At 40.8% G+C, this 70,696-nt stretch overlaps 6 protein-coding genes and 2 non-coding genes across 19 annotated transcripts in view; 7 read left to right on the top strand and 1 right to left on the bottom strand.

Annotated features, from left to right (window-relative positions):
* The window catches only part of LOC144712457 (BTB/POZ domain-containing protein At3g05675-like), a 17,149-nt gene extending 1,420 nt beyond the window's left edge, over positions 1-15,729 (top strand). For 2 of the 9 annotated variants that reach the window (XM_078586747.1, XM_078586745.1), the window contains exons 2-3: positions 12,770-13,894; positions 14,337-15,729. In XM_078586747.1, coding sequence (XP_078442873.1) covers positions 13,692-13,894; positions 14,337-15,588 — 1,455 coding nt within the window. In that variant the 5' untranslated portion in view covers positions 12,770-13,691 and the 3' untranslated portion in view covers positions 15,589-15,729. Of the gene's footprint in view, positions 1-12,769; positions 13,895-14,027; positions 14,060-14,286 lie in introns of all 9 variants that reach the window. The other 7 variants (XM_078586752.1, XM_078586754.1, XM_078586749.1 and 4 more) reach the window with 5 other exon arrangements.
* LOC144712491 (uncharacterized) lies at positions 4,493-6,738 on the top strand. The gene is made up of 3 exons (XM_078586789.1): positions 4,493-5,141; positions 5,292-5,668; positions 6,607-6,738. Exons 1-3 carry the CDS (start codon positions 4,523-4,525, stop codon positions 6,736-6,738), a joined length of 1,128 nt encoding a protein of 375 aa, XP_078442915.1. The 5' UTR covers positions 4,493-4,522.
* A 13,730-nt stretch (positions 15,730-29,459) lies between the features above and the next one.
* LOC144712270 (Pyridoxamine 5'-phosphate oxidase family protein) lies at positions 29,460-32,091 on the top strand. Of its 2 annotated transcripts, XM_078586498.1 has the most exons (8): positions 29,460-29,595; positions 30,121-30,256; positions 30,330-30,379; positions 30,794-30,851; positions 30,933-30,965; positions 31,326-31,421; positions 31,598-31,765; positions 31,854-32,091. In XM_078586498.1, the coding sequence occupies exons 2-8, from the start codon at positions 30,158-30,160 to the stop codon at positions 31,953-31,955; spliced, it is 606 nt and encodes a 201-aa protein (XP_078442624.1). In that variant the 5' UTR covers positions 29,460-29,595; positions 30,121-30,157; the 3' UTR covers positions 31,956-32,091. The 2 variants fall into 2 exon arrangements, with proteins under 2 accessions (XP_078442624.1, XP_078442625.1); XM_078586499.1 differs by lacking the exons at positions 30,794-30,851; positions 30,933-30,965 and having other exon boundaries at positions 31,603-31,765.
* A 10,433-nt stretch (positions 32,092-42,524) lies between these two features.
* Positions 42,525-45,687, top strand: ATS9 (non-ATPase subunit 9). Of its 3 annotated transcripts, none has more exons than XM_078585815.1 (2): positions 42,525-42,652; positions 44,253-45,687. In XM_078585815.1, the coding sequence occupies exon 2, from the start codon at positions 44,298-44,300 to the stop codon at positions 45,579-45,581; it is 1,284 nt and encodes a 427-aa protein (XP_078441941.1). In that variant the 5' UTR covers positions 42,525-42,652; positions 44,253-44,297; the 3' UTR covers positions 45,582-45,687. The 3 variants fall into 3 exon arrangements, with proteins under 3 accessions (XP_078441941.1, XP_078441942.1, XP_078441943.1); XM_078585816.1 differs by lacking the exon at positions 42,525-42,652 and adding an exon at positions 42,657-42,793; XM_078585817.1 differs by lacking the exon at positions 42,525-42,652 and adding an exon at positions 42,879-43,069.
* A 3,081-nt stretch (positions 45,688-48,768) lies between these two features.
* On the top strand, positions 48,769-48,892 carry LOC144712583 (U6atac minor spliceosomal RNA). The gene has a single exon (XR_013583844.1). It is a non-coding gene; the product is annotated as a U6atac minor spliceosomal RNA (small nuclear RNA).
* Positions 48,893-49,577: 685 nt separating this feature from the next.
* LOC144711731 (Sugar isomerase (SIS) family protein) lies at positions 49,578-50,297 on the top strand. Its single transcript, XM_078585753.1, has one exon. The coding sequence runs from the start codon at positions 49,670-49,672 to the stop codon at positions 50,219-50,221; it is 552 nt and encodes a 183-aa protein (XP_078441879.1). The 5' UTR covers positions 49,578-49,669; the 3' UTR covers positions 50,222-50,297.
* A 2,298-nt stretch (positions 50,298-52,595) lies between these two features.
* On the bottom strand, positions 52,596-56,836 carry CPFTSY (signal recognition particle receptor protein, chloroplast (FTSY)). The gene is made up of 11 exons (XM_078585752.1): positions 56,430-56,836; positions 56,203-56,307; positions 55,983-56,056; positions 55,849-55,907; positions 55,517-55,554; positions 54,299-54,419; positions 54,146-54,214; positions 53,627-53,709; positions 53,450-53,518; positions 52,949-53,011; positions 52,596-52,868 (listed from the first exon to the last, which is right to left on the bottom strand). The coding sequence occupies exons 1-11, from the start codon at positions 56,760-56,762 to the stop codon at positions 52,755-52,757; spliced, it is 1,128 nt and encodes a 375-aa protein (XP_078441878.1). The 5' UTR covers positions 56,763-56,836; the 3' UTR covers positions 52,596-52,754.
* Positions 56,837-57,301: 465 nt separating this feature from the next.
* On the top strand, positions 57,302-57,514 carry LOC144712588 (small nucleolar RNA U3). Its single transcript, XR_013583849.1, has one exon. It is a non-coding gene; the product is annotated as a small nucleolar RNA U3 (small nucleolar RNA).
* The last annotated feature ends 13,182 nt before the right edge of the window (positions 57,515-70,696 follow it).

Below are 70,696 nucleotides of genomic sequence, written 5' to 3'. Positions count from 1 at the left end.
TGACAATCAATTTTGATTCAGATCTTATTTCTTGCTGTGATGAGGTCTTTGAGACAGAATTAGAACCTCATCCGTCGGCAGACCAAGGGAAGAAGAGGAGGGGAAAAGATAGAAAATGCTGAAATTCCTGATATGAAGGCCCTGGTGCGGATCTAGAATTGGGATGACCGTCAGCTGTACTTTAAAGAAAGTGAGCACGGATGTAGCTATTCCTTCTTCATTTTCTAAAAAAGATAAAAAGAGCATACCATAAATTTCAAGCAGAGAGGAGCTATTCTTGATGTGGTTGTCGGTTTACGATGCAGGCAGGATAAACAACTTCAGTGTTGTTGGCAAAATCTAGGGTTCGACGTCCATAATGACGACGACGATGATGAATCATCATCATCATCTGGTTTCCTGACCCGTTATCGTCACTGTCACCATCTTCCATCGATGAAGATGACGATCCATCGTCGTCATTATCATCCGCCAAGCTTACTGACATCTTCTCCACCCTCCTGATGAGGCCAATTTTCAATTTCCCATCTAAGACATTAGAATCTGAATAATAAATTGATGTGATTCGTGAAGTTAATTCTTTTACACATGACTTAGTGCATGATGACTATGGATGCAACTTTCAAGGACAGTATTGTTTACATTTTGATACGATCTCGGCCAAGAATATAGACTCGAGCTCAATCTTCCCAATATGCGAAGCAATTCCGTGCCGTAAATCCGAACAGGAGATCCGTTGAATCCAGACAGAAGAATAGAAGAACCAATACAGAAAAATCCAATTCGACGAAGAGAACGGTGCAAGAAAGTGAAGGTTAGAAATGAGGGGAAGGAACGAGGTAATGACGAGGCGGATTGCTCTCGTCGGCCGCCGAGAAGGAGGATCTCCTACTTGAGCTGAATGGTGCCAACTGAAATCTCGATTTGACTTTCTTCCCCTTGTTATTTATAGGCGAGTCACCACCTGAGGGTCTTCTTGAGAGTCGTCCGACGTGCAGATCTGGTTCTCCTCTTCTTTCTCCTCTTTTCCAAATAAGTGCGAGGGAGACTCGTATCAATACTTCGCCTCCCCAATACAATATTGTCCTGAATTTTGAAGCTGGGAAATTGTCTTCCCATTGTTGGGACATCCTCCCACGTGGCCTCACAAGGTGGTAATTTCGCCATTTCACGAGCACTTGCATGCAGTCATGGTTGAATCTGTATGTCAGTATTGTTTCTGGAATGACCTGCCATTCCCAATCAGCAAAGAGATTAGAGGTTAGTGGTAAAATCGTATGATTTTCACCTAAGGCCTTGCGAAGATGTGACACATGGAAGACGGCCTGGATTGCTGAGGTTGGGGGAAGGTCTAGTTTGTATGCAACGGGCCCAATCTGTCGTAAAATTTTGTACGGTCCAAAGTATTTTGGAGAGAGCTTCTCAGAATGACGTTTAGCCAATGTCTTCATCCTGTATGGTCTTAGTTTGACATAAACTGAATCACCAACTTGAAAGTGAATGTCCCTTTGGTATTTATCCTGTTGCCTTTTCATATACTCCTGTGCCTTTGAGAGATGTGATTCAAGCAAACTGATGGTTGCACCTCTCTCGTGGAGCAGTTGGTCTAACGACTCAATGGGAGATGTTGACGAACCATACCTGATCAATGTTGGAGGGTCCCTACCATAGACTACCTTGAAGGTGTCATTTTAATGGAAGAGTGATATGATGTATTGTAACCATATTCGGCCCAAGGTAACCATTTAGTCCATTGTTTGGGGCATTCAGAAGAGAAACAGCAGAGATAGCATTCTAAACTTCGATTTGTAACTTCAGTTTGACCATCTGTTTCTGGGTGGTAAGAGGTGTTAGAGCGTATCACTTGAGTACTGCACGTGATACGCCCCTACTAGCCGTTACACGGCCATCTGTATAAATATCATGCTTTTATGAAATGAAATCACCCTTTTTTGTGTTCTTGATTATGTTGCCCTAAGAGCTCCCCTCGTTTCTATTCTTAGCATGGTATCAGAGCTTTCTTGAGCTCGAGAAAACGTCCGACAACTTACCATCGGAAGGAGCTGGATTGGAAGCTAAGAACGCTGAATCTTTCTCCTCTTCGAGCTTTCTCTCCAGCAACTTACCATTTTTCGTAGCTTTCTCGGGACGGAGCTGATTGGAAATACTCCCATCGATGATATTCCATGTCCCAAATACTCAATGTGTTTGCGCCCAAACTGGCATTTTTGCGGATTCACGAATAATTGATTCTCTGCTAAGGTTGCGAATACCAGCGTCAAGTGCTGCTGCTCATGTTGGTGGTCGTTCGACCCTGTAAATCGTAATATCGTCAAAGAATACTAACACAAATTTCCTCAAATATGGCTTGAATATATTATTCATCAAGGATTGAAATGTGGCTGAGGCGTTTGTCAAACCAAAAGGCATTACATTTAATTTGAAGTGCCCTTGATGAGTCTTGATGGCCGTCTTGTGAGTATCTATGATGTGCATCCTTATCTGATAATAAACAGACCTTAAATTCAGTTTTGAAAATACAGCCATTCCATGCAACTCCTCAAATAAATCTTCCACTATTGGTTTGGGATATAGAATGGGTACTGTGATGTGATTCAATGCTCAATAGTCAATACATTCTGTAACCACCATCCTTCTTTTTAACTATCAAAGCTGGACTAGACAAACAGCTGTTTGAAGGTCGGATAACCAGGGTGTCCAGCAACTCTTGGGTCAACTTTTGGATAATATTCTTATGAAGGTGGGAATACCTATAGGGCCGTGTGTTGACAGGAGATGAACCCAGAATCAAATGTATCTGGTGATCACAATCTCTTTTGGGAGGTAGGATCTTTGGATTTTGGAACACTGAAGGAAATGCATCTTGTAACAAATTAAGATAAGGGTCTTGATTTAAGGAATATACCTCAGTTGATGGTGTAAAAGCCATTTTATTCAACCAATTGGCCTTCTTGAATGAATTAATCCATTGTTCGTGTGCTTGCTGATCTTCAAATGCAGAAGGCCTATACCCATTCAGCTCAGGGTTGGCCTTGATTGCAGTGCACCCCAATGTTCTCAGCCAGGAAACCCCCAACATGACATCCACGCTACCCAATACAAAAGGAATAAGGTTGTGCTCAAAGCAGAATCCCTTCATGTTGATAGGAACATTAGTACAAATTCCTGTGGTCTATCGCTGAGTCCCATCGCCCAACATAACTGAGAGTACTTTGTAGGGCTGAACTTGGTCCTTGATCCTCTGAATCAACTTTTGACATATGAAGCTACAAGAAGCCCCACTGTTGATTAACACTTTTGTTGATATGATTATTACATTTCTTTATTTTTCTCTCTCCTGTTAGCCCATTAAGGGCCCTATCTCTAGTCAGCCCATTAGGGTTCCCTATAAAACCCTGTAATCTCTTTCATTTCATGATTAAGAAGTATTGTTTTCTTGTTCACATGGTATCAGAGCCCTAACCCTAACCCTAATCTGGGTTTCCTGGGCTTGACCTTGCGCTCCGATCTCTGGCGGTTCTCACGACCGCCTGATCTCGCGCTCCGGTCCATCGCCGTCCGCTGTATCCTGCACCGGGGGTCGCGTGCAGCAGTTCGCCACGCCCAGCAGCCAGCCGCCCGCCGCGAGCAACCGCCTGCCGTGCGCAGCTGCCAGCCGCGCACGGTCGCCCGCCGCGCGCAGCCTCCTGGCGCGCGCAGCAACCAGCCGCACGCGGCCGCTCGCCGCGCACAGCCGCCCAGCGTGAGCAGCCGCCCGCCGTGCGCAGCTGCCAGCCGCGACGCCGCCGCCGCGCGAAGCCTCCCGGGCGCGCAGCAGCCAGCCGCGCACAGCCGCGTGCTTCGGTCCGCATCGACCTGCCTCGGTCCGTGCCGCGAGCCGCATCCGCCGCGCCGTGTATCTGTCTCAGTCGAGCCATCAGCTCTTGCAGATCCCACCGCTCGGTGCAGTTGTTTCTTGTGGCTGGTTCAGCACCTTTTGACTGTGATCTACTTTGATTGAGCCACCGGATTCTACAATGACGAATCCGGTTGCTGCTGATTCGCCAGAAGCCCAGACCTCTACTGTTACGCCAGACTCGACGCCGGTATCTATGCCACATGCAGCTGTAGTGCCTCTTGAGCCCGGGAATTGGTCGTCCTCTCCTGGGCCATTCTCTCTGCCTAGGATGCCTCCGGATGGTATGTTTACTGGATTTAATCTTCTGCAATGGCGCCAGTACGTCCAGATCACTTTAAAGGGGCGTCTCATGCGCCATCTTCTAGAAGACGGACCACCCCGGACCGATCCCAAGTATTATGACTGGCTGGACGTTGAGGGGGTAGTTCAGTGTTGGCTCTTGGACAGTATTTCACCCGGTGTTAAAGGTGAATTCCTGTCTCTAGAGTCGGCTGGGGCGGTCTGGGAAGCGGCACTCGAGAGCCACTCCAAGAAGCACAACATTGCGACTGCACGCAATTGGTGCAGCGGGCCGCCAACCTGCGTCAAGGAGACCGGTCTATCATGGAGTACAGTACGGAGCTCATTTCGTTGTGGAATGAGATTGACCACTACATGCCGCCCGACCCTCATTCGGTGGACCGCAAATATACTCTTCAACTTCGGGTTTTCCAGTTTCTTATGGGACTGAACCCGGAATATGAAGCGGTACGGGCTCAGCTTATACATCGGGAGACTGGTCCTACCTTCAAGGATGTGCTCCGCAGTGTGAGGGTTGAAGAATCTCGCTTTCAGCAGGCCCAGAACTCGGCTTCGGCACTTGTAGCTCAGTCCTCTTCGTCTGCGCGCCCATCGACGACTACACCACCCAGTTCTTTGCCGCGTGGTCAGACTGCTCGGACGGAGGATTCTCCGAAGGGTGATCCTTCGCTGTTTTGCAATTACTGCAAGAAGCGAGGTCACTCTAAGGAGACGTGCTACAAGCTTCAACGGAAATGCATGCAGCAGAGTAACCTTGCTACTGTCACACCTGCTGCCGTTCCCGTGCCTACTCCCGGTCAAGTACCTATGCCATATGGTCTTCTCCCGCCCTCACCCGCCAGCTTTACTCCGGAAGAAATGGAACGTCTACGCCAATTGCTGGATCCTCCAGTCGTGGGATCATGCTCCTTGGCCCACGCAGGTATGTCCACCGGTCTTCCTACACCTCCATCCCCTTCTGGCCATTCTCCTTTCTCTTCTACTTGGCTCCTTGATTCCGGTGCCACCGCCCACATGACTCCTAATCCAAGAGCCTTTGTGACTTATGAACCCGTCCCTGGATCCTCCAAAGTCAAAACAGCCTCTGGCGATCTTCTCACCGTGGCGGGTATTGGACGTGTGGCTATTTCCTCTTCTATGCATCTACCTAAAGTTCTTCATGTTCCAGGTCTTACTCATCATCTTCTCTCCTTATCTAGCCTTGTTCGCGACTTGAACCAAGACCTTACATTCTCTCCTACTTCATGTTTTTATCGTGATAAGGTGTCGGGGAGGACGATTTCCATTGCTGAGGAGCATGAGGGCTCTATCTTGTTCGACTGCTCGACTTCTTTTGCTGTTGCTGCTGCAGTTTCCCTTCGACTTCCCACGAGCGCCAGGGCTTCTTCATCGACGCCTCGGCCATCCTTCTTTGCTACTCTTATCGCCTTTTCCCCAAACTTTTTCAAGGCCATTCTGTGGACCGCTTTGTTTGTAATGCTTGTCGAATTGCGAAACATCATCGCACTACGATCCTATCTCTTCTTCTCATTCTTTGACCCCATTCTCCTTATTCACACCGATGTGTGGGGACCATCCCCTATTCACAGCACTTCGGCTCGATGGCTATGCATCTTCATTGACGATGCAACTCGTTTCACGTGGGCATATTTCTTAAAGAACAAATCGGAGATATCACGTGTTATTCCTCAATTCTACTCACTTGTCCAGACTCAATTTTCTACATCGATTCGTCTCTTCCGCTCCGACAATGCTAAAGACTACGTTAACACTTCGTTAAGCACTTTCTTTCGAGACAAAGGCATTATCCATAAAACCTCTTGCCCTTATACACCCCAGCAAAATGGCGTTGCCGAAAGAAAATTCCGCCACATCTTTGACATGACTCGGAGCCTTCTCTTCCATATGCATGTGCCCAAGTATTTTTGGGGAAGCCGTCCACCGCCATCCATCTCCTCAACCGCCTTCCGTCTCGAGTGCTTGACTATTCCACTCCTATTGGCCGTCTTCAGCATGTCTTTCCCACTCTCTCTCTCCGAACTAATCTCACCCCTCGTGTATTTGGATGTGTCTGCTATGCGCCTAACCATCAACTTGGTCGTGATAAACTGGATCCTCGTGCTATCAAATGTGTGTTTGTTGGTTATTCTTTCACCCAAAAAGGGTATTTATGCTATCATCCACCCTCTTGTCGGTTTGTCGTCACCAAAGATGCCACGTTTGATGAATTTCTTCCCTACTATTCCTCCTCTTCTCCAGAACCACCATCGTCCACATCTCCATCCGATCCACTTGAATTCCTAATTCTTCCTCCACCATCTCCTCCGTCATCCGTCTCTAGTCCCTCTTCGCCCCGACAGAAGTGTCTCCTCCTGTTGCTCCTCCAGAGATTGTGCCTCCGACCCTTCTCCGCCGCCGCCTCAGTCCCTCCTGTGGAGACTCCTGTCCCTGCTGCTGAATTCCCTCTTCTGCCGAAACTTCTTGATTCCACCGCTTCCTATACGCCGCTGCCCGCCTGAAAACGCTACGGTACTACTCTTGCTCGTCAAAACCTCGGGTTGCTTCTTCTTCTCCAGCTGTCCCGCCTCCTCTTCCTCCACCCTCCAGAAACCTCCTCATTAGCCGTGCTGCCCTCGCCTCGCTCTTCTTCTCCTCTCTATCCATTAGAGGCATCCATCTCATCTCACCGTCTCTCACCATCCTATCATGCCCTTCTCACCTCACTTGATGCCACTTCCCTTCCAAAGACGGTGGACATTGCCCTTCGCTTTCCGCATTGGCGTCAGGCTATGGCGGAGGAGCATCATGCTCTTGCTCACAATGAGACGTGGGATCGGGGTCCTGTCCCGGCCGGGAAGCATCTAGTGGGTCGCCGTTGGGTGTATGCTGTGAAGCATAATTCGACGGTTCTATTGAGAGGCACAAAGCCCGGTTGTGGCGCAAGGGTTTACTCAGAAGCATGGCATTGATTATCAGGAGACATTTTCCCCGCCGCCAAGCTGAATACGGTGCGGATCTTATTGGCCCTTGCGGATCGTGGCTGGATTTTGCAGCAATATGATGTGAAGAACGCTTTTCTGCATGGTGATTTGACTGAGGAGATCTACATGGCATTACCTCCTGGCTACACTTCCTTAGTGCCGTTGTCTCCAAAGTCTGTTGTCTGTCGCCTGAAGAAAGCACTATATGGCTTGAAGCAATCTCCTCGAGCATGGTTTGGTCGTTTCACGATGGCCATGAAGCGCCGTGGATACCGTCAGTGTAATGGAGATCACACCCTCTTCTACCACCATTCCACGTCAGGGGGAGTCGCTATTCTTCTTGTGTACGTGGATGACATCATTCTTACGGGTGATGATACGGCGACCATTACGGAGCTGGCTATGTATCTTTCGTCAGAATTTGCTATTCGCCATCTTGGCCCGTTGAGGTACTTTCTTGGTATAGAGGTGGCATATTCTTCGAGCGGGATTTTTATTTGTCAGAGAAAGTATACGGTGGACCTTCTCTGTGAGCTTGGAAAGGAGGACTCCAAGCCTGCTTCGACACCGATTGATGCGAACCATCGATTTGGTGCCGATGCGGATGAGGAGCTTGCTGAGCCTGGACCATATAGAAGACTTGTGGGCAAACTGATTTATCTCACCCACACTCGTCCGGACATTGCATATTCAGTGGGTGTTCTGAGTCAGTTTATGCAGACTCCTCGCAGGAGCCATTTTCATGCTGCTCATCGTCTCCTCCGTTTCCTGAAGGGCACCATTGGCCGTGGACTATTGTTTCGTCGCCATACCGGCCTGCGTCTCGAAGTCTACACCGACGCAGATTATGCTGGCTCTGTGGTTGATCGTCGGTCCACATCTGGATATTGCACCTTCTTGGGCGGCAATCTGATTACTTGGAGGAGCAAGAAGCAGAAAGTGGTCTCCCGATCAAGTGCTGAAGCGGAGTTCCGTGCCCTTGCGCATGGTCTGTGTGAAGCACTTTGGATTACCCAGCTTCTTCGTGAGCTATGGTGTCCAGTTATCTCCCCTGTCCAGCTGTTCTGCGACAACAAATCGGCGATTAGCATTGCTCATGACCCCGTTCAGCATGATCGTACAAAGCACATTGAGATCGATCGCCATTTCATCAAAGAGAAGCTTGAATCGGGAGATTTTTGCACGCCATATGTTCCGTCCGCTGAACAACTTGCAGATATCTTCACCAAAGGGCTTCATGCCCCTAGGTTTGAGGAGCTCTGTTCCAAGCTGGGTGTGGAAAACATCCACGCTCCAGCTTGAGGGGGAGTGTTGATATGATTATTACGTTTCTTTATTTTTCTCTCTCCTGTTAGCCCATTAAGGGCCCTATCTCTAGTCAGCCCATTAGGGCTCCCTATAAAACCCTGTAATCTCTTTCATTTCATGATTAAGAAGTATTGTTTTCTTGTTCACAACTTTAATTTTGTGCTGATTGATATAACCCCATAACCTCAAGGATCCATGTACCTTTGGGCGTGATACACTAACAACAGTTGAATGGCCATAAGTTCTCCACCATCAAACGGACTTTCGTCCAGCTGCATAAAATTTTCTTCAGTTAGATGCAGAACTTCCTCTTCCTCTTCTTCTTGCAACATGTAGATACTTATTTTCTTTTGGCACTTGTGTCCCAGCATATAGACTTCATTGCAGCTGTAGCACAAACGCTTTTCTTTCCTTTGCATGAATTCCTCTGGTGAGAAGCGGGTTAACTTCCGTTTGCTTTGTCGCACATCATTCTCTGTGGCAGTAGGTTGAGTTGTGATTCTATTGGGCTGATTTGCATTCAAATTTCTCATTCCTTGACCAAGTGTAGATCCTTGTCTGGTAGTATAATTCGAATTTGAATTGGTCACTTCATTTGACCTTCCTGTGGATTTGCTGTCCAGGACCTGGAGATTGCTTTCAGCTTCTATAGAATAATCCATAATTTCCTGTATTCTGTAGGGTTTATCTTACTCAGCTCAATTCTGACCTCAGGTTTTAATCCTTTGAGATACGCTGTCTCATGCACATCAGAGGGTAAGTGAGATAAAAATGCAGGAAAATCCTCATACTCGGCCCTATAGTCAGAGACTGTTCCTGTTTGAGGAAGGTTCATAAGTCAGTCTGATAAACATCTCTTGAGGACTTACCAAAAGAAGAAAAGAAGAATCACGAACACGCCACGTGCAAGCTGATCCACATGTGCGTGGAGATTTGAAATAAGGCGGGAACAGAGAAATTCAAATAAAGGGGTGCAAGGCTATAAATAGGTGGAGACCACCGCGGGAGGAGGCATCGAAGAAGTAATCAAGAACTCGACGACAGAGATCCTCCATCGTGCGGCTGCCTTCGACCGATTCGGCGGGCAGAAACCTCTCCTGAATAAGGAGAGTCCTTTCCTCTTTTATTGTTACGAATCTTCCTCAATCTTATTGTTGTCTCCCAAACATTCCGAATTCGTACATTTGGTTCTTCAAGTTGTCAGTCTGATACAAAGAGGGAGGGAAGTTGAGTAGTTGGAAGTAATTCTATTGTTAGATAACTACGGAGTTCTAACAATTTTGGTATCAGAGCCCTGATTCTGTGAATTAACGTTGCGAAGATTTTCTGACGGATTGAATTTTTATTTGAAATATCGTGCAATAAGCCAACGAAATTTCAAGTAGCAATTGTGTAAATATCAGTTTCTTAATTTTCAAATATTATTCCGTCACAAATTATATTTTGAGCCAAGAATTCCTGGTATTCATGGCCGATCTGGAAGAAAAGCTAGAAGCTCTGTCACTCAGGGTCGAAGCAAACCAGAACAGAGTTACAAAGGTGTTAGACCATATTATGCAGGAAATAGCTAGCATGTCGGCTCAGCTCAAGAACAAATCACCGGTCAATATTGGTTCCAATTCACACACAGAATTACCAATTCTACACCCTGAGAAACGAACGGATTTTGACAGTCGATTTAAAAAGTAGATCTCCCCGTTTTTTCAGGATATCAGCCTGAAGCTTGGCTGAAGTGCGTCCAGAGATTTTTCCGTCTTCACCCTATGGAAGAACATGATAAACTCCATCTGATAGCCTTACACATGGACGACTCAGCACTAACCTGGTTTATCCATACTGAGGAGAATTTTGGTATGGTGACATGGTAATTTTAAAAATCATTTTGAAGGGAGATATGCTCTAACCATCCATGTGCTTCATCAGCAATTATTTGAAATCAGACAAAATAATTCTGTGGGAGAATACAAGACAGAATTTGAAGCCATCATTATTCAGTTACCTTTAGTTGCCCCAGAAATCAAAGAAAGTGCCTATCTAAGAGGGCTGTTACCAGAAATCAGGACTGAAGTACTCAGATACAGACCTTACGGATTAAGAGAAATAATGGATTTATCCTTGCGAGCAGAAACTGATTTAGGCCTTTTATACAGCGCATGGCAGTTGAGACCACCGTATGCAGAGTTATCACAAGACACTAAGGCAGCACCCAGGTCTACTATGTCTTACTCCACTAAAGCAACTCTTGTTACTACCACTCAGCATAAGTCGAATAGCAACTATGTCTCACAGCACTCTAATTCTCAGAGCAACCCCAAAAATAGTCAATATGACAGATCAGGGAGAAAAAGAAATTTGAGAATCACTGACTCAGAGTACCAGCAATGGAAAGACAAAGGCCTCTGTTATTACTGCAATGATAAATTTACTCCAGGCCATCGCTGCAGGAAGAATCTAAATTTGATTTTGATCAGAGAAGGTGACGAATCGCCAGAGTATTGTGATCCGGTAGAAGAAGATGATTTGATGCAGACTGATTAAGAACCAATCACCCAAGGGGCCTTGTTCTTGGCAAGAGTCAACTTGAGACAGGCACAAAGACAGTCAGCTACGGGAGACCTAAAAATGTGGGGTTCAATCAAAGGTGCTAATGTGGTAGTCCTGATCGATGGAGGACCTACCCATAACTTAATCAATCCTGCTATTTTGAACACATTGGAGATTCCTATATTAGATGGACCCCAATTTGATGTGATGTTGGGGGATGGTTATCTGAGGTCGCCGGAGGGGGGGAGCGGGCGCGGGCAACATCGGGGGAAATTTTGGACAGAACGAAATTCTACAACAGATAGAACCAGTTGCATACAAACTAGATCTTCCTCCAACTTCAGCAATTCATCCCGTCTTCCATGTGTCACATCTCCGCAAGGTGCTAGGTGAAAATCACACGGTTTTACCACTAATCTCTCTGCTGATTGGGAATGGGAGGTTATTCCAGAAGCCATACTTTGAGACTGTATGCAATTACTCATTAAATGGCAAAATCTGCCACAATGTGAAGCAACGTGGGAGGACTTTCCTACAATGGAAAGACAGTTCCCCAACTTCAAAATTGTGGACAATTTAGTCTTGGGGAAGGGGAGTATTGATACGGGTCCCCCTCGTACCTATCTGGAAAAGAGGAAAAAGAAGAGAAGAGTCGCTGCTGCCACGTCGGTCACTCACAGGGCAGCTCATACGCGGATGACCCCACCGATAAATAAGAAGGAGAAGAGAGTTAAACCCACTTCTTGAAGTCGTTGGTGAGCAGCAGCTGAGCGGAACATTCTCCTCAGAGGGAGAATAGAGCCATCCGCCTCGTCGACGAGTTTTTCCTTCCTTCTCTATCATTCTTTTGATCTTCTTCTCTATTCTCTCTCTCTTGAATTGGAGCTGCATTGTATGTGACTCCAATCCCCGTCTGGACTCAGAGTATTGCAAATTGGTAATTCAACTTTTCCTTGTATTGAATTCGTATTCTTGGGAATTTGGGCGCGAATCATTATTATTCTGAGGGAATCATATCAGGGTCTTTATTGAGCTGCATAGAGATTGCCTTGCGAAGGTGTACTCAGGTTGATAAGTAAATTGAGAGTTTGAACCACTTCCCAGGATTTGGTGTGTAGTTTTAAGGTGATGACCCTTGATTTTTTCGCCCCACAGAAGAGCTAGAAAAATGTGTTTATAACATCTGTTTGCTAGTGACAGATCTCCTTTCCAGGTACAACCTTCCCTGGCAGCACTTATGCAAGGGTTACTCACGAGCTAGGATTTGAGGAAAGATACAAAATTCTTTCTCGCGAGCTAGATTTTTAGGCCCGATAATTCCAGAATCTGTGGATTAGAAGATTTTGGAAGATTCTAGAGGATTCTATGATTATAAAAGAGGATTTTCTGATGTTAAGTAGAAAAAAATTGATCCTGTGTTTAATCTCCTGCACGATCTCATATCAAAATTTGAAAGTTGTTCAAAGATTTTACATTACCTGCTATGGAAGGTCATGCCGCAAATGCATAGAACAGAGTGCCAAGTTTGTCTCGAAAAGACATTTTTTTTTAATTACTTTTTTTTTGATGTCTCAAAGGTTGGCCGGTACATGGAAAAGTTTCTGTTCCAAGTTAACATTACCTTCATTGAGAAATGGACATATTTCTTGTAGTTATTCCCATTCACACTATGTGAACTAAAGGGATAAGTTGATCATTGCTGTTGTGCATTTTGAAGGTGAAGCTTTTGCATGGCATAAATTGGGAGCAAGTAATACCAAGCTATTGAATGATTCATGACTTCTGAGAAGAGGAAATTAAGGACTAAATATATCAGAGAGGAGGGCTTAGTGATGGCAGTATCTCTCAAAGATCGTCCTGAAGCTACTCTACATTTAGTATTCATGTAGGGGCTAATACTAGGAAACAAAGACAAATCTAGGCTGCCATGGCTGATACCTGTGGAAAATATTTAGTCGCGCATGTATCACTGGGCATTTGATTAGTTCTATGTTAATCCCAAATGAGAGGAAGGGAAATAGAACTCGAAATAGGGAGCCAGTGAGACTGAGAGGCAGACTTACAAAGAGGGAGGTAAAATAGAGAGAGGGTGAGGGATCCACAGAGAGAAGATGAACAGAAAGAGGACAATAATTATCTAGTAATTTTCATTCTAGGGGATTGTCTTTTCATTTCATGTAAAATGTTTTTAAAATATGAGGTCTGTGTTTTCTAGTAAGGGACATATGTTATAAAATATATAATACAATAATTATCTAGTAATTTTCAGTAGGTCTGTGTTTTGGGTCTGTCCCTTTCTGTCATCAGTCATCCGTCCTGACCTTGGGAGGATAAGGAATGAAAGCCAATGTGCATTGCACGCAGTCCTGTTCTGTTATTGGACGGGCAACTTACTGGGGTTTGGCGTGTGACAGACGGGTCAGAACAAATGACTGATTTGGGCCCGTCCCTTTTCGTCATCAGTTATCCGTCCTGACCTTGGGAGGATACAGAACCACTTACTAGGGTTCGTCGTCATCAGTTATCCGTCTTGACACGTTAGGCGACGAGCATGATGTGACATGTAGTTTGTCCCGTCTCCCATCCCATCACACATCCCTAATTTTTAGAAAAATCCATCACAGTCCGTCACACGTCACATGCCAACATGTCACGTCATCCAGACGACATCACTGGCTGAGATGGATAACAGACCGGAATGCCCTTCCGTCCCGTATGTCATCCGTCATCCATCGTCGAGCCTTACATCAGGGAGAACGTACCGCCCTCATTTGTGCGCCGCTGATCTTCTCGACCTCGATCGATCTCCGCCAACGGCCGGTGGCATTCCCCGAATCGTCGAGTATGCGTTCTCTGTCTCGCTTAATCTCTCGATTTTCATCTTTTCCCTCTCACCAGGGATAGTTTTTTGTGTTCTTGAAAGAATTTCTTGATCGATCGATTGATTATTTTGCCGTATTTTTTTCTGTTCTCAGAGCCCGCACAACCTAAGTTCGCCTAAATTGTGGTGAGGTTTTGAAAATTTTCAGTGATGTTGATTTTGCATTCAGCGTGTAAAGTTCAAGTCAGTAGCTATTGATTTCTCCGCACGAAAGTGAAATACAGACGCCACATTCCTGTCAGCTCCTCGTGTATTCGGTCGATTTCCGCGTTCTAGGTTCTATGATTTTTCTCGTTTTCCGATCTTTATTCTGTTTACGTCCCTGAAATTCGCTGCGAATTCTGCTGTTGCAGTGATTGATTCTCTCTTTTATGATGATGGGCACCGTGTGATTTTGCCCAAGGTATGAACCTCCTCGCCGCTGCTACAGCCTCATGGGCGAGCTTGGCGATCTGGCCACCAGCGACGTGATAATCCGGCTCAAGAACAGTGAAGGCAGGCCTGAATTATACCACTGCCACTCCTCAATCCTGTCGAAGAAGAGCAAGTTCTTCAAAGAACGATTTTCTAGCAGTGCCTCAACCACCTTGGAGATCCCTTGCTTTGGAGCAGAATATGATCACCATGTCAGCCTGCTCAAGCTCCTCTACCAGCTCGAAGATCCACCATGGGAGTCATGGGGCTCCATAGCTGCTGCTTTGGGGATCCTTCGGGCCGCCATTAACCTCGGTTGTGAGGGCATCACCCAGAGCTGCGTCCACTACCTGGAGGCAATCCCCTGGGACGAGGAAGAAGAAGATGAGATCCTGAAGGCTGCTATGGAGCTGGGTCCTGCTGCTGCACCCATTCTGGCAAGGATCCAGCCCGTGGAGCAGAGCGCATCAAAGCAAGTGCTTATGGCAGCCATCCACTTCGCCGCCACCGGCGATGACGAGCTGAAGATCTCTGCCCAAGAGCAGGTGGAATTCATGCTGGCAGAGGACGAAGAGGCGGAAATGCTGGCGGGAGACGAGGATGTGAAGGCTGAGCTGAGGGCTGACATCGGCGGCATGTTCTCCAACCTTGTGGAAGCCATGTCGTTGCTTCCAGGGGAGGAAGTGAGAGCCCTGCATTTGCTCTCAGACCTGGACTGGCTCTGCAACATCCTCCCTAAGCTGGACATGATGAAGGACTTCGTCGCCCGCTGGGTGGATTCCTCAGAGGTGCTCCTTGACTTGGTTCAGGGTGAGAGGCTCGGCTTCAGTGCATGGGAGGTGAAGGCAAAGCTCGTGGAGCTCGCGGGTAGGGGGCTGGAGGCAGTGGGCTATGGAGCTGTGGTGGTGCCAGCGCCGGCGAGGGTGCGGCTTTTGAAGGCATGGCTGCCCTTCCTCCAGAAGACGAAAGTGGGGCTGGAAGCAGCGGCAGCGGGGGATGAGAGCTTTGGCCATAGCTTGGATGGGGAGATCTGCCAAGGGATAGAGGGTGCTGTAGTGTCTCTGGTGCTTGCACTGCCATCCAAGGACCAGGCTGAGATCCTCACTGAGTGGATGAGCAGAAGTTCTCGTCAGGAGTTAGCTTTTCCTAACTTGAGTGAGGCCTTTGAGGTCTGGTGCTACAGAGCCAAGGCTGCGAAGAGGAGGCTGGCCATGGGAATTGACGGCATCGGCAGCTCCTAGGTACCCCTTTGACCTTCTTCTTCCTCTTTGGTTTTCTATTTAAATTGGCGGATACTGTTGTAGTTCTTGCTGCACAATCCTGCGCCAATACTGTTTAATGTATGGGTTTCAAGGTAAATGTGAGAGTTTATACTTGGTTTAGCCTGTTAATTATACCAAGGAGAAGATGGAGGAGAGTGTATATCCTGGTCCAGATAACTTTAACACATTATCCTGAAGTTGTGGACTTATTTATCTCTTCTTCTTCTTGGCGTTGTTTTTGGGGATATTGTTTTTGGGTAATAATTGTAGCTGGGAGATTTTCTCATTTTTTCATCAATCTGTAATTTTTGGGAGCTTGTTTCTCGCTGCATTTGGATCACTGGGCTTGCATTAATATGAATGCCAGCAATGAAGAAGAACACTGGGAAGGAAGGCCACTTGTAGAAGGGATGGCAAACACTGCAGAATTATCGACCATAAATTTGCCTGGGAGTCATGATAAAGAGAAACCGGCGGATAAGCACAACTTCTAAGAAAGCCGCAATGTCCTCTGTAATGGATGCTTTGCTTGAATAACATTCATATTCATCTCCTTCAAAAAAAACGTTTTTATTCATCTACATCTACTTCATACCCTAATGTCAATCTTCCAGAATGATTTTGGTCTAACGAAATCCTGTCATTGTGGTCCGAAACCTCAAGTTAAACCATAATCAATGATAGTATATACTTCTGCTCTGCTCTCTCTTGTTTTATAACTATACTAGATTCTTATTTTAAGTATAATTTGAGCAGATGGCTACTGTTCTCAAGGATCTGTCCAATCCAATCCCAGAAGATAATACCTTCCCAAATGAGTGACATGATGAGATTGATGCACAACTCAACCTCCTTGAGCTACAAGATATCAAAACAATTATGCACAACCTATTATCACTTCTGGTTAACATCATGATGATCACACCCACTGGAGATAAAGATATCCAAGTCATATGAGATGCTTGTCTGATACAAACCTTGATAGTTTGTATCATCCAAGAAAGATCTAGAGTGATGTTGCATATGACTTGAGACGGAGAGGACATTGCATTCTCATCGAGAGGGGAGGGAAGGGGAGTTGGTGAAATGAACTGACACCTAGGTAGGTCTAATAGGGTGGACAGTTTGGGAGAAGATAACAGTGTGATGGACTTCGCTGGAGAGCCAAACAAAATCACTTGTTGATACTTTTGGCTGCCCTTCCAATGTAGAGCAGATACAAAATCCATATTTAAAGAGATACAAATAGAGCAGAAAAAATGTAAAATTACCAAGATGCGAGGGGAATGGTATCATGATCTGTAACAGGACACATTGCCAATACCGATAAGATCCTTAATATGGTAATAAAGTCTTTAAGATGCTTTCGAGCTGTTCTTCTAATGAACAACCCATAATATGGCACATGGCTAGTGGGAGCGATTACTGATTAGAAACTAATTATTTATATGTGCCCATACAATTTATAAGACATTCTACTATGTTTGAAGCCACCAAACATCTGATGGAATAGGGGGAACTCGTAAACAATTCAATGTGGGTATGCAATTTGAATTTTCTTCATTTATTATTTATTATATCGGATTGATTTTTTTAGTCTACACTTCTCTCTTACATCTTATTTTGAGTTCATTTGACAACTAGCATATGAGTTCAAACATAACCTAGATTTTAGTCAATGCCTAACTCTCTTCATTTTTTACATGTTTAAAGTCTTCTTTTGTAAAAATGTAATGAGGCTTAAATTACTTTTAAACGCAACACTTGAAGTAAATTTCAAGTCAGCCATTCCTGAGGATTGACCTAGAATATTTCTGATCGAAGTCAAAGCTTGACTACATCACAAGTCACCAGTTTAATTTTTTGTCTTTTGTTTGGTGGATTCTTCTTCAATTGCAGGATTTTGTGCGGCGTAATATGTCCTAGAAAATCAACTAATCAACCGCTTAGAAACCATGTCTCCATTAAAACAATCATATAATAAATCTTACGCAATACTGCCAACGATCTAACAAATTTAAGAGTGAAAAACCATTAGTTGCACTATTTTTAAAGGAAAATGGAAAAAAACAATCTTGCAGATAGAATCGTTCGTGTGTCTTATGGTAGAGAATATTTTCTAAAATTCATTAAGATGTGCTGTTGGGCCTACCATAAAAAGTAGGGATAAATTTCATTGTTTCATTTGTTTTGAACTCATAAGAATAGTAAATGGATGCTCACATGCTTAGGAAATAAAGTATGTTTTACGAGTCTAGGGTAATTTTTAGAAATCAATGAACATATCTTTTATATTTAAAATATTGATATTTGATGCATTTTAAACAATATTGTACTCATGCACAAAATTTGTACACTGTAATTTTAAGAATGAGATGAAATAAACAACCTAAATTGGAAAAAAAGCAAGACTTTTTAAAAGATTGATCAATGAACTGTAACATTTAAAGGTAATAGATCTAGGGGCAAACAATAGATTTTGGAGAGAACACGCAAAGCGCCTTACAATAATAAGTATTGATGCATGTGGTCCCATGCATGTCCCAGAAATGGGTGGTTGTTCTTCATCTTTTTTCATTGCTAGTTTCTGTGGATTTTGATAAATATACTTGAGGAAATATAAGTCTGAAGCACTTGAGAAATTCAACAAGTGTAACAATGAATTGGAGAAAAGTATAGGAACATTTGTAAAGCTCTTTGATTCGTTCTTTGAGTAAAAACTTCACACAATTAGTGAAAGATAATGATATCATAACTCAGCTGTATCCCCCCTACACTCCACAGATGAATGAGGGTGTTAGAGAGGTGGAATCACACCTTGTTGGACATTGTGAGATCTATGATTTGCTCCACAAATTTACTTGTATTCCATTGGGGATATACACACCAAGTGGTGGCACATATATTAAACATCTTACCTTTCATGTTTGTGATGTTCACTCTATATAAGATATGGAATGGGAGGAAACCAAAATTTGTGTATATTAAAGTATGGGGTTCTGATCCAGGTGAAGAGTCATGATCTAGATAAGTCAGAAACAAGTATAGAGCTATGAAGATTTGTGGGATAATCAAAATAAATATGGGGATTCTAACTTTACTGCCATCAAGAAAAATATTGTTTGTTCTAAAGAGTATCATCTTCTTGGAGGATGAAAACCTTCTATGGGAAGGCAATGGGAGTAAATCACTTTCTCACAAATTTAAAATCCAAACACAGGTTCTACTTCATCAAATGGGAGCTTGATTCCAATACATGGTAAATTACTTAAACAGAAGCCACATAACTCAGGAAGAGTTGTAAGACATCATGATTGATATGTTTAACATAATGTTATTAGAGAAGTCAAGACATTATACCTTAATGATGATGATCCTCTAACTTATGATAATGGAGTTCAAGATTCCAATTCTTAATGATGGAACAAGTGCTGAATTTTGAAATTCATTCCATGCACCAAAACTAAGTATGTCACTTTGTTGATACTCACTAAGAGATAACACCTATCATGTATGAGTGGATCTTAAGAAAAAGATCAATACAGATGGATACATTGACACATACAAGGCAAGGTTGGTTACAAAGGGTTATCATCGGAGACGATGATTGACTAGGATGAAACATTGTATAACTATGATTGATTCACTCAAAATACTTTTTTTCATAGTTACACACTATGGCTATGAGATATGGCAAATGGATGCAAAGAATAATTTCCTCGCCAGGTGTATACAATGAAACTCGAGGGTTATGCAACCAGGGAATATCAAGAAAAAGTATTCAGGTCGCAATTGTCCATTTATGGAGGGAAGAAAGGTTTCCTTCTTATACCTTCCATCCTTAGCTCCCCTCTACTAGTAATGCAACAGGAGTATCATGATGGCAATGGTAGATCAATGAGAAGTCAATTTAGGTAGACCAACTTATGCAGTAAAATTTATAGTGTCCTTAAACACTAAATAACCTAATATAGAATGAGCAAGGGTCAAACCACAAAGAGGATATGCCTTTAGGTCCTAATAAGGGTTTCCTAAAAAAGATGAAAAGGTGAGAAGGATGAATCGATAATCTTTCTGTATGTATCTCCTTTCGAAGATTAAAAAATGAATGTCTAAGATTATGGATGTAAATCTGGGTGATTTTATCTAAACCTAAAATGATTTTTGTGAAACTACCGAAATGCGAATTACTCCTAAATGAAATATGCCTTTATCTTTGTCATAGTGATACTCTCTTCATATCCGTGTCTTCACGAGACCACACATTTTGCCCGGTGCTTTGGCGAAGAGAAGAAATGAGAAGAGAAGAGATTCACTAACATATTGATGAAACCACACCTCTTGAAACCTCCTTGCACTCTCTTTCATTTGGCTAGCTAATTGCTATAAGCCACTATAAAGAATTCAAGAAGAGGATGCTCTGAAAACTCTTTTCTTTCACAAACTAACAAAAGCTAGAGTACAATACAAAACATGATAATTACATTGCTTCACGACTATTTGTATAGGGGTCACTGACCGGAAAATGGACATTAAACTCCACACGTGAACACGCATGTGAATGGGCATGTGTGTAAACTGCGTGCCCTGCGCGCCACCCTGTATGCCCTCTGATAAGCCTAAAAAATGCGGGTAAATATGTCGTTGAATTGACGTTTAGACTTATACAATAAAATTTATAAATGCTCTTAATCACTAAATACAGAATATAGAGCAAGCAAGGGGTCGAACCACAGGGAGGCAGCAAGCAAGAATTTTATCTAATTTTTAATGAATTAATTCAAGGATGAATTATTTTGCAATTAATAAACCTTAATTATACTTAATAATGTTTTTAATTAATCAAGATCAAGTAAAAACTTAATTTTGATTTTAAATATTTCGGTCAAAAAGCTCAAGATAGAATGATTTCAATTATAGGATCAGATTAATTCAGATTATTAATTTCCCAATTGTTATAATTTTTTAAGACAATTTTTATGAATTAAAATTGGGAATTTAATAATCAAGAAAGGGATTTTGAAATTGGAGTTCAAAATGGACGAATTTATGGATGGAATTTTATATTTAGGGTTTTTATATATTGAATTAAACTTCTAAACAATAAATTTTGAAATCTAGAGAGAGGAACTAGTCGAATCAACCTAGAGAGAAAGTGAAGAATTTGGGGAAAATGTGAAATCCGATCCTAAATTAAAAATCTAAAAATGCAGAATTGTTCCAAATCTATGTAAAACTAAAGATTAACAACCAGATCTCAAATCAGACTCAAAATGCAATGCTAATTTCATTCAAAACAACTTCTTGGGCATGTACATTTTGCCCATGCCAAGGCGTTTTAGAATCTCTCAATAAGAAGTCTAAAATACAAATCAGAAACTTACAAATTTGAGTGCAGAATCAAGAACTGTCTACTTCCGAAGCAACTCTTGTGTCCTTCTTGGCCAAATCCTTAGGGAGAGCTTCATAAAGTGATTTTTGCACATTTCTAGACTCTATTTAAAGATCCAACCGTAGGGATTGTAGAGGGGGAAAAGACAAACATGCCCTCAAAATTTCAGCCCGATCTGATGGCTAGGTCTTAAGATATCACCGTTTTATTGAGGATTTATCCTATCCGTTGGTTTAATTTATCTCTCCTCCAATGAGTTAGGAAATGGCGCTTCCTGATTGGCTGCCGCATTTTTTCCTCGTTTTCCCCCTTCTTGGATCGCGATCTGACACATCGTTGTCTGCGTCCGTCGCCCCCAATCATTGGATAATAATCGTTCTCTTTAAACGGCTAGGATGATGCCACGTCGCCCTTCTCTTTTATTCTTCTAGAAAGCATAAAATGACAATTTAAGCCACAATTTTTCACCTATGCATCGTCACTTTCCGCGTGCATTTAATGCATGCGGCGAATCGACGTTGCATGCGCATGAAATCATGTGTGTGTCGGTTAGCACGTACATAAAATGTACGTGCTAACAACTAAGAATAAATGCATGCGAATTAAAAAAAAACTTTTTCTTCTTCTCCTTCCGCACCACGTAATAATTATTGTGAGCTAATGATTGGCTCGTTATGGCATCGCGATGTGCGATGCCATAATGAGCCAAATTATTTTAATAATATGCATCATTCATTCGCCCGAATTTTGAGAGAATGAGGTGGATGCCACTTAATATATATATATATACATATAAATATATTAAAAACGCTTTCTAAAATGGCATATAAATAAAATATGTATTATTTAAATAAGAAAAAAATCATTTCTTGGCTAAATATTGGTCAGAAAATTATAAAAAAATATGGAAAAATTCTAGAAAAATTATGAAAGCCCTTACAAACCTTTAGCTAAGTATTTGAGGCCCTGTGAAAATTTCTTCAATGAAATAAGGTTAAATACCATATATAAAAATGATAAAAAATCAGAAATAATAGTAAAATCAAAGTGTAAGTCATTTATTCTTCATTTTTATATGATAACATGCAAATATGGTCATCAAAACACATAAATATAATGTAAAATTCATTAATAAATTATGTTAATTCGCAAGTTATCAACCTCGTGTGCATGGCTGTACAATGTGAGCCCTGATGAGATGGGCCCCCTTTGCGCTTTTTACCGCTGAAATATTCTTAAAAATATAACTAATTTATGTAAAATTTACATAAATAAAAACATTAATCTTTTAATTTACATTTTATTTTAACATGAATTTTTTGTCCAAAGTTACCTTTGAAAGTTCTATTTTAAATTAAAATTAATTTAAAATCTTAAAGTGTATTAAAATTTGTTCAAAAATAATTATTTTAATTGAAATTTTATTGTTTAGAAAAAATGTAATGACATGCTATTTTATAATATAAATCAATAATTTAACATAAAATGCATGAATTTTCACACGTAAACATACGTAAATTGTGTATTATCAACAAATAATAATAACTGGGATGGAAGAGGTTTAACATGTTGGGGATGATGTGGATACATCAAGATGCTGCCTACTCGAGCAACTCAAAATATCTCACTTGGAGAACATAAAAATCATGGATCTTTTATCTTTGGAAAGTTGATTTTATCATCACTGTTTAAAGTTCCAATATGATTATGCTTTCTTCTTCCATTGTGCATTGTTACAAGTTTCATGTCATGCACAGCCATAGGACCCATAATTTTTTGGTTCTATCATTGTTTTAAGATCCATTTTCAATTCAATCATTCAATGTGTAATTGAGTTTCAGATTGAATAGATCGAGGCCACATAATCATAGCATTAACAAAGTCAAAAACATATAAAATTTGGAACAATAAGAGAAATGACATCAATTGGTCCACACCTTGTATTTTTCAAAATCCTCTCCTTTTAAGCCATTAATAAAAAGTTAGAAAACCATTGTTGGTCATGAAATAGGCTAAGACATCTGATTAACATACTACTTAGCCCCTCTAAAAGTCAGAAGTGCTTCTTTTCTAAAATGAGTAGTTCAAAAATGATTTGTATGTGCGCCATCAAACCACCATGTCCTAATGGAATTAAGGTGGTAGGAAAGAACATACCTGGTGGGGGACAGTACACTCTACTCAGTCTGCCATGTCAATGGTAACATGGTAACGTGCGTGTGCAGGTCAACTAGTTATCTCAAGTGATATGGTTAGAGATGGTCTTGAATGATAGAAAACAACCCCCCTTAGGAATTCCATTTATCTTTGAACATAAGAGTGTGTAGAGAAGTTAGGCTCTTAGAGCAGATCATGAACATGTTTTAAATGATGCAAAGTTTGATTTTATAAAATATGTGTATGAGGACATCTGTTGCAAGTTGTTCCACTGTGAATGATTGGCATCAGCCAATCGTAGTGCCCAGCCAATGATTCTTGTGATTTCTTTCATAAGAATATGTTATTAATACATTAAACCTAACCTAGGTCACAACCAATAAAAAAATACTTTAGACACAGTCCTCTCTAGTGGTTAGGGGTGGGCATACATTTAAAAACATTCGAATTGAATTTTCATCTTACTTTGGAAGAAGGGTTTGAAACTACAGATTTAATGGGAATGATATGATGTAGAATATTTCCATGATATTTCATGGTTTGTTAAAAGATTGGGCCATGTAATATTAATTTTGAAAGATTGAATACTTTATTTTATTTTTTTCTTTGTATCTCTTTCTTTTAACTCTGAGGGGCATACATTTATACTTCACCGCTGCCTAGACTGGTTACAAAATGATGGGTATATCTTGGGGGCAAGAGCTGTCATTTCAATACACTAGGTCTACATATCATACATTTTGTTGCATCCTTTTCTAACCTTACAAACCAAGTTAAGACATGATTCTTACTGTACAAAAACATTTAGGCTATCAGATTTTAACACTATAGTTCCTCGTGATTTATTACTTCATTAACCTTGAGAACATGGTCCATGAAGGTGGGCATTGGCATGGGACTTAAAAGAATATTTGTATTATATATCATGAATGCAAATGTAAAATAGAATCTGATTATATTTATTTGAGAAATGAATATGTCTTAAACTTTATTTAAAATTTGGAATTCAGAAATGCCAAAAACTGTGCCCATTACTAGTCCGTCACCAAAAGAAAAAAGATAATGTATCCATGACTAATCGCTTGCCAATAATATGCACTCATGTTAAAGCAATATTTATCATTTAAAATATGACTTTCATATGAGAAAAAATATTATTATTATATATTTTTACAATGAAAATGTTCAAAATAGTTTTATCATGGGTTCTATGCACAACTTTAGAAAATTGAGTACTTACTAATGCATGTTGTATAAAAATCCAGAATAACTACTAAGTGATGGGCACAAAATATATATCCAGTGAAGAGGATGTACTATGAGTTTGATTTTTTTAAATTTCCTTGTTATCAATGTATATATTCATCAGGGAAATGCCACCTTAACATATTGTTGTAGATAAGGATTAACAACTGTACATAATGAGGGAAAATACACACAACAAGCCTGCTCATTATCAAACCAACTTGCCCAGTGCCCTTAACTCAGGGATCAAACACTTCGGGTGGATAACGATAAACCCAAAACGTGTCGTATAATTATACATATTTTAAAATCATTTTGGGATGATTTCATGTGTGGTTTATCCAATTTTATAAGATTTTGCATCACATGCACTAAATAGAGAAAGTTGTAAAATAATGCATTTTTTCTGTCATTTTCATGCATGTCCTACAAATCTAAATATTTCCTAGTGAAATATGTTCAAGACATTATAATTTTCTAATGCTCAATTTAGTATGTATATATGTTTTTGAAGGAAAGAAAACAGAGTTTCAGAAATAAATTAAAGTAAGAAATAGAAGAAAGGAAATGAAGAGAAAAAAGGAAAGATATATAATTCTTAAAATTTAAAAGAAAGGATTGTAAAGAAAATGGAGTTGCCGAAATAAATTAAATTAAGAAATAGAAGAAAGGAAATGAAGAAAAAAAATATATAATTCTTAAAATTTAAAATAAATAAATAAAATTAAGAAAAAGAAGAAAGGAAATGAAGAAAAAAAAGAAAAGATATATAATTCTTAAAATTTAAAAGAAAGGATTAGAAAAAAAACGGAGGTGCAGAAATAAGTTAAAGTAAGAAATAGAAGAGAGGAAATAAAGAAAAAAAGAAAATCTATATAATTCTTAAAATTTAAAAGAAAGGATTGGAAAGAAAATGGAGTTGTAGAAATAAATTGAAGTAAGAAATAGAAGAGAAGAAATGAAGAAAAAAAATAAAAGTTACATAATTCTTAAAATTTAAAAGAAAGGATTGGAAAGAAAACGGAGTTGTAGAAATAAATTAAATTAAGAAATAGAAGAGAATAAATGAAGAAAAAAAAGAAAAGATATATAATTCTTAAAATTTAAAAGAAAGGATTGGAAAGAAAAGGTAGTTGTAGAAATAAATTGAAGTAAGAAATAGAAGAAAGGAAATGAATAAAAAAAGAAAAGATATATAATTCTTAAAATTTAAAAGAAATAAGTTAAAGTAAGAAATAGAAGAAAGGAAATAAAGAAAAAGAAAAGAAAAGATATATAATTATGAAATTTTAAAAGAAATAAGTTAAGGTAAGAAATAGAAGAAAGGAAATGAAGAAAAAAAAGAAAAGGATTATCGACAGAGACAAGGAGCTGCCAGCGCCCAAGCCAGCCATTGTTGGCATGCACTCAATTATAACAAGATGTGTGGGGCGGCGCACCCCCGGTTGATCGGTCGATGCCCAGGACTAAGCACGCGAATTACAGTGTCCAAGAAAGAGGTCTGTCAATCGATTTCATAATTAAAATTTTGCCGGCGTTTATATAGTGCATATAATGTTATAAACTTTTCAAATGGGATTTTGATCACACAGTCTTTCAGCAGGCCGGGCCGACGAATTACAAAAGGAATTGCGGCCCAATGGGTTGCGATCTGATTAAATGATAAAACAAAAAAAATGATCAGGTTTCAAGCTGACCCGGTCCGAAGCCCGTATTATTTCAGGCCTTTTTAAATAAGAGGATGAGATCTTAGCCGTCCGATCTTCTCAAGGAAGATCAGAAGGCGAGATCAGCCTCTTGTTATCTAAATATTTTGTTTTAGATTTCTCAGGGTTCTGATTGGCTGTGATTGCTGACGCGGATCGCGGGACCCCTCGGCGGCGAATCAGAGACGGCAACATGAACGGAACGCTGATGGAGCTCGCTGACAGGGCAGGAGACGGGGTACACCATCTAAATCGGGTCCATGGCTGAGATTTAATCGCAGCCGACGGTCCCAAATGAGGCTCATCAAATGGCCAGGGGCAGTTCGGTCCAATGCCACCCCTGGCCGTCGACGAGACCGTCCGGACGGCAGTTGATGGCCGGGGGGGGGGGACCGCCAGGCCATCCAACGGCCTGGGAAGACCCCAAAGGCCGTCCCCCTCCATCGGAAGGCCTGGGAGGTCCCTCCCAAGCCATTAAAAGGGGGTCGAGAGCCACCAATTCTAGCATCTTTCAACCATTGCCCACACGGCTGCGGAGATCCCATCCGGCAGTTTGCTTGTCGGCGCCGCCACCTTTGCTCGTCGAATCAGGGCAATTCAGGTGATCTCACAGTTTTCTTCGGTTGATTTTTATATTTCATGATACTCTGAATGCATGATTTTTGTTCATGAACTGAGATCGATCTAGTTTTGTAGAGTTATGTTACCGCAACATCTCTTAGACATTTCATCGAACACTTCAAGTGTTCGATGAATATACTTCGATTACCTAAGTTTACCCCTCTCAGCTTTATAAAACATTTCAAAACATAACCTACCCCCTCTTCTGTCTTCTATTGGGTATTCTGTCGAACAACTCACGGGCATTCGACTGAAACACACTATTATAATCGATCATCTCTCATAAAATCTATAAAAATATATATAATAAAAACTTAGTATTACTTAAATACTAAATTATATATCTCTTCTTTGACGCCCTAATGGGCATTTCGTCGAACATCCCTTTGGTGTTTGACTAAATGGACCCATTGATTATGAATATTGATTATAAATAACAATATAAAAGATATAAAAATCATATAAACTATTAGTTACTCCTATTTCCATCCAATGTGTATAGTTACTCCTAAATCGAACCTTATAACTTCAGAAGTTGAGTATAAAAAATATGTAAATCATTTTTTAAAAAATAAAATTTATGCCATTTCAATTTTCTGTAGGGCATTCTGTTGCACATCTTAAGGACGTTCGACAGAACTGTCCCTTTACTCCATACTTTCAATTATAAGAGTAATTATAAAACTTATTATGATAGATATACTATCTATATAGTAAATATTATAGCTATATGAGGTAGGGTTCGCCCAACCGATATCTGTTCGATATCCGGTATCGGACAACCGATATTCGATATCCGGGAAAAAATGGGATGGTGCCGGATATCAGATATCGGGCGATATCCGTCTCTGAGGGGTAGACGGATATCGGTATCGGCTATCGGGGGGGTGAGGATGAATAGGGTATTGGATACCGGATATCGGTTTTCGATATACGGATATCGGGACCGATATCGGGATATCGATATCTGGTATCAACCGATAAAAATATCTACCTGTAAGTTTTATACACATTGGATGGTTCTGATTTATATTTAATGTCGGTTAATATATAGAGCGCAGACTTTTTTTTCCCTTCCATATGGGATAACAGGATCGAAGTTAATGTAAACTCAGAATCCCGTTATCCCACATGGAAGATATTAGAAAATTTTCTCTCTATATATTAAATGAGGCCGACAATATATTTAATATTAAAATAATATCTATATCAATTACCGCTACATTTTAAGACCCTTATATATATTATTTATTAATCTATGAGTACACTGTCCAATAAATAGAAACAACGCTTTCTATTTCCTTCCATATGGGATAAAGGGATTCCGAGTTAAACACAAAACCTGAATCCTGTTATCCCATATGGAAGAAATTAAAAATACGCGACTGTATATAGTATATGAGATGTCTGATCAATTAGAAAGCTCTTTTGTTGCTCTCGTGTCCACGTTAACCATTGCGTAATGTTTACCATTTAATAATTAATATTATTTTAATTATAATTCGATGTGGATATCAGTTTTTGATATCCGCATCCGATATCCGATATCGTCATCTGCCCCGTTGAGACGGAGAGGGATGCCGACATAGAGACGGATATCGGTATCGGATATCGGCACTATAGCAACCGATATCCAATACCGATATCCAGTATCCAGATATCGAAAAAAATGGATACCAGAAAATGCCTTTCCAGTATCCGATACAGCATCCGTCCCGATACCGGCATCTGGTACCGGTATCGGGACGGGCGAACACTAATATGAGGTACTCTCCCTAACTATAGGCGATTATATACATTTTACCCCCTCTTTACTTCTTAATATTTCTCTTTACTTATATTTACTAAGTACAATATAGTCAATAATTACTTAATGCTCTCTCTTTTCCTATCTTCTTAGTATATAAAATTAATACTCCACCCCTTCTATTATATCTGAATATATATATATATATATCTAGCTACTTATTCTTATTCTTTTCTCTTATTAAACTACTTATCTTATTAAACTAATATCCCCTCTACTTACTAATTATTTAATTCTTTGTATTATCTTTAGTATTATTACTATATCATAATAAATAACCACTCAATTATTAAATATATACCTCAAGGCCAGCCTCCGTGGAGACGACCTTACTCCATCTATACATTTGAGTAAGTTCTATATTTTATCAAATTTATTTGATTGTAGGCAAAGTAAATTTACAACGACATTTAAAATTAACACAACAATTTGCCTCCATCAGATAACCTTACCAACTTAAAGAAAAACAGAAACTTACAAATATTTGGCGGAAATCTTCTCTTTTAGAGTTTCTTTCAAGTGGAGTAAAATTCAATAGGTAAACTTTTTTAAAAAATGGCATGAGCGAGCATCAACTTATTGAACTCAATTGAGACCTACTCAACAATTCAAAATCCTTTTTAAAATGTTTGAGCGTTTACCAAATTGCCTATTCAAGCTTTTGTACACAGCCCACCGATATTCTCTTTTGTTTGCATGAAAGAAATATTCACTTTTCAAATTTCAGGCTTGCTTATCCATATTTCGTTAAATTAACCCAATTTTGTTGAATTTATGTGTGATATTTGCATTTATTGTCTAATAAAATTCCGAACAATGAGTTTCTGAATTTTCGAGATAAAATCTCCTCGCTATTTCTTTTTCTTATTTTTTTCCTCGAATTTCCTTATTCACAGTCGACATACCTGTACAGCGGTCAATGACCCCCCTCTCTCTCTCTCTCTCTATTTCTCTCTCTCTCTTACCTCTCTATTTCTCTCTCTCTCTCTCTTACCTCTTTATTTCTCCTCCTCTCCTTCTCTCGCCCAAGGGGGTGAACTGCTTGCGGCTTTCACAAGGTGCTTAATTTCGTTTAATTGATGGTGTTTTTTTTTCTCTTGAGTTTCATCGAATGATTTGCATTCACCCACTGTTGTCTCGACTTTCGAATTGGGGGTTCTGCGTTAAAATTCCTTTTTCCAAACTGCGGATTGGTTTATCTCCTACTGCAAGGTTTGTCTAGATATCGAATAATCTTAAAAATTTCCCAATTTTGAAGGTATATAGATCGATTAATCTTCATTATCATCCGCCAAGCTTACTGACATCTTCTCCAACCTCCTGATGAGGCCAATTTTCAATTTCCCATCTAAGACATTAGAATCTGAATAATAAATAGATGTGATTCGTGAAGTTAATTGTTTTACACATGACTTATTACATGATGACTATGGATGCAACTTTCAAGGAAAGTATTGTTTACATTTTACAGGGGGAAAAGATAAATAATGTATCATCTAATATCTTGTACTGGCATAATAGGTAGATTTTTTGTGATTTTCCCTGGTATTAATGGTTATTATTTCATGTAAATCGGATTTTAGCTATCGAAGAGGTGGATCTTGGCTGAAGGTGGAGAACATGTCGTTGACCCCATCAATGGCAGCACCTTGGAAGCAACTTATCCTTTCGGCGTTGGAGACAAATGCGCATCTCAAACACAACCGCTTCATTCAGCTTGTAATTCATTGCATTATGTGGATTTAATAAATATAGGAATGTCCTCATTTGCTTTTCTTTTATTTGCATTCAGGCAACAGTCACCCCCAACGGCCAGCCATCAAATCGCACCGTGGTTTTTAGGTCAGCCATTTTTTTGTATCTCTCCTCCTTTTTCATTTTTTTCCCTTCTGCATTTTAAAACCTTCTTGATTTCTTCAAGCAATCTTTAGATAGAATTAGGTCTTTAATTTGTTCATAGTTGTTAGGTAAAGATTCCATCCTTAATCTGTTTCCCAATCCTCCTCAACCATTTCATTTAGGTCAATAACTCAACCCTATAACTCCTACATTCCATCTCATCCTCCAGTCCAATTTTTCTAATGTCTTATTCACTCTCCTTATGCATTGACCAATATTTTGAAGAAATAGCTCCCACGGGGATGTCCCTTTCTCTCTTCAGTAGAGATGAAGTAATTGATGTAGATTAAATAATTTTTAATTAAATTTAAGTGAAATAATGACTTTCAAAACGCAATTTCTGTAATTCTTGTACAGAGGCTTCTTCCCAGAAAGTGATAAGATCCAAATCAACACTGATTGGCGCAGTAGTAAGGTCTTCTCAAAGACCCGGGTGCAAGTTGATCACTAAACTTTATGATTCAAATCACTTAATTTTCTGATATTCTTTCGCCAGATTGAAGATCTGAAGAACTGCCCCTTTGGAGAGGTGATTCACCAATCCAAGATCTCTTTCCCAATTAGCATCTTTAGCTCATTGCATGTTGCTAGCGCACCCAGATGTGTCTTTCTAATATTCGTAATCAATCATTTTTTTTCGGATCATTCAACCGATCAGGTTGGACCAATCAGATAACGATCTGGACAGATCGCTAATAGGTTTCTGGCATCAATTCGACCAAAGAATTGATACTCTGTCAGATTGGATCGATCCAACCATGATCCAGTTTCAATCATCGAGCTCTACCTCTCTCTCACTGTTACTCTATCACTGATCGAGACAATGAAAGGTATGTGAAAAAATTAGAGATACATGCCATGGTTAAAGTATTTTTTTCACTAATCACAGATCTGTTGGTACTTCACCGATTCATGGGAGCAATTCCGTCTTAGTGGGAGGATTGACATCATTGATGCATCATATCCTGATCCCGCAAAGTTACAGGTCATCCCTTAATTGGTGTCTTTCGATTTTTTAATTCACACACTTTATAATTTTTTTTTACGAATTGGCATTGAAACTTACTGAAGAGAAAAGTGATCCTTATGAGATTCCAACTTTCACAGAAGAAAAGTGATTCCTTAACGATTATAATAACTTGCCCACTATGACTTGTGCAGCTCAGGGAAAAAGCATGGTTTTCAAGCTCGCTGAACTCAAGATTACAGTACTTAGTACCTCACCCTGGCCTTCCCCGCATAGTAGACGAACCTGAGGAGGGTGTTGACCTTGACCCACTTAAAGGCCCAGTCAACGCTTTCTGTGTCCTAGAGTTTGATCCAGAAAAGGCAGGATATTTTTTCACATTCTGGTCAACTCAGCTTCGAGTTGGTTCTTTCACTTTTTTTGACTGGCTTAACTTTATTTTTAGTACAGGTTGATTACTTGAACCTGAAAACAAATGAAAGGTTGGTGTATAAATCCGAAAAAATTGGGGATAGAATGAGGCACTGGGTGATCCAAGAAGTCAACCCTTGATGAAACACCAGAAGGTTAATCCAAACTGAACATTCTTCAGTTGAAAAGATCTGGTCTCGGTTTATTGTCTGGATTCTGATGATGAGTCATTTTCAGTGAATGACTGTGTTCAAATGGAACAAGTTTTTTGATTGTATTTGTGTTGCGTTCCTATTTAAAAAAATATCGATTTTAGATGAGAAAATAATTATGTTTTATGGTTTTCTTAAGAGCAATGTGAATGAGAACATGATGTCATGTATATCTTCTGAACTTCCTTACATTTGTATGAAGACTTATCAGTCATGTTTGGTCCTAGACTTTCAGTGGGGAAGAACTGTAAAGAATTAGAGTTATTGAAACTAGCATATCGGAAGATCAATCAGCCGAAAAAATCGTGTTTTTCTTCAAATCGACTGAGATATATGTGTCAAGCATTGTAGTTATTTTCGACCATACCGAGAAAATTAAAGTTCAGTGATGGCAAACAGGGTCAAAGAATAAATCTAAAGATCAATACAAAGTTGAATGGATTGTATTGGTGTCTCCAATATCTTGGTGGTTTTAAAGATACTGAAAAGACATAAATGGGATCTTATGATGATAAACAATTTCATCCACTTACGAAAGATTCAAAACATTTTTTTGATTCATTCTGCGCAGGCCCATGATAGTGTTATTTCTTTGTGAAGATTATAATTGTCGTCCTCTTGAAGGTTAACACGTTTAAATAATATGTCATGTTGTCCTTTTTTCAGGACTTAATTTTTCCTCAATTATTTTATAAATGGTATCTCGTTTCTCTCAATATTGGGGTGAATATTATGTAAATAGTGTTCATTTATCCGCACTCTTATATGTACATCAAAATCGACGAGGAGAAGAGGGAGCTCTGACGAGGAGAGAGAAAGAGAGGCGCCGATTAGGGTGAACTGTTTTCCCTATTGATTAGACGTCCCCATACACGATGGGGACTTTATAATGTTTAACATGGTAGTGGGTTGGGTCCACTAATATAGGAATAGAGGAGAGATAGAGAGAGAGAGAAGGCCCACTATCTTCTACAATTAGAAGACATATTCATCTAAATGTCATAAATTATGGAGATATTTATATGGTAACATTAACTTGGTTTTGACATTGTAGACCTATTTGATATGCACACAAGGTATGCGCCACGTGTGTCCCATATTTAATCATTCATATGAAGGGAGATCTTGCCTATAGTCTTTTTACTGGACAAATAGTATCCCATTGTTTGAAATATAAGTCATATTTATATGTTTATGACTTTCAATCTTTAATTGCCCCGGAGCTCTCCTTACCTGTTGTTAATTGGAATTTGTGACGCTGCCTGTCGGCAAGCGTGTCTCTTTTGCTGCAGTAGTAAAATAGTGATACAAAGCATCTAATAACAGGGATTCCTCAACATGGCCACCTGGCGCACAATTAAAAGCATTGAGTTTTACCTTCCATTAACTTTCGAAGAATTGAGAGCGAAAATAGAAATGTAATTTTACAAACTACATTTTCAGACACCAGACATAGAAAAGGTAATTATCATGTAAAGATGAGAACCTTTAGAGAAGTTATGAAAATTCAATGACTAGAAACTGACCCATTTTGTGATACTTGCACACAGTCGAGGAAGTAATCATAATTGGATGAATTGGGTTTAGATGGCATGCTTACAAAGAGAAGATTCCAAAGATGTCAAAATCATGCAAAGGGGATGTTTGAGTATTGAGACATTGCGACCAAAAGCAAGCGTCCCAAGAATTGGTACTCGCATGCGGATGCAGTTGTCAAATGAGTTGCGGGACCATACAGCTATGTAATTGCACTTATTACATCAATGGAACCAGGGCTTGAAAATGAATCTATTAGGCACCAAAAAATATCCTTAGATGAAGTCAGTGCAATAAATCACATTGAATTTGAGAAAAGTGGTGATGATTCATTCAAATTTCTTTAAATTTCAAATCCAATTGTAAAATCATATCATTTTAAATCGAATGAAACAAACAATACATCTTTCCAGTCTGTAAATCCCAACAATTACGCCTTGAATCAAGTTCAAAGGTTGTTAATAACCTCGGTCTTCACTTTTTGTGCCTTTCACCGTGTTACAAATGATTCTCCCTCTTTTGAGGGATTGATGAGACTTCTGCACCAAGATGAGCATCACTAAGTCAAAAAGCCAAGTAACTCTATTTCTGGCCAATTAAATCTAACTAGACGTGTGATTGAAATAGAATTTCTAAGGTACATATGGTGTAGAGAGAGAAAAAAGCTTAAGTAAACTCATATGAATGTGAGAGATATTGGATATCCATTATTTAAATGAAATTGGACAATCGAGATGATGTCATATGGCGCCATGGGAGTGGCCATGTTTTCACATCATGGGATCTATAGTGTGTCTCTGCAAACAACCCATGATCGTGATGTCTCTCAATCTTCCATGAGTACCTGCACAAACATTTCAAATATTAATCTCATATGGAAAGATTTTGCGTTTTAGATGGATTAAATAGAAGCCATAGTGAAAACGTGCATGAAATAATGAATATTCATAAGACCATTGTGTGCAGCCTATGAGCCATCATTGCACCACATAGGTGCTGCAAATGGACCTGCGCTGTAATGTTGGCTTTTGGCACACTACCAGTTGTTGGCACAACCACATCAGCCGCTGCTGAGGGGCCATGCCTATGATTTCTATTTTTTAGGCCTCCTTAATTCATGAATTTTTTTTTAAATCTAGAAAAGTAATTAAACATTCAAATTTTAGATCATTTAATTTGTAATGTCATTTTAAATTAAAATTTTTCCATTGGTTTCTAAATTTTATATTTTTTTAAAGCATGCTTATTGAAATAAATTATTGCAAAAATTGTTCTCTTTTAAGGAATTACTAGTTTGGCTTAAAAGACAAACTAGGTCAACCTGGAATGCTGACTTTGATTCCTCTCATCTTTTTCTTATTTAGCTTCCTTGTTTATCTATCAAAGTTTTGAATGAGCTAAACTCAATATTTTAAATGATTTGATCTTGAAAAATGTCCAACATAAATAAGGTATATCATTAAGCATACACTAATGTAAAATTAAGACAGTGGAATGACATTGTAATGGTGTAAATATCATAAAATAATGGTAAAATGAATTATGGTCATAATGATTAGGCATTAAATGTAGTAAATGATAATTAAATGAATGTAAAACTTACATCTCATCAGCAGACACATGATTATATTATCAAAAATTTTGAGAAGGATTTTATGTCTTCAATTTTTCCTATACCTTCTGGTGCATTCTGCTCATTTTTCTATTATTGGGGGTAAGGTAGCTAAGTATTATTTATCCATCCAATTATAACTTACCTACCCTTACTCACTATTTTGAGCCATATTATAACTCAAAAATTAGGGGTAAAATTATGTCATTGTGAAATTGAGTTTAATCAATAATATTTATAAAGCTTTATTCATAAAATAATTTGATTAGGGACTGATGTGCAAGGTTTGTCTCCACAAGGAACATATCTTAAGTAAATAGCTCCCTTAAAGGGTGAATTTAGACGATGAGAAGTGATGCATGTATGTAAGAAATAGCGGTAGGAGGAGGGTAGTGTTTCAGAGTATGAGATAAATCCTATTTGAGAAGAATTAGACAAGAAATAGAAAAATGGTGGTCGTGATCAAGTGAGTGGAAAATACAACATAGGAGGAAGGAAGATGTTAAGTGAAGACACAGAGACTAGATTAGAGCCAATGATAAGACGTATCTGATTTAGGCTTTACTAACTTAAGGTTTTCTACAAATATTGGGAGATCAATTTATAGATCCAACCATATGGATGGATAGAAGACATAAATATAAATTTTCAGATCAATTGGATTTATGAATCGTCAAATATCAAGCCTGAAAGTTGAACGATTCCTAGTTGTTGATTTAATCAAAAGATTTCTCTCTCTTCATCATCGTTAATGCCGTCATGTCATTCTGTTAGGGTTTTGTCTCACTGTGGCATTTAGTGCAATGATTGGCCCAGATCAATCCTCATCATCAAGTATGACCAGAACCTGTCATGCCGTATGTTGTGTTTTGTAAAAAAGACAAAAAGGAAGAATAACAATATTTCCAAATAATAGAATTTAAATATAAGAGGACATGCGACGTGGTGGCCTGTCTCCACAAGCTAAGTTAGCATCCTTCATCTTTATTTTCAATCACAAAATGACATATCAGTGCCACATGTCTGTTACACATTATCGGGCACCGCAACTTTTGACCAGTCAAAAGTTTGAGAATTAATGTTTTAAATTTGTATTCATCTCTGTCCTTGCAAAAAAATACCTTTTCTATTGTGACACTTCACCCTTATGATTAGGATAATAAGAGCAAGAAACATTTAAAATTCATATGAAATTAAATATAAGCTCAAAAAATACAAATAAATATACATTTTGGCTTCCAAAATTCATATATATATTTACAAATATAATGTCAAAAATTCAGGAAAATTATATTCCAACTCAAAAAGTTATGTTCTTTCAGTATTTTAAGTCATAAAATTCATTAAAAATACTTAGAAATTCATAAAATTCAAAATATCATTCTAAAATTAAATTGAATCATTTTAGGCTTGATAACAGGCATATATAACCAATGTAATGCAAATAATATGAAAATATCATTATGATAACCTAAAAATATTGTGTGTTATCACCATCCACCATTCTCTTCTTTCTGTATACAATTTCTAAGGAGCCTCAACACTGCTGTTTCATGATACATATCTGATATTATGTCTTTGAACAAGAGGAGAAGAGTGGCCGTCGTTTCTTTCAGGTAGGAAGAAGCCAAATGGAAAATCTCACATTCTAAGTAGTCACCACATGAAAGAGATTGATCTATGTTGAACTAAGAGGGGGTGAATTAGTTCCACTTCCTTTTATTTATATAGATTCCTTGTTTAAATCTCTCTTACTTCACTCAAAGGACAATAAATATTTACCTTGCTTCGGGGCACTAATGTGCCCTTACTGCAGCCGCGCCTCGCCTGAGGAGTCGCCCTGACTACACTAATCACTTTGGCAAATGCAAAGTGAAAAAAAAACTGTTCGCGATGTACAATCGCTGGCACTAATCTCGAGTAATCACACACTAAAACACTTGCTTGGTGCCGACGTCTCCCTCGACCTCAATCGAGTGCCTTCTCAGCTTCCAGCTGTGTTATGAGCCTCCCCATCAGTCCACTCTGTGCTGACAAAGTCCTCACGTCTCTGGCCTCCTTCCCGTGTCCAAGTGGATGTGATCTTCCTCCCTTTAGTGCACTTCCCTGAAAGACAATATGATGACAATATCTTTGTTGACCTTAGGTCAACTTTTCTCCTAACCCTAGTTTTCTTCTGAATTCTATTTTCCCACTTTCAAGTCACAAACAGTGTATCAAATTTCAATCAATGTCAACTACCAATAGATATAATCAAATGCAGTAAAAATCTAAAATAATATCAACTGGTAATAAATCTGCTCAATTGTGATAAGATAGTCCGATGAGATCAATTGATGTTTACTAATGTCAGAAATATTCAAAATAGACAATCAAATCAATCAAAATTAAAAGATCAATTGTCTTAACTCAAATCAAATGTGATTAACAAATATCAATTCAAATAAAGCAATTATAGTAAATCTGATTGAATGTGATTTAGCAGATATCAAACTAAATCAAACAATTCAACTGTGTAAATCCTGATCGAATGTGATTTAGGAATTATCAATTCAAATCAAACAGTTATATCAATTCTTATCCAACGTAATTAGATGATATCAATTTAAATCAAACACTTGTATCGAATCTGATCAAATGTAATAAAGATATATCAATTCAAATCAAACAGTTATATCAATTCTGATCAAATATATATAGGAGATATCAAATGTATTTGAAGATCTAAATTAATATATTCAAGAAATTGATTAGGTAGTTATTTAGATTTCATGCAATCCAAAATTCAAATGTAAAAGACGAATGGATAAATTTCGAATTGAATTTTTTATATCCGAAGAACACTGATTCTCAAGAAATTTATTTTAAACCAATCAGAATTAGGGCGCCTGAAATTATTCCAATATTTGGAAATCAAATTCAAAACTGATTTGAATTAATCAATGAATTCAAATCTATTTAAAGCTGTCAATAGATTCAAAAATCAAGAAGTCAAAGAAAGTTTGTTATATGATTTCAAATAATAGCAAACTTCAAAATCGAATTGAATTTATATCAATTAATTATGTAGTAAAAGTGATTTAATCTTTAATCTATATCATTCAAGATTTCAATTAGATTTTAGATTTGATTTCACACAATCAAGAAACCGAAATTAATTTGTTATTTAGATTTCAAAAAATCCAAGATCAAAATCAAAATTTCAAATTATGAATGATTTAATTTTGATTTGAGATTCTAACTTCTGACAATCAATGAAATAGGAGCCTGAAAATTTATCAATGATTTGTTGAATCAATAAAATATGGAACAATCTAACCAGGAATTTCTTGAAGAATCAGAATTCCCAATCATGCAGATGATGAGATTCACCAGCCTTGAATTTCTTCACAGCCAGCCACAACTTTCAAGAACTAATCAGTTGAGGAGAGAGATCACAGCTTTTCCAAAGAGAGAGAGAGAGAGGGCGCTGAAAAAGTTGAAAAAACAAAACAATACAAATGGCTATTTATAGCCTTCAACCCTTATTGGGCCCAATTTCCTTTGTCTTATTGGGCTTCTACCTTAATTATAAAACTATTTTCTCTAATATACTCCATCACATATTTATCTATTTAATATATAAATGTCTATATATTACTACTATATTCAACTACTTAATTAATTTCATTTAATATCTATTATATTAAATCATCAAAATCACCATTCTCTTCTTTCTGTATACATAATTTCTAAGGAGCCTCAACACTTCTGTTTCATGATACATATCTGATATTATGTCTTTGAACAAGAGGAGAAGAGTGGTCATCGTTTCTTTCAGGTAGGAAGAAGGCAAATGGAAAATCTCACATTCAAAGTAGTCACCACATGAAAGAGATTGACCTAGATAGGAAAAAAAGGTGAGATGATCTCCTTGATTTGAATATCATACCCCACAAGAAGCAGGCTTCCCTCATCACCACCAGCTCTTTTCAGAACCAAGAGGGAGTTTATCATGTGTTCTCTAGAATATTACGCGGATAGTCATACTTAGAGGGATAATAGATACCTTTATAAAAATTCATACTGATATGAAACTACAATAAATGAAATTTCCAAAGCCCAGGAAGTACTTAAACCTAATGTTATTTGTAGAGAATGAATATCATCGATTATGATGCAGTTTTTTGTCGAATTTGCGGAACACCTTTCGGCTGATGGGCACACGTTGGAAAACAAAATTAGAGGGGCTCTTTGGCTGACCCAAGTCTCATTGGTCCTGGTATAAAGATGGACAATGAGTCTCCCTGATCTTACCTCATTACTTTTTCTCAACATCCATCTCCTAATGCTTAGGAGTAAAGTTTATATTGGTTTAATTAAAAATTTTTTTTTATTGATTTATTCAGATATCATAAATTTGAGTTTATCAAATGGTGTAGTAATCAATGAATGGTTGTCAGTGGGGACTTTTTTTGCCTCTTTATTTGATTATATTCAACTATATTTAGCTAGAATACTCTGGAATATTAAGGCACCTAATTATGATAATATATTTATCATGATTCCTTGATTTAAACATTTCTCGTCTAGAATGTGCCTAAGTTACCAATTCATTATTTACATACATAGGGAGTAGATTCACTATTATATTTTAGGTTATAATATCAATATATGTATATTTTCAGATTATATTTTTTATTATTAGTATAGTCATTTATTAGTCCATGTGATTAATATTCATGTATTCATAAGAAGACTGGTAAATATACAAATACATTTATGTATATCCCTTGATTTTATCATATAAGTTCATATATGAGCATATAAATATTTATAGACCTTTAAATATATATATTATATTTTTTATAATATGTAAATATGTCATATTTTTAATTAATTTAAAATATCAAAATTTTCATCTATTTATGGAAAATCTGCTATCAAGAGTTGAATTTATTTTTAAAGAGCTTCTAAATATGAAGATAAAAAGTGTTCTAAAAGGTAAGAGTCTTCTCCTTGGCCGATACCTTCCGTTGGGGATGAAAACCCTGATTTCTTGGGAGCCTCTTTCTCACTTGTGTTTCAGCTATCCAAAGTCTTACAAGCTTCCACACAAAGTTCTCTCCAACAACTGCACAAGATCTTGAGCTCCAAAGAGGAATCTCCAATATCTCCAAACTCAATTCAGACCCATTTATTTTTGTCATCTCGCAGATATCATCCAAAGTCTATTTCTCTATCTAATTTCCTAATTTATTTCTTTATCTCATTGTATTTGCTTCAATCATGTGTGTGTATCACTGTTAATATATAACTCCATCTGCCTTTTTTTATATCCACCTATCTTTATAGTTTGTATTCTTCATACTTCTTGCTTGATTTTTTTAATGAGATTTTCCCCATCCTTTTTTACCTCTCCTTATTCATCACAGTTCATTTTGACTGAGGTTTATCGACTGCATTTATATCTATCCATCTTCATCATAGTTAATTTTTAATGAGGTTTTTACACTGCATTTATATCTCTCCATCTTCATCACAGTTAATTTTGAATGAGATTTTTACACTGCATTTATATTTCCCCATCTTCATCACAGTTCTTTATAAATCAAGTCTTATTTACATCCATTTGTATCACGCAATCTTAATGGTGTAATATCCCAATAAATATCTATCTATTTTTCATCTATGATTACTTCAATTCATACCACTCATCTGTATTTATAGTATTGTTATCTTTGTTATCTATACATCAAATATTTGATTTTACATCAATCTCTATCTCGTCTACCTGTGGTATATGAGGACAATGTGATGAAGTCCTTGTGTAAAGTAGGAGACTTATTAGAAGATGACTTTTCAGAGGATTTTTTTGATTGACTAGGGTTTGATAGTTTACTATACGCTAAGTCATCCTAGGACTGTTGTGTGGATAAATGTTTATATGAACATTGCAATTGATGAAAGAAAGGTTCCATCAACAAATTAATAAATTATTTTATACCTTCTTAATAACACAATATACTTTGGCAGCCACCTATTAGCAACTCGTCATATGATACATTTAATTCTATCCGGGAAATTAATCCACATACTGGATGTAGTTAAAATTATTTTACCCAATAAAGCATTATTTAGTACTTAGAGTTGTTAGCTAGATTGGTATATGGGCCTAGAGGGTCACATGCACAAGGTTTCGAGACTCCATAAAAATGCTTTTTGGTTATAAACCAAAATCAGATAAGTTTTGTGCAAACACCTGGATAACTCGACAGGTGATGCGGATGAATAGCTGCAAAAAACTGTATTACTTATCATCTTGGGTGAACATCGACTCAAGTTTTTAAAATCTGAATAGATTTCATGTTTAATAGTAGGAGTTATTTTTAATTTCCATCTGATATCAGAGTCATGTGTGAACAAAAATCAGACATTAGATTTAGATTAAAGAATCACAATGGATTTTTTGGCAGTGCTAGTTGGTAGGTAGGAATCTGATTCACAATACCTAGAAAATAGGATGCTACTTAGATAACTATGCATCCAGAGAGGTAAAAATGAACTGAAAGTGTAGCCTTACAACTTAAGCACCGGGCATAAAATATGAGAAGAAAAGACAAAACTGTCTTGAAGAAAAGCTTCACTTGAAGATGCCATTTGTAAGCACGAAAGTGAAGTTTTGCCTTAAATATTACGTTTACTTACCATCCTAAGGCAATATACTATAGGGAGAGAAACATAAAATTTATTATTGTATGGGTTTTCTGGGGTTTCATCTACTCAGTAATTATCTGGTCTATTATGTGCACTAGTGGACCAAAAGATGAGCTGTTCATCAAAGATCATGATAGAGATTAAATCATCATTTTGCACTTGAAAAAGGAATTGTAGAGGGACTGAAGATTAATCCATGATGTTGATCATTGCCATTGATCTCCTAAAAAATCATTAAATATTTTTAGAAAAATACAAATGTATACAAATTTACAAACATATATCTTAGCTTAACATGGTAATTTTTTATATAAATATGCTTGAAAGCCTTAAAATCGTGAAAAAAAAATTGAGGATGCCTTTATGAAGAAATTTAGATAATTGTTAATAGCTTCTCAACTGGAAACATGATAAACGTACACACAATATATGCTTTCAAGTGAATATTTTATTCTTTAAGTTTTAATAATATATATTTTATTTTCCATAAAAAAGCATTTAGTCTAAACTTGATTATTTGAAGTTTTCAAACCTATTTGGAATATGTGTATACTATTTCATTTAAATTTTGATTGTTGCATAATTATTTGGCCAATATATATTTTCGAAATATTTTATCCTTGAATATTTCGTAGTGTAGACGATATTGGGCAGAAACATTCTCTTATAATTTATGAAACGAGAGGAATTTACTTGTTGTAGCTGTCATTGCAACCTAAGTCGACCGTGCCCTTCCCCTCGGAAACTTGCTCAAGGGGTCAAGTGCTTTCGGTTCGTTCAAGGTGCGCTAAATCTCAAATTTTGATTGATGTTGTGTCTGTTGGGTTACTTGCTTTGAATTACGCTCTCGAATCTGGGTTGTACGTGTCTTGCTGTCTTTCTTTCGGACGGGGGTACGGTTTTTCTTGTAGCCGAGGAAAAAGGTTCGTGAAAATCGGGTTTTTGTACGTGATAACGGAGAATTTTGCACTCCGCAGATTCCCAGATCTCGTCAAGTCGTTTTTTTTCCTCACCATTTTCCTCATTTTTCTTTACCCTGGAAACTGGAAAGATGAATAATGTGTTAAAATGATTGAAATTTGTTGTTTTCGACGTGAATGATCTTGAATTGTGTTCACGGAAGGTGTTTGCCTCGATGACTGTCTTGCGAATTCGGATGGACGATCTGTCTGCTTGCATGTCTCTAAACTTCCTAGAGAGTAAGTTTAAATTTCTCGTGTCGTAATCTATGTCTAGTCTGTAGGGTTCTAGATTATGCACATAAGTGCTATCATACGTGGGAATTCTTTTCTTTTTGGAGCGTAGAATTCTTTTCTTGATTTAGTTTGGGTTGGTGGGAGGTACTCTTGATCGCTCAAATAAGAGTTTGGGAGGCTTCTTAAATTATTCGTCTTTCTCTGTATTGTCTATCGGCTGTTGCCAAGACTGGGATTCTTATCATTGAACAAATTTAACGTATATTTATCAAGTTTTTTAAGGTATCCTAGAATAGAATGTTGTCATCCATCAAATCTTCCTACTTTTCGTTCCATACGGCTTTAGTTTACGCGGCGATCGATTCCTTGAAAAATATGTGTCGATCCTGAGAAGTTTCTGATAATTAAACCCCCACTCTCATGGTTGGGAAATGGATCAAATTTTCATCCCGATGGTTTCTTTTGAATAGTAGCTATCGCTTTGAATTGATGAAGCCAACATGTTATTTCCCCCGTGTGGATGCTAAAAATCGTGTGGTTCGTAATTTTGACGCCTTTTGTTTTTTAGTGAAATGTGTCATAGAATTGGAGAACATTAAACGTTTCTTATTTACTTGATATTTTCTGTAATGTTTTTATTTATTAAGATCTTACCATTATCCATTGTGGGCTTGATGCAATGGAGGAAGGAACTTTAATCCTGAAAACTGTCATTCCTTCATCGTCAGCCTCATAATGATCGCGCATCATGAGCTACTCCTTAAGAAAAATACTTCTGCCTGTCCGTCACATTGTATTTTTAAAGTTGAATCGTTAGGAATCATCCCATCATCATGACAACCATCCGTGTCAATTGTATCACATGTCTAGCATCGTCTGTTGTGGGCACCTCTCGATTGCTTAAAGTTTTAATTGTCCCTCAGTGTCTTCATCATACCTTCATCCTGATTACGATCAATGGCATCCTCTATTACAAACCCTATCTTAACTGTAGATGATATATTGCAAGTGCTTAAACTTTGAATCATCCCATCATCATATTCATAACCCTGTCATTCTGATCACAAACCATCCTCTATCACAACTTTTAGTATTACCTGAGATGGACGACTGGGGATTTAGTCGCGTTGCAAATCATAATCATCGTCTCATCATCATAATATTTTGTACGTACTATTGAAAGCAGAGAAGAGAAGTTGATAGAGCAATCGGAAGCAGAGAAGCAACGAGCATGTCGTCGTCTGGCTCTGGCTCTTCATCTTTGCCGGCAACAACGGAGTCCATGGCAGAGGCACTGGAAGCCAAGGACCCGTCAACGGCCATCTCCATGCTCCACCAGATCCTGAACAACCCGTCCTCCTCCCCGGAGTCGCTCCGAATCAAGGAGCAGGCCATCTCCCACCTCTCCGATCTCCTCACCCAAGAAGCCCACGCCGAGGATCTCCGCCTGCTCCTGACCCAGCTCCGCCCTTTCTTCTCTGTCATCCCCAAGGCCAAGACCGCCAAGATTGTCCGTTCCGTCATCGACTCTGTGGCCAAGATCCCCGGCACTACTGCCCTCCAAATCTCCCTCTGCCGCGAGATGGTTCAATGGACCCGCTCCGAGCGCCGCACCTTCCTCCGCCAGCGGGTCGAAGCCCGCCTGGCGGCGCTGCTCATGGAGTCTGGAGACTTCCCCGAAGCTCTAACCCTCTTGGCTTCCCTCGTGAAGGAGGTCCGGCGGCTCGATGACAAGCTCCTGCTGGTGGACATCGAGCTTCTGGAGAGCAAGCTGCAGCTCTCCCTGCGCAACGTGCCCAAGGCAAAGGCAGCGCTCACGGCGGCACGGACGGCAGCCAATGCCATCTACGTGCCCCCGGCACAGCAGGGCTCCATTGACCTGCAGAGCGGCATCCTCCACGCAGAGGAGAAGGATTACAAGACTGCATACAGCTACTTCTTTGAGGCCTTTGAGGCACTGCACGCACTAGGCGACCCCCGGGCCGTGCTTGGGCTCAAGTACATGCTGCTGTGCAAGATCATGGTCGGGCAGGCGGATGACGTTGCGGGGCTGATTGCCACCAAGGCCGGGCTGCTGTACGTCGGGGAAGAGGTGGATGCGATGAAGGCGGTGGCGGAGGCGCATTCCAAGCGGTCAGTGCGAGCGCTAGAGGCGGCGGTGGAGCAGTTCAAAGGGCAGCTCGAGGGGGACCCAATCGTGCACCGCCATCTCTCGGGGCTGTACGAGGCGCTGCTGGAGCACAACCTGTGCAAGCTGATCGAGCCGTTCTCCAGGGTGGAGATTGCCCACGTTGCGGAGATGATCGGCCTGCCCCTGGCCCAGGTGGAGACCAAGCTCTCACAGCTGATTCTTGACAAGAAGTTTGCTGGGACACTGGATCAGGGTGCCGGGTGCCTTGTTCTGTTCCAGGAGCCGGCGCCCGATGCCATCTTCCACGCCACCCTCGACGCCATTGCCAACGTTGCCAAGGTGGTTGACACCCTCTACCTCCGCTCCGCCCACCTCCTTGCCTAGCTCCCCACGTAACTTCTCTCTCTCTCTCTCTCTCTTGCTGTTGGCCTGTGACTGACTGCTCGTGAAGATTTCTTCTGGTTCTTGAAAGAGTTTGTTGTTTCCATCATTTTTATGCATTTAGATGATGAGACGTATCGACGAAGAGAGATGAAAATGATTTAGGTAAACAGCTTTGAGAGAGAGAGAGAGAGGATGGTAAGTGGATATATATTTAAATGGAGAATGGATGATTGTTGAGGTGTAAGTCTGAAGGTGTCTGTTTGTTAGATAAAACTGTTAATGACTGGCTTGTGGTTTCTCTCTATCGCATGGAATTGATTAAAATAAGACCCCATCACATTTATTCAGACCTTGCAGGTTGTTTTTGAGTGCTACTATGATAAGACCCCGGAGAAGGAGATATAAGAACCCACAGCCTCCATTTACTTCTTGGCTGCCCTATTTGAAGAGGAATACATGCCTAATGAAAATGATGAAAATACCCCTCTGCAGGTACTTTCATTATATCCGCCAAGGGATAAAATGTTGAAGTTTCCATAGATACGAAGAGGGTCGTATCATATAAACCCAGGGTGCAAACAGGGCAGTGTGTAAATTGTACTATATTTCTTGTTTATTTCAGCACTCAATAAATGATGATAAGCAAAGGTGATTTTATTTTATTTTCAGGCTGATCCCTAATCTTGTCACGAGGAAGAATTTCATCTCTTATCAGTGTTCTAAACCCAGATCACTTACCCAAATACAGAGACAAAAATCAGGAAGTTCGGCGACATCCTTTAGTTACAAACCAGTTTCTCTTTAGATTTAACGATAGTAACTAACTCTAATTAAGGAATAAATCTTCATTCTTCGACACGCTTCGAGTTTACCTCTTTGCTTCTGAATGGAGATTAAGTTGGTACGGTTGTCAGAATATAAATTATTATCTTCAAAGTACAGACTGGAATTATCTCCGGGAATTTCACGTCGAATAATGTACTCAAAGATATCGGTTGTATTCATACGCAAAGCATATCCAAGATCCTTTTCACTTGAAGTATATTCTCAAATTTAACTATCAAGTCGCCTAAAGAATTTCTTCAATTCTCAATATATCTAAGACAAAATACCATATGATTTACTCACCAAGTTTCTCCAAGAATGATTAAAATTAAAGTTTGCCCAAGCTATCAAGCCAGTTATAACTTTCAATCAAAGTATTAAGTCTTAAACAGTTTAACTTTCAATCAAAGCATTAGGTTTTAAACAGTAATAACTTTTAATCATCACATTGCTATAACAGATATAACTGTTATTCGATGGTTCAATGTGTAGCATTTCAAACTGCATCGAACTGATCTAGGATATCATAACTCCATATCAGTATTAACTCTTCACTATTTTCTAAATATCATATTATTTCATTATGATGTGCATATTTCCATTTTAAATTACCTCTTCTGTTTAAAACACTTTTCTCAAAGTTTGGTGTAATTTGATAATAGTCTCTAGCTGTCACCTTTGATGTTTGACATTTCAATAATGACATGTGTTTTAAACTCCACCACAAATTCTAATCTTCCAAATCATATGGTTTGAATTCCAGAAGAAAATTTCTAATTCAAAACTCAACGTTTGATTCAATATTTTGATATCTAGAATCAACCAAAAACTATATGTCAAAATATAACTACGAAACATTATTCAGGTTGTAGAAAAATTAGTAAAAAATTCAGATCACAACATAACAATTTTTTTTTAATTCGGACCTTTGGAAAATTTTCATGATGAGTACTGAACACTTCAGTTTTGGACCATCGTATTTAAACTTTTGAAGCCTTCAATAGAACTATTTTCTACTTCTTTTTTAGGCCTCTCATGAATCACGCATACTGGAAAGAAGAGCTTCTTCAATTTGTTTTAGCACATGTTTATACGGTGCACAAAAGATCCTTCATGAAGTGAAGAAAACTAATTGAAATTTAAGGACTCCAACTTCAAAGAGAACACAGTTTAGAATAAATCCTTTTCTGATCCATATTTGGAATAGGCAATTCTCCCGGATTGAAACAGTATTAAAGTAAAAAAAAATCTCAAAATTAGATATGACTCTATTATAAGTTGAAGTTTAAAAAAAATACATTTTGAAATAGCATATTTTGAGCCCGTTAAGAAACAAGGATTTAAAAGAGACGGATTGAGAGAGATGGAGAGAAAGAGAACAGAAATTGATAAAGATATAGGAGTACAGAGAGTGATAGAGAGAGAAAGGGGAAGTGAAAGATAAATAGATGGAGATACAGACACTTACAGAGATAGATATTCATTGGCTGATAGAGGGGAAGGGAGAAAGCACGGAAGAGACCGAGGCAGAGAGATAGAAACATAAGGTAGAAAAAGAAAAATAGAGAGATAGACGGATATATACATAGATAGATTAATAGATATAGAGATAGACAGATATATACATAGATAGAGAGAGAGAGATAAATAGAGAGATAGACAGATATATACATAGATAGATAGAGAGAAAGAGGGATAAATAGAGAGACAGATACATACATAGATAGAGAGAGAGAGGGATAAATAGAGAGATAGACAGATATATACATAGATAGATAGATAGAGAGAGAGATAGAGGGATAGAGGGATAGAGGGATAGTGAGATAGAGGGATAGATATATAGACGGATAGAGAGATAAATAAATAGATAGATATATAGAAGGATAGAGATAGCCAGATGGATGGATAGATAGATAGAGGGATAGTTAGATTGATAGATAGAGGGATAGAAAGAAAGAAAGAAAGAAAGAAAGATAGATAGATAGATAGAGGGATAGAAAGATAGATAGATAGAGGGATAGAGGGGGGGGGGGTAGAGGGAAGAGATAGGTAGAGAGGGGATAGAGGAGAGAGATAGATAGAGGGGGGATAGAGGAGAGAGATAGATAGAGGGGGGATAGAGGGGAGAGATAGAGAGATAGATAGAGGGGAGAGATAAAGATAGATAGAGGGGGAATAGAGGGGAGAGATAGAGGGGGCGATAGAGGCAGAGATAGATTGAGGGGGGATAGAGGGAGAGATACAGAGATAGATAGAGAGGGGATAGAGGGGAGAGATAGAGAGATAGAGAGATAGAGAGATAGAGAGATAGAGGGGGAGAGATAAGAGATAAATTCATAGAAAAGATAATATTATTTTTTTTGTGTTCGTTAGGAGAGATGGTTGGCATCTCCCCCGACAGGGACGGGGAACAGCTTCCGAGCTCACCCTGTGAGGCTGTGACACTCTAAGGCGATCCACTCCGGTGGATGTCACCCAAGTTTTTCATCATCCATCTCTCTAAAACCACACACACATCCCAGAGAGAGACATACATACACACATCCCCCACCATTCTCCTACAGATAACAATCCCGACGAGCGACAGACAGAGAGAGAGAGAGAGAGAGAGAGAGAGATGGATCTCACCCAAGTTTTTTATCCATCCATCTCTCTAAACCACACACCCATCACAGAGAGAGACATACATACCATAACATACACACTCCCCACCATTCTCCTACAGATAACAATCCCAATCAGCGATAGAGAGAGAAAGAGAGGGATCTCACCCAAGTTTTTTATCAGTCCATCTCTCTAAAACCACACACCCATCCCAGAGAGAGACATACATACTATAACACGCATCCCACCATCTCCTACAAATAACAGTCCCAACGAGCAACAGGGAGAGAGAGAGAGAGAGAGAGAGAGAGAGAGAGAGAGAGAGAGAGAGAGAGAGAGAGAGAGAAGCGATGGAAGACCACGGGGAGAGACATGCATGCCGTAAAACACACACACCCCCCACCATTTCCTCCAGATAACAATCCCAACGAGCGTCAGAAAGACACAGAGAGAAAGAGAGATGAATCTCACCCACGTCTTTTGTCATCCATCTCTCTAAAACCAGACACCCATCCCTGAGAGAGACATACATACCGTACATACACACATCCCACCATTCTCCTCCAGATAACAATCCCAACGAGCGACAGAGAGAGAGAGAGAGAGAGAGAGAGAGAGAGAGAGAGAGAGAGAGAGAGAGAGAGAGAGAGAGAGAAGCGATGGAAGACCACGGCGGCGGCGGCAAGACAGCGGCGGCGAAGGACTGCCCGGCGGCGGCGCTGGTGGCGGAGATCGCCGCCGTCGCCGCCGGCGAGAAGAAGATCTTCGTGCACGGCGTCGGGCGAGAAGGCCTGATGATGAAAGCTCTCTGCATGCGCCTCTTCCACCTCGGCCTCCGCGCCCACGTCATCGGTGACGTCACCACCCCGCCCGCCGCCCCCGGCGACCTCCTCCTCGCCTCCGCCGGCCCCGGCCACTTCGCCACCGTCGCCGCCATCTGCGCCGCCGCCGCCGCCGCCGCCGCCCGCGTCGTCCTTCTCACGGCCCAGCCCGCCGCCGCCGCCGGCGGCTCCGCCGACCGCGTCGTCGTCGTCCCCGCGAAGACCATGGTTGACGGCGACGATGACGGCGACGATGACGCGGCGCTGCCGATGGGTAGTCTCTACGAAGGCGCCTTGTTCGTTCTCTTCGAGATGGTAGTGCTCCGCCTTGGCCCTATCCTCGGCCAGACCCCCAACGACATGCGATCCCGGCACACCAATCTCGAGTGAATTGTTGCTACTTTCTCTCTTCAATTGAATGTTTGTTCGTATTTCACCAAGAAAAAAATTGAATCTTTGTTCGGTTTTTGGTTTTTGATCCATCGACGGAGAAGATTGTTTGGTCGGATCATGAACAGTGCTGCTATTTTTTTTGTCTGAATTTGGGTTCTTGAATGTTTGTTTGATCAGTCAAGCCTAGGTTTTTCTTCGACGGATTCTTTCTTTTTTAGTTTGGATTTCTTTCTTTTTGGAATCTGGTGGGTTCTTTAACTTTTTTTGAGGTTTAGTGATTCTCTACCTCGGTTTTTCTTCAATAGTTTCTGTTTTTTTCGAGTTTAGATTTGAAATCTGGATTCTTCTTCTCGCTGGGTTCTGGATCTTTAATTTGCTTCTACTTTTCAAGTTTGATTTTTTTTTGGGAATATGGGTTCTTGAACTTTTTTTGAGGTTTAGTGTTTCTCTACCTGAGTTTTTATTCAATAGTTTCTGTTTTTTTTCGAGTTTGGATTTGAAATCTGAATTCTTCTTTCTGGATCTTTAATTTGCTTCTATTTTTCAAGTTTGATTTTTTTGGGAATCTGGGTTCTTCTAGTCACACTAATGTCTTACTGTTTTTTCGGCCTGGTTTCTTGAACTTTTCTTGAAGTTTAGTGTTTCTCTACCTGCGGTTTCTTTTCAAAAGTTTCTTCTTGTTTGAGGTTGGATTCGGAATCTGGATTCTTCTACTCACTGGGTTCTTGATCTTTAATTTGGATCTGCTATTCGAGTTTGAATTTTTCTTATTAGGAAAATGGGTTCATCGGGATTCTTGAACTTCTCTTAAAGTTTAGTGTTTCTACTTAAGCAGTCTTACTAATGTTGCAGTGTAGCTCGATATGGATTCCTGAACTTTTCTTGTAGTTAGTGTTTCTACTTAAGCAGTCTTACTAATTTTGCAATGTAGCTCGATATGGATTCCTGAACTTTTCTTGAAGTTTGTTGTTTCTCTGCCTGGTTTTTTCTTCAAAAGTTTCTTCTTTTTGAGTTTGGATTCGGAATCTGGATTTTTCCACTCACTGGGTTCTTTATCTTTAAGTTTCTTCTACTTTTCAAGTTTGGATTTGTTTATTAGGAATCTGGGTTCTTCTACTCATACCAATGTCTACTGTTTCTCGATCTGAATTCTTGAACTTCTCTTAAAGTATAGTGTTTCTTTACCTGGGTTTTTTCCAAAGTTTCTTCTTTTGAGTTCGGATTTGTTTATACGGAATCTGGGTTCTTCAACTCCAATTTGTTTACTGTTTCTAGATATGGTGTCTTGAACTTTATTTATGCTTGATTTTTCTCGACACAGGGTTTCCACAAAATTATTGGCCAAATCGTAATGGCGTTATACTAACAAGGGATGTTCTTGAACAGGGCATAAATTCCCTCAACCGTTTAGAACAAAATTGTCTTGTTTTCGAGTTTGGATTTGTTCATTTGGAGTCTGGGTCGTCTACTCACTGGGTTATTTATCTTTTATTTTACGTCTATTTTCTGTACCTGTGATTTTCTACAAAAATGTCTTCTTTTCGACTTTGGATTTGTTTATTCGAAATCTTGGATCTTCTGGTCATTAACTTCTACCGTTTTTCGATCTTGGTTCTTGAACTTTTCTTTATATCTGTTGTTTCTCTACGTGGGGTTTTCCACAATATTTTTTCTTTTCTTGATGCAGATTTGGTTATTCGGAATTGGGTATCTTCTACTCAAACTAAAGTTTATTATTTCTCTATCAGGGTTCATGAACTTTTATAAGGACTACTGTTTCTCTACCTGGCATTTTCTATGAAAATCTTCTTTTGAATCTGGATTTGTTTTTTCGGAATCGGGGTTTCGTAACTCATACATAACTCCACTGTTTCTCTATCTGGGTTCTTGAATTTTTATTTGTCCACTTATTATCGATATAGGCACTTTGACTCCTTCATTTGTTTAGTGAACCTTTATTTTCATCCTTCAACTATGTTTTTAAGAAAATCCTTCAATTATTAATTGCATTATTCGATGAAGGTTACTTTATTCAATCAAGGTTCTGATGTAAAGAAAAATCCCAAACCGGAGACAGGGTTTTTGTTGTTGATGTCGGCAGTGTCATCCCGTCGTCAATGTCCTGTATGACGTCAACCTGATGACATAGACGACTTCCTTGATGACGCTGACGATGACAATGACAACAGAGGGTCACGGATAGGTTACGAAGATGCCGCTGTTGTCTTCAGACAACAAGTTTATGATGTGCATTTTATTGGTCAATTTTGTTTAAATTCCAAATCCTATGAAGAGAGTAGGGACGGACAATATGGGCATGAGGCAGCAGGTGATGGTTGCTCCGGCGAGTGGAAATGTTCTCTGGGCAAAATTTTCCCTTTTTTTAAGTATTACCTTTCAAAAAATGCTCAACCTCAATCAAAAATCTATACAAGAGTGTTAAAATAAAATAAGTTGACTTCTGAGTAATAGAGTTGACTTTCAGAGGAAAGAGAATGAACAGGTGAGGTCGGGTGGGGGTCGTGGCAGGTCAGGAGAAGATGGCGTCAACGAAGGCCTCCGGGTCAAAGGGCTGGAGATCGTCCACCCCCTCCCCAACCCCCACAAATTTCACCGGAATTCCAAGCTCCTCAACCACGCTCACCTGCATAACCCATAAGAAATTAAATATTTGGATTAAACTTTATATTCAGCAGATGAGGAAAACACCAAATCAAAAATTACCACACAGCCACCACGCGCTGATCCATCCAGCTTGGTTAAGATCAGACCTGTAACCCCTATCACCTGTCCGGGATGAAAGTTTATTTTAGAAATTTGGAAAGATCACCGACCAATAATTTATTTAGCAAAAACAAGATTCGGGTTTTCTGTTCTTAGCCCGGAAAATGAAAAACAAGGTGACTTTTGTGCAAATTTCAGGGTAAAAAGGAATGGTAAAATTAATTGCAAACGAAATTTAATAAGGGAAGTTGGGATAACATATTTAAGAACATTACAGCCGCAAATTATTGACTTAAACAAGAATCAGAAAATGACCGGGTTGAGATTATTTGTTTATAAGCACAGAAAAATGTAAAACTAGAGCTTGTATTTTGTAGAAATCTCAAAGTAAAACAGATAGGTGATTAAATTATATAAAGATCACAGAAGAATACGGTAATATTTGAAACATGACAAGGGGAACAGTGAGAATGTATTTAATAAAGAGAGCGGAAAACTTACTTCATTAAACTCCCTAGCTTGCTGGAGCATGTTCAAACCTGTTGTCCCATCCAGTACGAGCAGTATCTCCTGTAAAATTGCATGCATATATAACGAAAAGGGGAGAAATTTCCAGCAATTTAAGCAAATGCAGAGTCGCCATATTTAATAGACAAGAGGAGAAGATAACACCCTTACATTGGGCGCACCAGAGACCACTTTGGAAACCGCTTTCTTACAAGCGACCAGCTCCTCCATCAAGTTAAAATTAGTGTGAAGCCCTGAGAATCGAATAACAGAAGTCAACAGCCAATCAGCCTGGTGGTAAGTAGGGTAGGCAGAAAACGACGAATTTGTCATCAACATAGTCATCCCTAAATTTTGACCATGTCATCATCATCTTGGTTAGCTTGGAAGGATGACAGTAATGAAATCGTCATCAGGGGTCAGATGACAAGGATGAGGACGATGGTGAATCTTGGAAATCGGATGATGATGTTGATGAAATATTCATCATCTACAACTCCAAATCTTGTCATCCATGTTTGGGCTTGGACAAATGGCAAAGGCAATGACAATGATGATGATTCATCAACCGAAAGACAACAAGGATGATTTGTCATCGACATTGTCATTGTCCACCCCTCCTCGTCATCTTTGACCCTGAATCCTAGTCTGAAGCAATAATTACAGGCTATGATCTTCAGAGATACGTACGTCCAGATGTGTCGCAGAGGACGACATCATATCCTCCTTCCTTTCCTTTTTTAACAGCCTGTGCAAGAACTGTCCAGTGTGGCAAAAAAACAAAGAAAAAATTAAAGAATAAAAAGGGAAAAAAGAGAGAATATTTTGGGAAATAGAATGTACCAGATTGAGCCTTGGTTTTTTCTCCCTGCGCTACGACGATCTCTGACCCAGTTCTTTCAGCCCATACCTCCAGCTGGTCACTGGCTGCTGCCCTAAATGTGTCACCTGCTGCCATTAATATCTGGAAGGTTTTTTCATGAGGGAGCAATTAAATTATGGTATAGAAATAAGTTTTTTTTTTAATGCAAAACTGATTCCCATCCAGAAGAGAAGCTGTACTACCAATGTGCCCAAATTATATTTCTTTTATTACTTGTAATGGCAAGGAAGCCCAAGACAAGCATCCAAAATAACATCCAAAATAATTTAAGACTCCTTTCTTTCGATTCAAAGTATACATACTGAGATTTGAACTTTGAGAGCCTACTACGATCAGTGCCTCATTGTAGAAAAATTACAGACGGGTTCTGACAGATGAATTTTGTGCCAACATGATAAGAGCCTGAGAGTTCCTATTCACAAGAGCACGGCCTGGAGAAGATGCCGGAATGATTGTTAATGGAGGGAGAAGAGATGCTGGGATGGACTTCAGGAAAAGGACAATGCTCGGGGAAGGATCACCAGTGGGATGGACATTGCACAGAGGAAACAGAGAGGAAACCACATCATAAAAACATTTTTGTCTGCCCTCCTTAATGGAGGACTGCCCTGTTTGAAGGGATATACGAGCATAGTGGAAAATGACTAAAATGCCCCAATTACGCTGTAATGACAAATTGGTCCTAGAAATGACAGGAATCATACCACAACAAAACATCTCCATGAAATATGGTTGCAAGAGCGTAATAATTTATTAGCCTTGGGATAATCCCGAGTTTTTGGTCAATCTAAGATCCAAAATGATCTGCATCTCAGTTAATGAAATGGTTCTAGCTTAGTTCACAGTTAAAATTTCTTTCTAGTTCTGTTTTTTTAGTCAATAGGAGAACTGAGAGGTAAATCAATAATTTCATACTGCCCACTTATTTTGTTACCAAAGGCGACTTCAAAAATCATGTCTTCGAAAGGAAAAGTGTACAGCATAATGATGTAAAAGCATTCAGAACCAACGGTTTCTAGATAGTAAAAGCTTTATTTAAATGATTAGGATTACTATCCACACTGAGACGATAACTAGTTGCAAAAATAATCATAGTTTTTGCTGGATAAACCAGAACCATTGTATCAAAAGATTTGTTTTTAATTTAGCAAATATCAGATGTAAACATTATCGTGCACCTTTACGCCTTCATTTTTCAACCTATAGGCGAGTTTTCCTGCCAAGACAACGAGATAAGGAGTCAAGACAACGAGATAAAATAAATATAATCTGGAAATGAAAATATAAAGAAAAGGACCTTTACAACAGTATCCAGAAATAGATTCATAACGGATTTAAGGGAATAAAATCTCTATTGGAAAAAAATAAGAATGGAAAAGGCAAAGTTGAAAAATCGAAACGTCTATTTTATCTATCCACTATCACGTGATTGAAGTTTACGGCTATAGTAACCTGATGAACATATCTTTAGTCTCTTAAACCGAAGACGAAAATATGAAATAAAAGATACCTAAAGATGTTGTCTTGCCACCACCATTAACGCCAACAATCATCACAACCGCGGGCTTCCTGAAAATGATCCACATAAATGAAAAAAAAGAATTGTGGGAGAATTAATGATCGCAGAAGAGGCAAGGGACTAACTTGTATCCTAATTGAAGTTCTGTCTTTCCAGCTTTGCTAGAAAGCAAGTTTAGAACGATTTTCTTTAGTGCATCCTGACATGCAGGGGAGAGAAAAGCCCAGTTCAGCACTCACAAATTAGAGTCCAATTTACAGAAACCACCTAGAATTGCTTCACGATCCCATTCTATGAACGTATTAAGCTATATAGACGCTTAAGGATAATCCAGCCGTCTTGTACCTTGATTTCGCTGCCGGATTTCAATTTCCCAGAAAGAATGTCGTCTCGGAGACTATCTACGATCTTCCCAGAAATCCTTGGGCCAAAATCAGCCACCAGCAGAGCCTGAGAATAAAATTTTCGTTCATAATGCCTGATCAATGGCAATGGCACGATTAAAAGCATGGATAAATACGAAAAATTACGCTGAAAAATATTTAAAAAACATAAATCTAAGCATCTTAAACCTCTTCGAGCTCATCAAGAACACGGTCAGTTTCCGCAAGGTTCCAGTAAAGGAGGAGCTCGTCGACAACAGCGAGATTCTGGCGGGTTTTGGAGAACCCAGAGAAGATCTTGTCCACATCACTCTTCGCCTTCTCTTTTAGAAGCCGTCCAAGCCTAGTAAAAAACCCAGTTTGCCCAGCGGAGCATCTGAATCTCGAAAAAGATGAACCCCCGCCACAGATGGAAATCTTCTCGGGGATCTTCACCATCGCTGGAGAGCTCGAATGGCGGGCAGGAGGAGAGATGAAGTGCACGAAACTCGACGAAGGGGAAGGAGAAGAAGAGAACGTCATCTCTCTCTCTCTCTCTCTCTCTCTCTCTCTCTCTCTCTCTCTCTCTCTCTGGCCCTCCTTGGTAAAGAAGAACTTCGGCACTGGTAGAGAGAAGAAGAAGATTGCTTGGTGAAGGTGAAGAGATTTTACTGGAATGTCCTTCAATTCTTGATATTTGCGTAGCATTGCATAACTCAGAAGCTTATCCAGTGAGCTTAATGGGCTTAGTTTATTGGGCCTAGAAATTGGGCCCCATAAGCCCAAGTGAATGTACAAAATTTTTTTCTCAGATTACTCCCATTGGCTTTTTTTCAGATTTCCATGCTAGGTTTCTCCCCTTGGCTTGCACCAGTGGGTCAACTAACTGAGCAAGAGGGTTGATGTGGGTCAAGTCTGTGGGAGCTTCGACATAGAGGGTTGGGTCTGAGAGTTGAGTCTGCTGACTCAGTAGGGCGGGTGGGGTTGCCTGACTTAGTCTTCCTGATAAGCCCAATTAGTGACATTTTTTCTCTTTCTTATTAAGCCCTCTTGAACAGGATCTGTTCAATAGGCTCGTATTAACGACCTTACTTGAACAGGATCTCATACAATTGTATTATTTAGCACGAAGGAGACAGACCACTAAGTCTGGTTGATTAGGCGTGATCTCGTGGTCAGAGTGTGAATAGTGTAGTCTTGCGGCTCGCACCTGCGGCCGCATCGATGCAGAGGATCGTTCCTTGGCCCGCCCTCGCGGATGGGCTCGGGACGACCGCGGGATTGTTTGACAGACTCCCACCTCTTAAAAAAAGCCCAGAGGGCCAATAATTAAATTTCTATAATATGATGTATATCTATTTTGGGATCATTGACATTTGTAATATAAATTATGGTTATCACTTTTATTAAGTCATAATATTAATTCATTTTAGAATTGTATTTCTTATGAAAATTAGGGCTTGTTTCTGTAGTTGTTCTTGTAAGTAAACTGAATGTTCAGAATAATTAATACTTAATTTAGACATGTGTCGGCTAGTTCATCCACCGTCACAGTAAGCCTTTTGTTGATAATTTGGTTGTGTAATCCATTAATCTATGTTGAAACCCACTTAACTTTCTGACATTCAAAAGAAGCAGGCCACCCCCCGATGATCATGGCATTGTTAGGTATTAAGGCCATAATTAACGATCCAAAAATGAATCACACGGATGAGGAAAAATGTATTAAGTTGGACCTTTAAAAATGAAATCAAAATATAAGATAGTCAAATAACCTGGGGGGAATCAAATATGATATTATGTTTTGTTCATTGAATGAGTCATTTGAATCCAAAATCTTCCAACCTTTAAGCGTATCCTTGTGCTTCTCAACATGATGAATATTCATGTCTTCTACTTGATCAGCACAACCAAAGATCTGGGAAGGATCTTCTCATTTTTTGAGTTGTAGCAAGAGAGGAGGGAGCCAAAGGAAATATGGAGAAGAAAAGGGGTGCTGTAAAAAAGAAACTGCCATAGGTATTTTTCTTTTAGGGCTTTATATCTTTTATATAAATGATATTTTTTATAAAACCCATTCAACTTGTGTACATCTTGTCACATCAAATAAACCTATAGGCCCATATATAAGTTTCGCTGATGAATCCATGAGCCTATGACTATTTATTAGCTTAACGGAATTAGCTAAATGTATCATATATATAAATTAATTAATCACAAATTGATTTAATCTTATCTGTAGTTCAAGTTGCCAAATGTGAGGTGCCAAGTTACAATTGATTATTCCTGAAAGTACAAAGGAGTTCATCAACTACTTTATGGAACCTTCCTCAATTAATTACTATGTATGTAGAACCTCATGTGCATTATTCCTACAAAGGGTCAAGTACCAAGCCCAAATTCTAACTATCTAGTAAGGAAAGATGCAGAGACCCTAATTCGACCATACTATTCAAATGTGATGCATGTGGAAACTATCAATTTTTTTTTGATTTTCCCACAACCTTGTGAGTAATTCACTGCTTTGTCTTCCTTTAGTCCATCTCCTCTTCTACCAAGTGCAAACGATCACATCTTGACAGAACAATCACTTCTGTTAACTTGTTCCTGAATCAGAGCTAGACTATGTGAAATACTGTGATTAGGGACTAGTTGGTCATAACGTATACACAAAGACCTATCAAAAATATTTCGCTGGTGTACCAAGTATAATGAGAAATTGTGGAATTGTGTCATGAATCAACTTAGTGATAATTGGGGATATAATCATATAGGGATTCATATGGGTCAGCTCATTGAACTCTTTGCCTAAAGAACAACATCTATCTCTTCTTAGTGTATCCACACAAATGGTTATGATATCATCCATCATCTTCTTATGATCAGGACTCGATGGTGTTGCTCTGTGCATATATGTCAATGTCCTTACCTGATAGCCAAAAAGTAAGAATGTTCAGGGTATATCTTTTAACAATGTGATCACCATAAGATGTTATCAGTATAACTTACTTAAGACCACACATATCCTTGGACTTCATTAAAGATGTCGCACATAAATATTATTTCTAGTAATGAATGTTGAATGAGATATGAAATGTGTCATCGTCTTGAAGCCAATGTATTTTTTTCCAGGCATAACCAACTTCAGCTCCTTTTAATCTTTTTTTCTCTCGAATGATTGTTTTATCAATTCAGCCTTTTTAATGAGACCTGTGTTAGAGGATCTAGAAATCATAAAAGCTGTGCAAGATGAGTGATGACTTAAAAAGCAAATAGCAAGGTAGATGATGCCATTAGGCTTGGAATTCCTATTTATATACTCATTCCTATGTCTTAATTGGGGCCCCTATAGCTTCAAAATTTAAAGAGAAGTGCTACCTCCTTTTACATAAGATTGATTTGAGAGCTATATTCTCCTTTTGGAAACATATATTAAAGAAGATTTAAAGAACGACTGGACTCCCCTCATCCCTAATCTAGGAAAGAGAGACTGGAAAAAAGAAATAAAACTTACAACATTTCATTGACCAAATTGTGAATGGATCGTGTCTAATATGGATGGTGTGGAAATCATGAATGTTGTGGTTATTGATGGAAGCAAATTGAATGTTATGTTTTTCATTTCCGTTGTAAATTTAATTTTCCTACGCTCAAATAAATTTGATAAACTAAAAAACTCACTCAAATGTATAATGAGAGTGAGGTTGTCTCAACAGGGACTGGCCTATAGAGATGTTTTTAATAATTGAGTTGTTAGTTAATAAGGTATAATAATATTACTAAAGAATAAATAAGTAGTAGTAAGTAGATATAATAATAGGTGAATAAAAGAAATAGAGAAGAGATAATATCTGATATTATATGCATATATATATATATCATAGATACTATGGAAAAAAAAGAATTAAGGTATTAGATATTATATTTTAGAATGATAGTAATATATTTAGTGAAAAGATAGGTAAGTATTTAATAAGAGTATGTAGTTTAATAAGAGTAAAGAAAAAGAAGAATACGAAGAAGCTAGATAGGTAGGGAAATATTATTTAATTAAGAATAGATAGGTAAGCTAGAGAAGTAGTTATATACTAATAAGATATATAGGGAGAGAATAAGTGATTATCTATTTATTATATGATTAAGTAGCTTGAAAGATATAGAGATATTAAGAAAGGGACAGCGGGATATTAATAGTAATTAATCAGTATTTATATTAATATAAGGTTGCCTATAGTGGCAGAAGATAGCTTATAGATGTGTGTTGTTTGTTATATAGTTAATGTATATATTTAATATTTTTAAGTCGTATTTGACAATCAATTTCTGAAGTAAAGGGTGATTTAGTCAAACACCTTCAAGGCGTTCGACCCAATTCCTAAGAGGGGGGTCGAGATCTGAGAAATGTATGATTTATTTAATTACTTTATGGTTTTTATATGTATTTTATGTAGGTTTTATTGCATAAAATCGGGAATAAGGAGGGTCTTTTGTCAAACGCCCACCGGGTGTTTGACAGAATGCCTGATAGAAGTCAATTAGGTGTTTTATACATTTTTATATGATTTTATAATAGGAAATCAAATTAAGGTAATTCAGTCGAACGCCCATGAGGTGTTCGGCAGAATGCCTGTGATAAGTCGGAGTACAGTAGCTGAATATGTTTTTAATTTTTATAAGGTTGGTAGAAGCAAAGTTATATAAATCAATTAAAAAACTCGCAAGCACACCAGTGTTTGTTAAAATGCCTCTAAGAGGTCGTGATGCAGGACGACGTCTGTGAAGTCGTCTAGAGGGGTACCGATACGATGCTCGGATACCGAGGAGATACGCGGACGTCGTCGAAGACACCGTCCGTTGGTGTGGACCTACGGAGATGCGACTATGTGAAGCGATGAAAACCCTAGGTGACGGTACGTGCAGGCCCCGACTCGTGGGGTTCGTCCGACTCCGTGCTCCGGAGCAAGCGACCAATGGCAATGACGGTGACCTCCTGACCCTCGTCGGACCGACGAAGGAATCTACGGTGCCGAACGGATTAAATCTGTTGGTGCTCTTGCGTAACAGACGGGCTCGGCCTGTACCTAGGGAAGATGCTCGTTGGAAGCTTTCGTGTCCAATTACCCTCTCACCTACCCTTACTTGAGCGCGGTGGAGTGACGTTGACAGATATACGACAAAAGATAATTAACGAGCGGGCTAGAGGAGTGAGGTACCTCTTGACAATGTAGTCCCGGTGTCCCACGTTTGTCGATGCAAAGATACTGGTGGGCAGGGCCTATGGAGCTATGCCATAGGCGGCACAACATCGCCCGACTTGCGGCCTGACGCGGCTCAAGAGCTGTGATGCAGAAGCAGAGTCGGAGGGGTAGGGGTGCGGAGTGCGGGCGGTGGTGGCGCAAGCAACAATGACGCGGGTTGCAGCAACGGCCTCCGGCGGAGGCGCGGACATGGCAGTTGTGGCCTCCGGCAAAGGTGCGAACATTGTTGCAGCGGGCTCCGGTGGAGCCGCGGGACGCGGCGGCGGCCTCCAACGGGGCCGAGGACGCGGCGGTGGTCTCCAGCGGAGCAGCGGGATGCGGCGACGGCCTCTTGCGGGGCCGCGAGATGCGGCCGCAGCTTTCGATGGGACAAAGGGATGCGGCAGCGGCCTTCGGCGAGGCCGCGGGACATGGCGACGACAGCCTCTGGCAGAGCCGCATGACGTGGCGGCAGCCTCTGGCGGAATCGTGGGACACAGCGGCGGTCTTCGACAGAGCTGCGGGATGTGGAGGTGGCCTCCCGCGGGGCTGCAGGATGCGGCGATGGCCTCCGGCGGGACCGCAGGACGTGATGGCGGCCTCCGGCGGAATGCCCACTGTACACCTCCGTACCCTCGCATCATAACATCGACATCCATCCGTTTTCGAACATACATCTAGTACCCTCCTGAGGAACTGGCCATGGTCATCGAGACGCAATCGAGTAGAATGATGCACTCCGAAGGTTCGCCTTCATCACGATGAGACGACTCGTTGCTGCTTGAAAGAGTTAGCCCTATACGACTCTTGGAGCATCTTCCGCTCGCGCCCGAAGGTGGCGCATCACCACCTCCTTTAGAGCCTGGACGAACTGCACCCGTCAATAGAGGTGCCGACGGATCACTCAACCCACGCAGACACGTTCGTGGCCACCGTGGACGAGCTCGATCCCTGCATAGTGCCTCACGATCACTAGGTGCTACATACCCTAATGACATCGAGGAGAACACGACAACGAGTCATCGCCCTCACGGGAAGGATCCCATGGACGAGCCTACACCCCGGGCTCCCTTCGCATGTGGCCGAGGAGCAGGACGTGGACGAGGGAGAGCGCAGCAGTAGTAGCGACCCCGGGAGGACTCGAACGAAGAATGCAGAGCGTATCTCCGCACCCTGACTCTCTTCGTCGAACGCTTGGAGCAGCTACTAGCACGACCCACAGTGCCTCCAGTACCCGTCATCGCGGTCGAGCCCGTGGTGCCAAAACAAGACCGTGACCCACCTAGGGTCGCGCGTCCCCTAGGGCGACCGTGGATGCCCATTGAAGATGACGAGTACCCCAATGACATGCGGTAGGACGAGATGCGTCGGGACTGACATCTTGACCGATATCCTACAAGTGACCCACAGGACGTTCGTGTCCAGGATGAACGATACCCACAAGACGACTATGACCGTGAGTACGAGGCCGACCTACTGGCCCGTCGAGACGACTACGCCCGACCCTATGATCGACGGTACGACGAACCCGATGAGGTTCCTTGATACCTACCGCACGTGATACCTGATCACCGCTCCCCGTACGATGGTCAACAACGACGAGGGGTTGGCCATGAGTGCTACCCGATCCCACCCCGACGACACCAAACCGCTATATGGAGGATACCCGGTACCCTAGCGGCACCGGATGACTATGAGCATTGACGAGAGGAGCATCATGCCAGGATTCAAAAGAGCGTACGAGCCGAAGTCGCCATCTTCGAAGGGTCGAGGAAGCCGAAGGAGTTCATCCACTCGGAGTCGAGTATGAACTCCTATTTTTTATGGTACCGCATGGACGACAACTTGTGTGTCGAAGATGCAGAGATACGACTTGGCGACCAAGCCAATATTTTACGAGAGAATGAGTGCGTCGTAGCTGAGTGACGAGGATGACCCATCACATCATGGATCGAGATGGCTCAGAAACTAAGGAGCAAGTACATGCCCTTGCAGTACCAAATGACATTATTCTTCTCATGGCTCAACCTACGACAAGGTCGAAAATTCGTGACGGAATACATGGAGGCCTTCGAAGTATGCTGGATGGGATGCCGGTTCATGGAGGACCCGCGAATCATCATCGGCCTGTTTGCTCACGGGTTTCGACCGACCTTGCACAACGAGGTGCTTAAGTGCAACCCTGCCGAGGTCGACGAAGCCTACGACATAGTAGAGCACCTAGAGCACCCAGGCGAGGAGACCGTTACACATGTTACCCCAGCACTACATTGAGCCACATCCGCTCGGTCCACTTCGTCCACATCCGCTCGGACTTCACAGAACGCCGCAAGGCAAGGAAACGCCCCAACCACTTTAGTGGGATCAACACCACCCGCTCGAGCCGTCAGGACCGACACCACGGCCCGCAGCGCTACTGTGAACCATGCGCATGTCACCTGTTTTAAGTGCTAAGGGAAAGGGCACCGAGCCAGTTAGTGCTGGTCATCAGCACTATTGATCGACATTAGAGACATCGACCAAGACCAGATGGGCAAAATGGAGCCCTTGCACGAAGACGAGTATCATGTAGACGAGGAGTTCGTACAGGAATACGAAGAATCCAATGGATGAGTCGGGTACATACAGATCACTGAACCTAGACCGTCTCCACCACCGGCTCCCCAACCCACTGGCCGACAGTTGGTCAATATCGCAGTAGATCGCCCCGACGTGAGTGGAGCACGACCACCGCCTCGAGCTGCCCCACTAACACGACATGCAATTGTAGTGCAGCGGACCAACCCAATGGCCGATGCGACCCTTTGCACCTCGATCTATGTCAAGATCAACGACAAGGTATGCAAGTTGACCGTTGATAGTTGTAGTTGCATCAACGCCATCTCCGACACGATGGTCGCCTGACTAGGGTTTGCGGCCATACCCCACCCGACTCCCTATGACGTGTCGTGGATCGACGCTTCATCCTTGCCGGTGAAAATTCAATGACGCGTCCCGTTGAAGGTGAGCTCCTACGATGAGAGCGTCCTCTGTGACGTACTTCCTATGAAAGTAGGAAGCATCATCTTAGACCGTCCCTGGCTTTATGACCACGACGTCACTCTAGCCGGAAGTACGAACATGTGTTCGTTCATGTAATAGGGACGGAAGGTCACATGGTACCTGTATACCATGAAACCGGCGAGCAAGGCGGTCCCGGCCAACCCGGTAGGGTTAATGGTCGTATGTGACACCTTGTTCACATGAGACTTGGGATGCGAGATCGACGACACGCCAATATGCGTCGCCGTCGCTCTCGACACCTTCCCGGATACACCCATAGCTCCCCGACCACCCGAAGTCGAGTCCCTCATATCTGAGTTTAGTGACGTATTCCCTGACAAGTTACCCGGCAAATTACTGCCGATGCGTCACATACAGCACGCGATTGATCTCGTGCCCAAAGCATCACTGCTGAATCTGCCTCATTACCGCATGGAGTCGCAGAAGTATGAGGAACTGCTACGACATGTCCAAGAGCTACTCGCAAAAGGCCTCATCCAAGAAATCCTCAGCCCGTGTGCGGTCCCCGTAGTTTTGGCACCGAAGAAGGATGGTACGTGGCAAATGTGTTGCGACAGTTGAGCCATCAACAAGATAGTGGTGATGTATTATTTTCCCATTCCTCGACTACAGGATCTTTTCGACATGATGACTAGATCCACTATCTTCTCGAAAATAGATCTCTGAAGTGTATACCATCAGGTTCATATTCGTCCCATAGACAAATGGAAGACCGCCTTTAAAATTAAAGACGGGTTGTATGAGTGGAGAGTCATGCCCTTCGACCTCTCCAACACGCTTAGTACCTTCCAGCGGCTCATGAATGAAGTACTCCGCGCGTTCATTGGAAATTTTGTCTTCGTATACTTCGACAACATTCTCATATATGGCCACATGCAAGGCGAGCATCTCGAGCATCTTCGAAAGGTCTACACAGTTCTCAGACGAGAACAATTATACGCTCACCCAAAGAAATGTAGCTTCCTTACCTCGGAAGTTACATTCATAGGCTTTATCATATAGCCCAGGGTGTCGCAGTCGACCCGGAGAAGGTCTGAGCCATCACGTCATGGCCTCCAGCGGCTAACATCCATGATGTACGAAGTTTCATCGAACTCGCCACATTCTATCTGCGATTTATATAGAACTTTAGTTCTATCACGACTCCAATCACTGACTGCCTTAAGGTAGACCCGTCAGCGTGGACACAGGAAGCAGATCGAGCTTTCCAGCGAGTGAAGCTCATGAAGACTCTGGCGCCCGTCCTCCGTCTGCTTGACTTGGAAAAGTCTTTGAGGTTACTTGTGATGCTTTTGGCATCGGAATCGGCAGTGTACTCAGCCAGGAAGGGCACCCCCGTGGAGTTCTTTAGCAATAAGCTGAATGATGCGAGACTTCACTACTTGACTTATGACAAGGAGTTCTACGCCGTCGTTTAGGCATTGAAGCATTGGAGGCACTATCTCCTCTCGAAAGAGTTTTTACTTTTCTCAGATCACGAGGCGCTCAAGTGCCTTCATTCCCAGCAGAAATGGAGCAACCGCCACTCGAGATGGATCGAGTACTTACAATATTTTACCTTCATCATTAAGCACAAGAAGGGAAAGGATAACGTCGTCGCCAACACACTCAGTCAAAGAGCGTATGTGCTTAACATCATGAAGGTAAATATTCTAGGATTCAAGCAGATTTGAGAGGGGTACACTAGCTGCCTTGACTTCCGGCCTATCGTCACGGAGATCTAGTGGGGACTGTCCCGTGAGTTCAAGGCTATGTCATCACCGACGGTTACCTATTCTTCTGAAACAGGCTGTGCATACCACGCACATCGCTTCGTGGCTTCCTTACTTGGGAATGTCACATGGGAGGTCTTAGAGGTCACTTTGGCTGCGACAAGACCATAGCCTCTGTAGAATACCAATTCTAGTGGCCCATCTTGAAGTGCGAGGTTGGCACTATCGTCGCCTAGTTTTGCGTATGTGCTTTGGCCAAACACTTCAAGAAGAGTGCTGGGATACACACCTCGGTGCTGGTGCCCAAGTGATTGTGGGACAACGTCAATATGGACTTCATCCTAGGGTTACCCCATAGCGTACGACGATACGACTCTATCATGGTAGTCATTGATAGGTTTTTGAAGGTGGTGCACTTCATGCCTTGTGCAAAGACATCTGACGCTACTCAGTTCACACAATTATTATTCTGATAAATTGTGTTTACACGGCTTGCCCACTTTGATCGTCTCCGACCAAGATGTCTGCTTCACGAGTTACTTCTGGAAGACCTTGTGGAGTCTCCTTGGGACGAAACTTAAGTTCCCGACGGCTTACCACCCTCAGGTCGATGGTCAGACGGAGGTAGTCAATCGAAGCTTAGGTAACCTACTTCAGTCCCTAGTTGGTGAGCACCTTACAACGTGGGACTTGATAATTCCCCGCACTGAGTTTGCTTATAACTCCTCGGTGAATCAAACCACCGGGTTGAATCCTTTCGAGATCACTTATGGCCAGGGTCCTCGTCGACCCCTTGACCTAGCACCCGTAGATCCTCATGTTAGGGATGCTGAGTATGATCTTGCATTTGCCCAATATGTTTCTTCGTTGCATAAGCATATTCATGATAAAATCACTAGTCAAAATGCATTGTACAAGCAGGCTACCGACTTGCATCGCTGACCCCGAGTGTTTGGCGTGGGAGACAGTGTGATGGTGAGACTTAGACCGGAGAGAGATTCTCCCGGGACGGTAAAGCCTATCCTCTGAAGAGTAGGCGATCCTCTAAAGAGTAGGCGATAAAGCCTACGTCATCAAAATCCCTCCTACGTGGGGGATCAGCTCCATGTTTAACATGGCGGACCTGGCTCTGTATCGAGCCCCTTCTTCCCCCTCCGATCCAGCCTTTCAAGACCCCCTCAATGTGAGTGAGTTTGTCGCGACCACTCCCCCGATCATTTCACCTGATTGGCATGAGTCAGTCGATTGTATACTATAGGAGGGAATTAATTATGTAGGGGATGAGGTATCGCAGAGGTTTTTGACGTGTTGGCAGGGACGCACAAGTGCAGACGACTCGTGGATCATAGAGGATGATCTACAATGCCTGCGATCAGATCTACTTCAGCCATTGCCATTCGCCACCACAAACTCGTCAGAGCCGAGTACTTCTGACCCCAGGAGGATTGATGGAGCACACCTAAACGACGTCAATGAATTGTCATCAGAGCCATCATCATTGTCATCAGCATCACCATCAGTCCGTGTCCAGCTCGATTGGTACGCCAGAGCATCCGTGAAGACACCCGGGTTTAAATACCCCGATTAGAGCACGTGCGCGCACGTGTTCGCATTTTCATTTTTTTAATTTCTGTTTTGTGTTCATCACAACGAGTGCACCCTACTCGTTGTGATGCGTCCATATCATGGTGTTTTTGTATCCGTCTGTGTCATTTTATTTTTGAATAGTTTAATCTCTTAATTTCTTTATTTATGTTGTAAATGGGGGGGTGTCTCTTATTGGACTCCCCCTTGTTGGACTCATTGTAAGGGGCCCATCATGGCCCTATAGAAGGTCATGATGGGACCACGTTCATTCTAGATCTAGAATTTGTATTGGCAGTTATTTTCTTGTCCAGGTCTCACAAAGAAGAAGAGAGGAAGGGAGGAGGAGGAGGAAGAAGAAGAGGAAGAGAGGGAGAAGAAGAAGAAGGAAGAAAAAAGAAATAGGTCGATCTAGAAGAAGGGGAAACACGTAAACAATGCCATTGGGGCTGCATCCCTGTCAGAACCATCTGCATCTGCTTCTTCATCGACCATGATTGGTTCCCGTTGAAGAGAGGCAGTCCAACTTTTGGATACCCATGGATTGGCCGAAACCCCTTGTTGCACCGTGACCAGACCCACGACCAGAGAGTGACACCTTCGGCAGTACTCAAGACCCGCGCCTCGTCCGTTCAACAATATTGTGAACCAACTATTTTGACGTGTGCGGTCATAGTAGAGCCGCGAAACGCCAATTTTCCACCGTGGCAAGTCAATGTATCCTCCAACACACGATCGGCCCATTTGAGCGGCCGACCGAACCCTGTGCCGTCCCGCGAGTCAACTCTCCACCGTCGCCATCCACCTCGGTCGCTGACTTTCCTAATCCGCTATCCATTTAGTTGATCGCCGAGTGCGTGGGCTGTTCGACGACCATTGGTCGTGTTGTTTGCCTGGTTGTGTGGCGTACTGGGTGGGCCCCAGAACTGCCCACTTGGCGGTTGTTGACGATCAGAATGCTCGCCGAACGATTGAACTACCCGACTGCGTGCTGACCATGTTGCTCAGTTGATTGGCTCCAAACTGTGTCGTTCGACGGCGCGTGGACCGCTCATGGGTAAATCGTGGGTCGACTGCTTCACATTCTACTTGACCATGGGATCTGTGGCTTGGTCCATGCGCTGAACGCACGGTGACTCACCGCGTGGGGACTGCTCAATGTCTAGAAGACCACCCTGGTCCTCTGTCTTTGTGACAAGCTACACTGACAGGATAACCATTTGCAAGGTGGCCAACCATACTGACACAACATTCATCCCGGACTGCATCGGTAGACCCTTTGGACATGATTACGTCGCCGCCATTGCCCTCTGAGGCTGCAATGCTTGCACCCACACCTAGTTTCACTGCGCTCCCTACCATCGCACACGCCCATGCCCGTGCCGTGCTGCCGCTCGCGACTGCACTTAAGCACCCTGTGCCACGTGCAAGTGTCGTTGCTGCCAAATACATCCGCTCCGTGCCACGGTCATGCATCTTGCAGCAACATCACCGCGCTCCGACTGACCTTCAACCTCGCCCTTGCCCTCCTTTCACCTGCCTCCCAGCATGTCTCTGCTTATCTACCCGTATCTGCCCGTGTCCGATGAAGACGATGACGACGAACACCACCACCGATAAGGTACATTGTTCCCCTTGTTCGTCAGTTATATTACGTCTTCCAGCATATTTTTTACTGCAATCCACCACGCTCGGGTTAGATTAGGTGAGAAAAATTATTGAGAAAACTATGTCACGAGTGATTTCCTAGGTACGGGTTGAGCCCGTCCGTTACGTGCGAGCCCCTACGGAATTATTTCGTTCAGCATCATAGTCACCGTCGTCGCACCGACGAGGGTCAGAAGGTCACCATCATCGGCACCGATCGCCTACCCCTGAGCTTAGAACTCGGCGAGTACCCATGAGTCGGGCCGACACGTACTCTCATCTAGGGTTTCATTTGCATCACGTAGTTACATTCACTTAGCGAATTACCCGTAGTACGACGCCATCTACGACGTCTGACATCAGGCCGTGTTACCAAATTTTTAAAAAATTGATCTCCATCAATATCGAGTTAAAACTAATGCATCCAGAGTGTGTAATTCAACTGTAGAGACTCATAAGGATACCTGAAACTTCCTGATTCAAAGACGAGAGTGGCGTCACTGATCGCTGTCGTCGAGCTTTAGTTTAGGAGTTCCCTCATTCTTCTCCTTCGTCCAGGTGGGAATCCAGGGACACTCTGACTTCTCTCAGGACCGCCCAGAGCTTCTTGAGCAGGCAGGAGGTTGTCATGACCCTCCTACTGCTCTCGCTGCCACCACAAGGGTCTCTTGCCGCTCTTGGATCTCAATTGGAAGATGGGGAATTTGGGGGCCTCTAGGCCCCCTTTAATGGCTTGGGAGGGACCTCCCAGGCTTTTCAATGGAGGGGGACGGCCCTAGGGGTCTAGCCAAGCCGTTGGATCGCCCCATAGTCCCCCCTAGCCGGCCAAAAATGGCCTCTGGCCGGCAGTGTCGACGGCCAAGGGCGAGGATGGACAAAAAGGCCCTTGGTCATTCATTCCCCTTCATTTGGGTCCAACGGCTGCTATTAAATCACAGTCATGGACCCGAATAAGTTTGATGCACCCATGTTGCCATGTCATCATGCATCGTCAGCTGCCCCATCAATTGCCTCGTCACCACTCTCTCCTTTGATTTATCTGCAATTGGGTCCCGCGACCATGTTGGATCATCAATTGCCTCATTCTTCTCCTTTGATTTAGCTACAATAAAAATATTTAGGCCTGTTGATACCCTCTCTATGGGTTTCCTTTGCGGCCTTCTGGGCTTTCCTTTTGGCAATGCTCGTTGCTTGCTCTGGGCGGGTTTAAGTGCTCGCGCTCGCCTGCCTGAGG

The sequence above is a fragment of the Wolffia australiana genome, chromosome 14, assembly GCF_029677425.1.
Source record: "Wolffia australiana isolate 7733 chromosome 14, ASM2967742v1".
Lineage (NCBI taxonomy): Eukaryota > Viridiplantae > Streptophyta > Magnoliopsida > Alismatales > Araceae > Wolffia > Wolffia australiana.
This window is presented reverse-complemented; position numbering and strand designations above follow the sequence as displayed.

What these genes read in the sequence shown, in the direction of transcription:
- CPFTSY (XM_078585752.1), bottom strand. Translation starts at nt 56,762, where the DNA reads ATGACGTTCTCTTCTTCTCCTTCCCCTTCGTCGAGTTTCGTGCACTTC. An exon ending in GAACTTCAATTAGGATACAA is followed by an intron (nt 55,908 to 55,982) that starts GTTAGTCCCTTG and finishes GATCATTTTCAG; the next exon opens with GAAGCCCGCGGTTGTGATGA. An exon ending in TGGCAAGACAACATCTTTAG is followed by an intron (nt 55,555 to 55,848) that starts GTATCTTTTATT and finishes TTGTCTTGGCAG; the next exon opens with GAAAACTCGCCTATAGGTTG.
- LOC144712270 (XM_078586498.1), top strand. Translation starts at nt 30,158, where the DNA reads ATGTCGTTGACCCCATCAATGGCAGCACCTTGGAAGCAACTTATCCTT. An exon ending in ACAACCGCTTCATTCAGCTT is followed by an intron (nt 30,257 to 30,329) that starts GTAATTCATTGC and finishes ATTTGCATTCAG; the next exon opens with GCAACAGTCACCCCCAACGG. An exon ending in CTGATTGGCGCAGTAGTAAG is followed by an intron (nt 30,852 to 30,932) that starts GTCTTCTCAAAG and finishes TTCTTTCGCCAG; the next exon opens with ATTGAAGATCTGAAGAACTG.
- LOC144711731 (XM_078585753.1), top strand. Translation starts at nt 49,670, where the DNA reads ATGGAAGACCACGGCGGCGGCGGCAAGACAGCGGCGGCGAAGGACTGC.
- ATS9 (XM_078585815.1), top strand. Translation starts at nt 44,298, where the DNA reads ATGTCGTCGTCTGGCTCTGGCTCTTCATCTTTGCCGGCAACAACGGAG.
- LOC144712491 (XM_078586789.1), top strand. Translation starts at nt 4,523, where the DNA reads ATGGAGTACAGTACGGAGCTCATTTCGTTGTGGAATGAGATTGACCAC. An exon ending in ATGCTCCTTGGCCCACGCAG is followed by an intron (nt 5,142 to 5,291) that starts GTATGTCCACCG and finishes GATCCTCCAAAG; the next exon opens with TCAAAACAGCCTCTGGCGAT. An exon ending in TTTCCCCAAACTTTTTCAAG is followed by an intron (nt 5,669 to 6,606) that starts GCCATTCTGTGG and finishes TTGCTCCTCCAG; the next exon opens with AGATTGTGCCTCCGACCCTT.